The 72,089-nt window shown below is 40.7% G+C and overlaps 1 protein-coding gene across 1 annotated transcript; it reads right to left on the reverse strand.

Annotated features, from left to right (window-relative positions):
- Window positions 1-2,844: 2,844 nt before the first annotated feature.
- Window positions 2,845-57,541, reverse strand: zpld1a (zona pellucida-like domain containing 1a). Its single transcript, XM_010905118.3, has 11 exons — window positions 57,497-57,541; window positions 56,804-56,917; window positions 55,686-55,906; window positions 54,577-54,758; window positions 54,098-54,170; window positions 51,256-51,353; window positions 21,642-21,722; window positions 21,386-21,557; window positions 21,143-21,245; window positions 4,163-4,192; window positions 2,845-3,638 (listed from the first exon to the last, which is right to left on the reverse strand). Exons 2-11 carry the CDS (start codon window positions 56,907-56,909, stop codon window positions 3,463-3,465), a joined length of 1,242 nt encoding a protein of 413 aa, XP_010903420.2. The 5' UTR covers window positions 56,910-56,917; window positions 57,497-57,541; the 3' UTR covers window positions 2,845-3,462.
- Between the last annotated feature and the right edge of the window lie 14,548 nt (window positions 57,542-72,089).

Consider the following 72,089-nt stretch of genomic DNA (forward strand, 5'->3'; position numbering starts at 1 on the left):
AACTGTGTCTGATTTATATGCATACTTGTGTAAAACCACACCTGCTTGAAGATTGATTGGTCTATAGCGGCCATGTTTTTATTTGTACTGTTCTGGGTAATGCATTCATAAATGACCTTGGTCCATAGATAACAGATATCAAGTCACGTGAAAATCGGACATTTGCTTCAATAGGAGTAGTTTTGAAGCATTTTTCTTTTTTGTCGTATCAACTTTGTCAACATATTGACCCAGAACTATTTTAATGCCATTACCCTCATGGTAGTAGTGTGCATATATGTTCAAAACCACACACACGCACATGTTCATTGGTCAACAGCGGACATGTTTTTTGTCACACTTGCCTGGCTTATAGAGCTTTTGAAGACATCAGTCAAGATGCCAAATGTCAAAGCACATGAATATAAGAATATAGGAGTAGCTAAAGTGTGCCAAGAAAACATCCCCCACACCATTACACCACCAGCCTGCACAGTGGTAACAAGGCATGATGGATCCATGTTCTCATTCTATCACGCCAAATTCTGACTCTACCATCTGAATGTCTCAACAGAAATCGAGACTCATCAGACCAGGCAACATTCTTCCAGTCTTCAACAATTTTGATGAGCTTGTGCAAATTGTAGCCTCTTTTTCCTATTTGTAGTGGAGATGAGTGGTACCCGGTGGGGTCTTCTGCTGTTGTAGCCCATCCGCCTCAAGGTTGTGCGTGTTGTGTCTTCACAAATGCTTTGCTGCATACCTTGGTTGTAACGAGTGGTTATTTCAGTCAAAGTTGCTCTTCTATCAGCTTTAATCAGTCGGCTCATTCTCCTCTGACCTCTAGCATCAACAAGGCATGTTCGCCCACAGAACTGCCGCATACTGGATGTTTTTCCCTTTTCAAACCATTCTTTGTAAACCCTAGAAATGGTTGTGCGTGAAAATCCCAGTAACTGAGCAGATTGTGAAATACTCAGACTGGCCCGTCTGGCACCAACAACCATGCCACGCTCAAAATTGCTTAAATCACCTTTCTTTGCCATTCTGATATTCAGTTTGGAGTTCAGGAGATTGTCTTGACCAGGACCACACCCCATGTTCATTGGTCAACAGCGAACATGTTTTTTGTCACACTTGCCTGGCTTATAGAGCTTTTGAAGACATCAGTCAAGATGCCAAATGTCAAAGCACATGAATATAAGAATATAGGAGTAGCTTATGAAGCGTTTTTCAAATATTCAACATAGTAGTAGTGTGCATATATGTTCAAAACCACACATACGCACATGTTCATTGGTCAATAGCAGACATGTTTTTTTACTTTACTTTACTGTATATTTAGGCAGTTTTGTGGTTTTTTATCTCACGGGAATTTCCAAAAAAGGCCTTAAAACGGCAGGAGTATAATAATAATAATAATTAAAGCTGCAAGCAGCATTGAGTGTGTTTCAGCATTTAGCTACTATTGGCCTAACTTCGCCACTTGTGCATTGAGAGATCCACGTGTGCCATCTATTCATAGATTCTCAAAAAAACATAAATGATGTTTCTTGTCCAATGGTGCCCCATGTGGCCAAATATTAGCTAGATGGATTACCCTTATTATGTTTGCCAAAATTAAATCACACTCAGTGATACAGATAAAGAGAATGCCATCTAGCTCTTATGGCGCTACCTTGTGGTAAAATGTAATTTACTTGCATATGTTATATCTTAGTACTGTTGTGGACATGTACATCAAATGATTTTATCGCATTATCAACTGTCTGATTCATATGCATATATGTGTAAAACCACACCCACTTGAATGTTTATTGGTCAATAGCGACCACATTTTATGACATACGGGTTCGGCTTATACATCTTTTACAGAACTTGGTCTATACAAGCAAATTATCAAAGGATGTGAAGATCAGACATTTGTTGCTATTGAAGTTTTAAGTGTTTTGCACAAAATCCAAAATGGCAGAAACTTTAATATGGCGAACCTTGAGTCCCATTAGCAAAAATGTTCATAAATCTAAGACACAGGGCATGGGCGTGTGTCTTAGATTCACCCAACTTATTGTGAGAAACCCGTGGAAGGCTAGCCATAAACATTTGACCCAAGTCAAAAATGTAGACGCTACCAAATACTAATTGAATGTATGTCAACTTCAGACACATGGGGAATGTGATGAAAGAAACAAAAATAGAAATAATTCTCTCTAATTCGGATATTTCAAATAAATAAAAAAAGTGGTGATCCTAACTGACCTAAGACATGAGAGTTTTTACTAGGATTAAATGTTAGCTATTGGATTGAGGTCTCGTGATTGTGGAGGGTAGGTTATCTGACGCAGTAGCACCTCTCCTTCTTGGTCAAATAGCTTGATACACACAGTCTCCTCTAAACAGTTAATGTTGAGATGTGTGTTACTTGACCACTGTGAATCTTTTATTTAGGCTGCAATTTGAGGTGCACTTAATTGCCAATTTCTGAGACTGTTAACTCTAATGAATTTACCCTCTGCAGCAGAGTGAACTCTGGGTCTACCTTTCCTGTGGGGGTCCTCATGAGAGACAGTTTTATCCTCGCACTTGATCCTGCAATGGACGAAAGTTCTGGAAATCTTCAGATTACCTGAACTTCATGTCTAAAAGTAGTGATTTACTGTGGTATCACTTTGCTTATTTCAGCTGTTCCTAAATGTGAACTATTGCTCTTTCAGTGAATGTGAAACAAAGACAGTGTCAAGTAACACCAGTGAACTGCTGAAACCCTAAAAAGAACAAGCATAGACTGTCCAGTTAGTCAGTAAATGAGTGGATCGCGAACTGTACATAGGTAATATTGTGTATAACATGTAAACTGATAAAACATATCAAGTCAGTGTTGCATTCATTACAACACTTACAGTGCATGAAATGTATTAAATCCAAACCCAAGATGGTAGCAGAACATTTTAATTATTGCATAGAATGTTGTTTAGAGGTTCCTTGTTTTTAAGTTTCTGTTTCTTTTATAATTTCAGGGACACCGTTTACAATTCTTCCTGTACCATAGGCTACGAACTAAGCGCATTGGTGTTAGACCTGTTTATTCTACACTATATGTATTTCTTTGTCAGTTATCCTTTACCCTGCAATAGAATGCCATGTAGCTGAGGTATTGAATCAAACTCAAATCCACTTTGTAAATCAAACACCTAAAATAAACGGTCTGTCAATTGGATGAAAATATTACAATACATTAAAATAAATGTACATTCTTGAGATTACACATTGCTATGCTAACATTACTTATACAGTACAGCATACATTTATCCTACAAATAAATGTGACTTCATACTCTACTGTAACTGTGTACAGTTGTGTACTGTTGGCATCATACTCTACTGATATTGTGCACAATTGTGAATCACTCTCCCCTACTATTTACTGTAGTGTCCTCATGGGGAGCAGAAGGCAAGATATTTAGAGCAAGGACTATGGCTGGGGTTAGTTGAAAGCTGGGTTGCAAGCCCCTGGCAAGATGACCGATGGAGCCCTCTTGCCCTTGAGGAGGGTGAGGGAGAAGATGAAGAAGCACAGACTCATTACACCCAGGATGATGATGCCTGAGATAAGTGCGCTGGTCACCGTGTTCATCCGAAACACTGGGCTGTTTAGTTGCACTACAAACAAAAAAGACCAATAACAACAATGAAAGCAATTGGGCTGCTGATTATCATCAGGATATCAATTTGTGTTAAACATTTTTAAGAAAAGGAAAAGGGTAAATGCATTTGAGTATTATTTGTATTTCTTTGTTTTCCATTCATCTTAAATACAATTAAATAAAAAAGAAATTGCAATATTGCAAATATTTTCTTGGTCTCTTTGAATGTGATATGCTAAACAGAAATCATAACATTAATTTACATACAGTAATTTAACTAATTCATAAACAACACTTCAGTCTGTGCTGTTAACTTAAAACAGTAAATTACAAGGATTGTTTTTCTTACCCCGGTGTCCATGCTTTAGTTTTGTTAAACTGGCTACTTTCCACATTCTAACTTTTCAACATTAGAATTAGGCAAACATTTATTTACAAGTTATTTAAAGATGGGTCCTACACGGAGTGTGAACATACTTTGTTTGGGAATTTTAAGAAAATAAGTTTAGTATTATCTGGAACAAAATATGAAGGGCTTACCTAGTTGTGAGTTGTTCATTGGAGTTTCATCTGTGGAACATAAGGCAATTTAAGAGTACACCACTACTGTATAAATGCCAGACCTGATTCAAATACACATAGAATTCTTCAAATTTACTGTCTGTGCAGCTTTTTGTAACAATGTTGAAGGAAAACATATTGAAGATTCAACCATAAGGGTTGTCCCGAGCCTTTCTTTAAATTACAGCAAACATGTTTATTTGTAAAGAAGTATCTAGCTAACATTACCTAAATAAAACCCTAACCCCTAGCCCTCTTGATCCAGATGGTAATTTCTTTTGTGCAATTCATAACACTAACATATTTGAATGCTACTGTATTTGTATTCGTAAAGCCTTTATTTTGTATGTAGTCAACACTTCAACCAGGATGCGGAAAAATAATTCAATTATTTGTACTTTTTGTTGTATTCACGTTCTTGAATTCTGTTATATAGTTTGTTTTACAAGCAAATAAACACTATTATAGAACAACACCATTTCAAAAAAATGTGTGATGCTGTGTTAAATGCAAATAAAATAACTGCAATCATGTGCAAATCATTTAATCCCTATATGTAATAGTACAAAGACAACATATCAAATGTTTATCCAGAGAAATGTAATAGTTTTTGGAAAAATATATGCCCATTTTGAATTTGATACCAGCAACACATCTCAGAAAATGTGGGCAGGGGCATGTTTACTACTGTTGCATCATCTCTTCTTTTAACAATACTCTGTAAGCGTTTGGGAACTGAGGAGACCAATTGCTGTATTTTTTTTATTTTTTTGACATTGTCTTGCTGCAAGGCCGTAATTATAATATACATTGGGGGGACACATCCCCCCCAATATTCAAATATGTTCAAAATGTCCCCCCAATATATTAATATCAAAAATATTATTAAAATAAAAATGTGCTATGCTACGAAAGGCAACCACAAACCACCGTCCAAAATAATAATTAGCAAATGTAATCATAATCATAACTAAACTCAACAAATTGCCATTATACTACAGTTAGTATTATGGTGTACTTCAGTTCTGCATGTGGTTTGTCCAAGTGGTGTTGCCGTAGCCCAGCAGAAGTGGTTGCTCGAGTGCTGTGTGTAGGATCATTAATGTCAAACACTGTACTGTCTCTCTATTTCATTATTTTCAGTTGTATTAAAAAGTTGAAAACTAAAATGTAATGTGTTACGTAGGCTATATCACTGTTGATTGTGAAAGTTTTAACGACAATGTCAATACGTAATTTAGCACTGGAACTGTAGCCTAATTGTGAAAACGGGATGATTTGCGGGTGCTAATCAATCAACCATCACCAACGTTAGCTATCATAGCTAAGTTACTTGGAAGGTTAATTAGCCACACATTCACCCAGCAAACAACAATGGTGCTCACTGGTGTATTCAGCTAACGTTAATGACTTTATTACATTATTTTTTGTTAGAAGTAGCTTTCATTTATTGTATAGTACTGCAGGGACGTCACAAAAAAATTATGGATGGGGGGTCAAAGCCTCGTTTTGAGGGGTCTGGGCATATTCCCCAAAACTTATTTTCATCATGTATTATTAGAGTAACAATGGGTGTAAAATCTATCAAAATAAGGTTATTTTTGTCAAGGTTGGTTAAAAGTAAACCTGTCTCATTGTTTGTGTTAGACACTGATCTAATATGACTTAAATTTTATCTAAATAAAGATCCATCCATCCAACACCAACTAAAGTAACAGAAATGGCTGAACTACAGTATGTAGCCAAAATACTTTTGTCAACTGTAGTTTATAGTAAATTAACATCTACATACAGTATATTCATGTTTCTAAGCGAGATTTCAAAAACAGTTGGAATAAAGTCATAAAATGTTATTAATTAAAAAACATTTAACAACTGGGTCTCCCTTTGAACAGAATACTTGGCAATATGTTTACTTCAAACCCAAACAAACATGAATCTGTGAAACACACACAGTTTTGCAACTGTGTTCCTGATGATTATTAGTGACATACAAATGTTAGCTAGCTTGTCATTAATGGGAAATTCATATTTTCAGCAGTTGGGTTGTGTTTTGTCGCAAAAAAATACGACCCCTTATTATGGGCCACCTCCCCAATTATTGGCCACTTTACTATTTTGTTGAATTACATTATAATTTATTTTTATTTTTTATTACAAATGAAATATCTTAGTCTTCTCCTGAAGTGTCTACTAGAAAGTTGTAGCTAGCTTTATTGCCTTCTGGTAAAGAAGAAAAAGACTGATCACTTTGATATTACATGACTGGTCTGTCGTCAAATTTCACAAACTGAAACTTGTCTAAACAATTTCTATACAGAATGTCCAAAACATTTTTTTACCTCCATGCGTGTCTGTAAAAAATTGTGGTGGGCTAGCTGAAAGGTTATATTGATTAGCAACACATATTGTTGCTTTCCAGTGCTATTACATTTTGAACTTGAGAGGATTTACTTCTTCGACCACTAGAAACGTTAGCTACTATTTACAGAAAACTGCTCGCTTCAGATGAGAGAGTTACATTCAAAGCTCAACCGAACATGCTGCCAAATGAACATGATTCTAAAAAGTTTAGATGTGATGGAAAGGTTGACGAAAAAAAGAAATCACAGAGAAAATATATTGATTGATATATTTATTTATTTTGGGGGGGCTAATTAATAGGCCTAGCGATGTCCCTGGAGTACTGTATAGTTGTACTTGGCAGCATATGTTTCTCTAAAACCTGTATAAATTGTTCAGCATTAATAGTGCCTTCACAGATGTGCAAGTCACCTATGCCATGTGCACTAATGCACCCCGATACTATCACAGATGTTTACTTTAGACTTGTGCACTGATAAAATGGTGCACTGATGATCCTATCATCACAAGCCCATGCAGTGATTTTTGCTACAGAATCGTGTCTGTTTTTAATGCAGTGCCCAAAGATCATGGCCACGACAAATTTTCTGCCTTGTGCCTTGCATGCAGAAAATTCTCCAGATTCTCTGAATCTGTTAATGATATGATGTACTGTGGATTATGAGATCCCCTAACTCTTTGCAAAATTACATTGAGAAACGTTATTCATAAATTGTTTCACTATTTAGCCACGCAGTCTTTCACAGAGTGGGGAACCCCTCCCATCTTTACTTCTGAAAGACTGTTCTTCTCTCCAATGCTCTTTTTATACCCAATCGTGTTACTGACCTGTTGCCAATTAACTTAAGTAGTTGTTAGAGGTTCCATCAAGTTATTTTTTTGTATTACACAACCTTTCCAGTCTTTTGTTGCCCCTTGCTTTTTTGAAACATGTTGCTGACATCAAATTCAAAATGGTCATAATACACTGCTCAAAAACATTAAAGGAACACCTAAATTACACATCCGGTCTCGATGAATGAAATACAGCTCTGGAAAAAATTAAGAGACCACTGCACATTTTTCTTTCCTTTCCAAAAAGGTTTAAAAGGAAAGTTTTGAGTGAGGAACAGAAACGTTCAATTTGAAGTGGTCTCTTAATTTTAACCCTTCTGATCCTCACTCAAAACCTTCCTTTACAACTTTTTTGGAAAGGAAAGAAAAAGGTGCAGTGGTCTCTTAATTTTTTCCAGAGCTGTATGTTAAAGATCGAAATCTTTCCTGTACATCACGTAATTTGTGGAGAGCAAAATGATGTAACAACAGTCAATGGAAATCAAAATCACCAACCAATTGAAGGCTGGATTCAAACTCACACTGAAAATCGAAGTAAGCAATTGAAATTACAAGTATTCCAACTTGCGAATATCATCACCCCAACTTATGTGACTCAGTGGTGTGTATAGCCCCCACATGCCTGTATGCACTCCTGACAACATCTGGACATGCTCCTGATGAGAAGACGGATGATGTCCAGGCGGGATCTCCTCCCAGACCTTGATCAGGGCATCAGAAAGTCCCTAGACAGTCTGTGGCACGACTTGGCAGTGTCGGATGCACCAATACATAACGTCTCAGAGGTTCTCAGTTGGATTCAGGTCTGAGGAACGTGAGGGACAATCAATGGAATCAAAGCCTTTGTCATCCAGGAACTGCCTACACACTCTGGCCACATGAGGCCAGGGATTGTCCTGCACAAGGAGGAACCCATGTTCTGATGATGGGTCTGAGGATTTCATACTGGTACATAACAGCAGTCAGGTTACCTTTGGCTAGGACGTGGAGGACTGTGCGACCCTCCCCAGACCATTACTGACCCACCGCCAAATGCTGGTGATTTTGCAGGGCTGTGAGCATGGGTCCAACTAGAGGATGTCAGGCAGATTCCAGTTCTGCTGCTGTGTTGATGCCCTTCTACAGCCCTTTTAACCCTCCTCGTGTAACGGGCCTTCTCATAGCTTATGCTTTCTAACTGGATAGATTGATATCTCTGAAGTTTGATTGACTTGGTGTTATACTGTGATGATTACAGTATGTGTTCCCCTTAAGTTTTTTGAGCAGTGTATTTTTCAATGAACAATAAAGTATTTCCGTTTCAACATTTGATATGTTGTCTTTGTACTATTTTCTACTGAATATAAGATTTAAATGATTTGCACATCTTTGTATTCTGTTTTCATTTCCATTTTACATAGCATCCCAACTTTTTGGGAAATTTACACTTAGGGTTGTTTTTGTTCAACAACACTGTGTTGTTTTGGAATTACTGGCTAATTTAGTTTACATGGTGTGTGGACATTATTCTAATGGAATGGTAAAACCTTAGCATATCCTGCCCACTGGGTGCACCAGTCCAGTTTTTCAAGTATGACTATGTTAATTAGCCTAATTTGAATAATGAGCATTAATTAACCCTGAAACTGTATACTTTGAACCGTTCAAGCTAGAGAGACAAAACCTTGCATTATATTTTCATTGTTGATGTTTTGGCAAGTGGGCTAAGGAGTAGTGAAGAAGCTAATTATGGGGAAGAGTCTAATTTCTCTCAGTGTTGTAACCTGTGCCGGCTACAATTGAGGTTTACAACACAAGTTATTCTAATTATTATGATGAAATTGTGATAATAATGGACCAGCACAGGCTTATGTCATTGTGATGGACAGGAGACTAGACTGATGTAATGTTTTTGCATTAACATCGCTATCTAGGGCTTCAGTTAGGGATTTCTGACTTCATTAGCTGATCCATCCTAGCAACTCTGATGGAGTCATCATTTGAAGGAACCAACTAATTAATTTTGAAGAAGAAAATAGGCTAATACAAAGTGGATATGTCTTTAATTCAGGCCCGGCTTCAGGATCCCTAAGTACTCGGTGGGGATTTCGGCCGGATTTCACTACTTGGACATTTTGGGTCATTTCTGTAACAGATACAAGCTATTATGATGTATCCTGGTAATCACAACCCCTTTGGGTTCAATAAAAACACATAAAACAGACTTTTGGGTCACCATTTTAAAAACTCATCTATTGGAAAGGCAAAAAAAAATAATTTGGAAAACATTTCTGCCATTCAGCATAAAGATTTTTTTTTTTAAAGCATTATAAAGAATTGTGTCAATGGTATTTCCTCATACTTTCATGCCTTTACTATCAAATTACACTGTATTGGGTTAAAAATAATGAAATAATAGAAGGTAAAAAATATAGGCACCCCCAAAATATTTGGTTCTTCTACCTAGAAATAAAACACAATAAAATGAAATAATTATCTTATATCACTTCTTTTTGCATGTAATGATGACAAACGTCACTAGATCGCTAGTTACGTTTGGACTTATATAATTTATAAACTCAGAAAAATTACCAACTTCTTCCCAAAAACTCAAGAACACCCCCATAATATGTTGACTGAATATTAATTTTTATATCATATTTATAAGAAAAACGATGTATTATGGTTCAAAACATCATATATAGTGATGTACACCCTTGTAATCCCTATTCTTGTCTACACATTAGCCTTTCTAAGATGCATGGTCAATGTCGTTGCCTGGTAAAAAAGTTCCCATAGCAACCCAAACAATACACAGACAACCCAAATTATACATGGACAACCCAAATTATACACGGAACGCTTCACGAAAGTGGCTTCAAATAATATACCATTGAAATCGGACAATGAGCACTGTCCACGGATCTGCGAATGTCGACTATTTAAGGATAAAATGACTTAGGGAGCAGATTAAATCAGGAAGGGGGATAATTTGTCTTTTGCGTTGTTTCCATGAGGATACACCTCAAGTTTGAAGTTTAAGAGTGAGCCTGAATCAGTGTGGGAATCAGGTGTATGCTGGGCTCTGCAACAAGCTAGACTATCAAGACTAACAGATGAAAGCATTCATGAAAGCGAACAAGGTCCCCATCCGAGAACAGTCCAGAGCTAGGTGAATCTCATCAATGTTGAGAGAAGCGACAATGTAGAAGAGAATTCTTCCTGCCCAAGATTCAAAATCTGATCCCACTGGGAGGGAGTCCCGCAACTTCTCTTTGCATTCACCCTGAACCTCACACTTACAGAAGCATCTCAAAAAATGTGAATATTGTGGAATCGTTCATTTTTTTCTGTAATTCAAATAAAAAAACTGACACCTTCATATATTCTAGATTCATTACACAAAGTAAAACATTTCAAGCTTTTTTGTTTCAATGTTGATGATTACGGCTTACAGTCAATCAATCAATCATATTTATTTATAAAGCCCTTTTTACAACAGCAGTTGTCACAAAGTGCTTTACAGAGACACCCGGCCTTAAACCAAAAAGGAGCAAACAACAGTAGTGTTGAATTTCAGTGGCTAGGAAAAACTCCCTAAGAATGTCGAATTTTAGGAAGAAACCTAGAGAGGACCCAGGTTCAGAGGGGTGACCAGTCCTCTTCTGGCTGTGCCGGGTGAGATATTAAGAGTCCAACTGGAATAATAAATACATTTCTCTGGGTTAAATCCAGAATCTATTTGATTTTAGACTAGGTCAGAAGTATGAGCAGGTGGACAAGGACAGGGACAGCAACGGGCCCCCCAAACCAGGTAATCCGCAGGTGTGGACCAGGACCTCATCTCCTCCTAAAATTTAAAACTGGAGGAGACTGAGAACAGTTAGTAGTGCATTCCTCATATCCCCCAGCACAATAATATAGCAGCGTAACACCTTGTAACTGAGACGGGGGGTCCGGTGACACTGTGGCCCTACCCGGGGGAGGCCCCTGACAGGGCCCAACAGGCAGGAAATCAATCCACCCACATTGCCAGGCATCAACCAAAGGGACACCCACCAACCACAACCCCCCTGAATGACGGCCGAGTATTGCTAGCAGCGTACAGCCCAATTGCACAAGTGCGCAACAGAGAGTCAACAACAATTCAGTGACTCTTCCCCCGAAAGGCATTGGAGGGAGGACATCCCAGTGACGAGAGCCCACCTGGCAAGACAGCAAGGGTGGACAGTATCAAGCCTACTGGTCAACTTCACGCCCCCGGGCCAGGCTACACCTAATTATAAACCGTGCTGTAGAGATGAGTTTTTAGTAGACACTTGAAAGTTTGCACTGAGTTTGCATTTCTAACCTTAGTTGGCAGATCATTCCACAGGAGTGGAACTCTATGAGAAAAGGCTCTGCCGCCAGCTGTTTGTTTAGAAATTCTAGGTACAATTCAAAGGCCTGCATCTTGCAATCTAAGGTTACGTGTAGGTATGTATGGCTGGATCATTTCAGCAAGGTAAGTAGGAGCAAGTCCATGTATTGATTTATAGGTTAAGAGTAAAACCTTAAAATCAGCCCTAACCCTAACAGGCAGCCAGTGTAAGGACGCCAGGACAGGAGTAATGTGTTCAATTTTTTTTGTTCTAGTTAGGATTCTAGCAGCTGTGTGCAGCACTAATTGAAGTTTATTTTTTAATTTGTCTGGATATCCAGAGAGAAGAGCATTGCAGTAATCTAGTCTAGAAGTAACGAAAGCATGGATTAATTTTTCTGCATCAGTTTTTGATAGAAAGTTTCTAATTTTTGCAATGTTTCGAAGATTACCAGCTCATGGAAATCAAAAATCCAGTACCTCAAAACATTAGAATAAAACATTAATAATACAGAAATGTCGACCTGAGAAGAGCTCTAATCAGCTAATTAACTCCCTGAGCCTTCAGTGAATACAACCACAATCATGGGGAACTGCTTACTTGACAGTTGTCCAGAAGACACTCACTGACACCCTCCACGAGGAGGGTAAGCCACAGTAGGTCATTGCTGAAAGGGCTGGCTGTTTGCAGAGTGCTGTGTCAATGCATATTAATTGAAATCCAGCTATATTGGCAAAAAACTATAAACAAACATTTACCAGCAGAAAAACCAACAAATTCCTGCTTTCTCAACATTCCACAAAATCTGTTTCCATGTTTCATTTTGTTGAACTAAATGTTCAGACAGTTGCTTGAATAACAGCTAAGTAACTGCGTTTGTTAACACATACAGTAAATACTCCAATTCAAACTTATTATTCAATATCCCAATGAAAAATCACTTCTAAATTTTTTTTCTTCAAATCATGACAACAAAAAGTAAAGTTTTTAGTGCCTAGCAGGAAGTAATGAGTTGTCGAGTTGTAGTCTTCAGAAACAGGAAAGTTTTTGACACCTTGTACATTTATCAATATATCTGCTGATAGGAACATCGCTCAGTGACATTTGATGGCACACATCTATCACGGACAACCATGACTACATACAAAATTTACTTGAGTCGGTACAAGAGTCTTAGAGATAAAACATGACTACATAAATTTTTCTGATCTCGCTCGCCCTTCAATACACACGCCAAAAATACTAACCTGTTCAGAGCATCAGCCTTCAAATCTGCCCTGTGCAAAATGAAAATGTTACCAACTGTGCTGCTCTGAGACCCCCTTGTTTTTACTGTAAAAGGCTGCATTGCTTTTTCGGGAGACAAAATGATACCAGATAAAGTCCATATAAAGCTTTCGCAGTGTCTTGTAAGAAAAAGTACTGGAACTGGACTTTTGTGAGACAAAAGGCAACATCATTGTTTATCTCCCTGTAATGCTTTAACCTTGTCTTCTAAAGAGCAGCACTGGTTATGGAATGTTCTGTCATTGCGTGTTAAAATGTACATGCTAATAAACAAATGCAATAACACTGTTACAAAATTATAAACATTGACTATAGACCCAGGTTGAACACAATGAACAAAAACTTTCAATTTTCTGAGCAATGATTTAGTAAATTCGATCAATTGTTTTTCTGTTGAAATTAGACTCATGAAACTAGTTTGACAGATGACGAACTAAATCAGCTCTTGCCCTGTTTCCCCCAGCAAAAAACGAATATAATGGTTTTCTACATTAAGGTAATTGAGAAATGTATTTTGGGGAGAACATTGTTAAAATGAATGACTTATCTACTATTTGTGTTTTTCTTTACCTGCATCATAGCATGTACCTACCATTCAATCAGTGACATTAGTTGTGTGATAGCATTCCATAACAAATAAAAACACTCCGTTAACAAGTATGTCCTGTGAAATGTTTGAGTGACAAGCAAATATATTCTGTACTAAATAAGACAACTACAGTCAATTCTACACGCAGGTTGGCTGAACTTAAAACCAATGGGAGTTAAAATCGCTTTTGAGTAAAGCTTTGTAAAATTAGTGGAGATATGATTAATGTAAGTGGATGTCAAAGATCTAACGTTATACTGTAGGAATATACGCCAGTTGGTTGAGTGACAATCCATATAAAATGAAAGGCATTAGTCACAGTTAAAAGCGTCATCTTGAGAAGACAAATAGATAACCCGTCAATGTACAAATTACCAAAAATATTAATAGGTTTTCTTTCTAATAATTCTGTGTTGGGTTATTACCTTATTACCAAGGAGTGAATGGATTATTTTAACAAATTAGGTTTACAAGATGCTTTACATAGTTTAAATAAGCTTCAGCGGGATTCTCTAATCTGCATGCCACTGCTGCAAAGTCTTGTTGGACTGATTGAGATGTTGTTCTTATGGCACAAGAGTTGTGAGTGGGATTGTGATGGTGGGCTATTGTTCATCCTAGTTAGTGCTGAGTAGTGACAGTTCTTCTTGCCCTTCAAGATGAGACTTGATGGTGCAGGGTTAAATTGACATTAACGTGTTATTGTTAATGAAATCAAAGTCAAACATAATTTTACTAATATTTCATATATGGAATGAGCTCACGGTACGTTTCTTAACTCTGTTACACAAACAGTTTAGCTTCCTCTACTTACACCACACTGGGGGGAAACCAGAGTTGAATCTCCAATTGGATACTATTTATAGATAGTATCCATAGTAATCTGAAAATAGTGTTCAAAAAATCCTGGATGGTCTACTATTTCTGTTGGATTACTTTTTGGGGTAATATACACCCCTTGCGCTGTAAAAGAAGAGGGATTTCTACGAATCCATGAATCTTCTCACTTGACGAAAAAGTCAGTTATTGTCACCTATTGTCACGTCCTGGCTGTGCCCCTAGCCATCTCTGCGCTGGGCTCGGGGCATAGCCAGGACAGGACAGGAGGTGGCCTTTAGCCACCTCTACTCCTTTTTTTGGTTTCCCCAATTGGAGGCAGGTGTTAGTTATTGCCTCCAATTGGGGACCCTATTTAAGTTTAGTTTGTAGGCCCCAAGGCGTGGTTCATTTTGGTTTTGTGTATCCTGTGTAAGGAAGACCCACGGCACTGGTTGCTGCCTTTTTGTTTGTTGGAGTCCTTCTTTCTTTTTTTGATTAAACATGGATTACCTTCCCTACCTCTACTCTGCGCCTGTGTCCTTTCCATCCCACGACCGTGACACCTATATTGATAGTAATTTAATCAATGTCATTTATGTATGAAAACAAAACTAACGTTGATGTGCTGTGAAATGAAATAGCTTTGTAGCTTTGCAATGGGTCAGGATTGTGCTGCCCTCTCTAGAAAGATCTCAGGAATGTTGCTATGTATAATGTAAAAGGGCACATTCCTCTTGGCAACAGGATGGACATGTTTTTTAAATCTGAGAATTTATTAGCAGCTCTGAATGTTACTCTCTCCATTGCAGGGGCAACATGATCTCTTATTTGTCTGAGTGTGAATGACTGTGCTTGGTACCAGTTTGTTTGTCACTTTAAATATTTTTTTAAGGGCAATTGCTGTGGATGGGCACCAGACATCCTTTAAACCTTCTGAGAGCTAGGGTTGTCAAATCCGCCTGTCACTATCTTGACATTTTGGCTTCTAAAATGGTCATCCTTTATAGTAGATGAAGTGCTTTATATTCTGGGATTCTGCAGACTCTCAACTACACAAATATTTTGAGACACTGAAAAATGCAAGTGCACATATTTTGGTTTTATATTGAAAAGGACAAGTAAAATATAATAGGTAGCCTGTTTTACATTACATTTGGATACCTACAGGGGTTCAGAATAACTACAAGTTGAATGTTTTTGAATTTATAAAAGAATAAAATGAACATGGATTTTTTTTGTATTCTCATCCACATCTGTTTTTTTCTCAAAAACTCTGAAAATCCTTGAAAATGCCCATATGGGGTCACTGAACTTATTGTACATCCCTTATTTTTTGAATAAGAGACTGAGGATTTATTACATTTTTTTATGGGGTGTCTTGAATAGGGGGTGCCTTTTTTTCCTTTTGAATTCCCTACATGTGCCATATCTGGAAGAGGTGGATATTAGAACAGGGATGTGTCCAGTCTTCCCTTGGATGGTTATATCCACAGGTGACACTCTACACAACACAGCATAGGCGCACATTTGACCACTGGCTACCGTACCGTTATATCAAGTTATCATAAAGGCCTAGTAATTTCACAAAAATAATGCAAAATAATAATAAACATTATCATAGAATAGCATTTAGGCTACAATTACCCTATTTTACAAATAGGTAGATTCTGTCCTGATACTTTTCATCGTCTGAATGTTCAGACCCATTTTCACTATCCTTGCTCTCCATAATAATTATTTCCACTTCTTTCGCAGTGAATAACCGTTTGGCCGTTTATTTTTTCTCAATACAATTGCTTGTAGCAACTGAGTGCATCTTCAATGCAATCCAAATGCTTAATGACTTTATTGGCTCGCCCTCTCTCTCTCTTTTGGGGAGGGGGGTGACATGGATAGACTTCACATTGGTTGTTTCACCGCAGTCTGTGATTGGTTTATGCACTGTAGACTTGTAAACAACAGAATACGATCAAGTATAATAGGAGCACATTATGAATATAATTTATAAAATTAAATAAACATTTCAGAGCAATGATGGCTGAATTATTATCCTTACACTTTAGAAAACACTAGTCGAATAAGAAATGGCCAACAATTTGTTTATAGTAAAACACTTGAAACATAGCCAAACCGAAAACTGCACAGTGCCTTCTCACACGATCAACCTGCCTTTAAAAATCCAATGAAACGCAGCCTAACGTGGTCAGTGTTTGCTGCTTTGATGTACACAATTAAATTAATACGTTTTCTAACAAAGATCAGTGAAATATGTAGGCTAAACTGTCCTCTCAACAAGAAAGCAATGAGAATCGAGAGAGTGCGCCTACAGAAGTAATATAGCTTGCCAACACGATTATTTTGATATTAGAGATTTTCTTTTGCATGCTATCAGCCACAAAATGCTAAATCCACAAAAAGAACCCTTGGATAGGTTCCTAGATAATCAATGTGCTGTAGAATAAGGTGGAGGCCAATCTACACATGCTGATATCAAGTACAATTATTATCTACAGGAATCAAGTCTTGACAACTTCAAACTACAGAAATGGGCTTGGCCCATACAGCTGCCCTTCAAGCCCCCTCCCAGTCACTTTTACCCGCAGGCCGGCTCACCTAGACTTGCCTATTTTTTACTGGTTCTTTAATCCTCTAGCTCTCCAAATGTCCTAGTCTCTCAATCATGTTTATGTTCCTTCTTTCTAAATGATTAAAGTGACTTATTGAGTATACCTAACTCTCAGAGTCAGGTTGAGCCAAATGTCCTAAAATCTCTCTAAAAACATCTATTTCAAACAATTTCCTCAAAGTTTCCTGCCACACTGTCATCGAGTTTACCCACAAAAGGGGCTTCAATGAAATGGCGACCGGATCTTCGGAAACCGAGTAAACCAAAAAGAGTCCCTCATCTAGCCTACGCTGCATCCACATAGAAGAGTTGTTTGAGCCATTGAAGTGCCTCTTTTCCCCTGATTGTAACACAGTGAACAGAACTTATGTCTCATAAAGGGTAAGGGAGCTCATTTCAGATTTCAACCTTTGCAAAAACACAACCTGCCTGCCATATGTAGCTTAGTGTAGCCAGCAACAGAATCCACATTAAATGGGATGAACAAGGGTAGTCGAAACATGTCCCATGCCAGGACAAACCAAACACAACTCTTAAGGGGCAGCAGAAGCAATTAAAAATCTGCATAAAATACACGACCATGGTCGACTGATACTCATACTCACTAAGGGCACAAGCAGACAAGCAGAAATAATACAATCAATCAGCAAAAACTGTTGCACTGCCCAAAGAGAATGAACAGACAGAATGGAAAATGCTTTAATTCTTCATAAGAAATAAGCGTGAGATTACCAGTCAATCATGCAGTGCAATGAACAGTAGGTAATCTTTGTAAGCATGGTGAAAGCTAGGCTCTTTTAACCTGGGTGGGTTAAAAGACTGGCCATTGGTTCTAGATTACTTCCTAGTTGTGATGTGGTTTACAATGTATAATTGTTTCTGCCTTCATAGATCCCATAATTAATTCCTCTTAAATACCTTTGTCACAATAGTTTTATCATTTGCGAGAAAAAAACTACCTTATATTCAACAATTAATGGTTGAGAACATACATTTAAAATGCTACACAAACTAACAGCAGATCCTGTAACGGTTCTTACAAATTGTTTTACCTCAAAGTGACAACATATATTCCGGGATTCATTACACATAATGTTAAACATTTCAAGCCTTTTTTGTTTCCGTCTTGATGATTACAGCTTACATCTCATGGAAATGAAAAATCTAGAACCTCAAAATATTAGAATTTTTTTTTTACAATAAAGAAATATCGACCTGAGAAGATTAGCGCTAATCAGCTAATTAACTATCTGAGCCTTCAGTACACACAACCACAATCATGGGCAAGGCTGCTGACTTGACAGTTGTCCAGAAGACACTCATTGACACCCTACACAAGGAAGGGTAAACCACAGAAAGTCATTGCTGAAAGGGCTGGCTGTTCGCAGAGTGCTATATCAAAGCATATTCATGGAAAGTTGACTGGAAGGGAAAAGTGTGGTAGGAAAAGGGGCACAAGCAACAAGGATGACCACAGCCTTGAGAGGATTGTCAAGCAAAGCCGATTCAAGAACTTGGGGGAGCTTCACAAGGAGTGGACTGAGACTGGAGTCAGTGCATCACAGACGTGTCCAGGATATGGGCTACAAGTGTCACATTCCTAGTGTCAAGCCACTCCTGAACCAGAGACAACGTCATAAGCATCTTACCTGGGCAAAGGAGAAAAATAACTGGACCGTTGCTCAGTGGTCCAAAGTCCCGTCTTCAGATGAAAGTAAGTTTTACATTTAATTTTGAAATCAAGGGCCCAGAGTCTGGAGGAAGAGTGGAGAGGCACAGAACCCAAGTTGCTTGAAGTCCAGCGTGAAGTTTCCACAGTCAGTGAAGATTTTGAGTGCCATGTCATCTGCTGGTGTGGGTAAACTGTGTTTTATCAAGTCCAGAGTCAATGCAGCCGTCTACCAGGGGATGTCCAAGCACTTCATGCTTCCATCTGCTGACAAGCTTTATGGAGATTTTAATTTAGTTTTCCAGCAGGACTTGGCACCTGCTCACAGTGCCAAAACAACTGGTAACTGGTTTGCTGCCCATGGTTTGGCAAGCCAACTCACCTGACTTCAAGAGGTAAATGAGATACACCAGACCCAACAACACAAAAGGGCTGAAGGCTGCTATCAAAGCAACACCTCAGCAGTACTACAGGCTGATAGTATCCATGCCACACCTATAGTGGGTATACAAAAGAATCACCCCCCTTTAAAATAATCAAATTTTATTGCTTTGCAGCCTGAAATGAAGACAGACACAGTTTTTGTTTCATTCAGCTGTTACTCTGTGCAACTTATAACATCCAAGTGAAAGATATAACACCAACATGTCAGAAAAAAATAAAAAAACAATCACTGAGTTGGAAAAAGGATCACCCCCTTGTATCAGTATTTTATTGAACCACCTTTTGCTTTAATTACAGCCTTAAGTCTGTTGGGATATGTCTCTACTAACTTTGCACTTCTAGACGTTGCAATATTTGACCACTCTTCTTTGCAGAACTGCTCAAGTTCAGTTCAATTTTATGCTGACCGTTTGTGGACTGCTGTGATTCCACAGTCATTCCACAGAATTTCAATGGGGTTTAAGTCCGGGCTCTGACTTGGCCATGCAAGGACATTCACCTTTTTCTCCTTCAACCACTGTCTGGTCAGTTTTGCTGTGTGCTTTGGGTCATTCTCTTAATAAATCTTCTTCCCATTGACAACTTTCTGGCAGAGATCAGCTGATTTTACTCAATAATTTGACAGTATTTTGCCCCATCCATCTTTCCTTCTATCCTGACAAGTGCTCCAGTCCCTGCTGCAGAGAAACAACCCCATAACATGATATTAGCACCACCATGCTTTACTGTAGGAATGGTGTTATTTGGATGGTGAGCTGTATTGGATTTTCACCAGACGTATCATTTGGTGTTGAGGCCAAATAATACAATTTGAGTCTCATCTGAACATAACACCTTTTTCCATGTGGCCTTAGAATCTTCAAGCTGTGTTTTGGCAAAGCTCAGTCGTAACTGCATGTGGCCTTTCTTGAGGAGTGGCTTTTTTCTTGCTACCCTCTCATACAAGCCACATTTGTGGAGAATTTGTGATATTGTTGTCACATGCACACAATGACCACTCTTTGTCATTAATTCCTGCAACCGCTTCAAAGTTGCTGTAGGCCTCTTGGTAGCCTCTCTGACCAGTTTCCTCCTGGCTCTTTCATCCAGTTTGGAGCGACGTCCTGACCCAGGGAGGGTCTGTATTGTACCAAATACCTTCCACTTCTTAATAATAGACTTCACTGTGCTTCTAGGCACTGATAAAGCCTTTAAATTTTTTTCGTATCCATCTCCTGACTTGTGCCTGTCCACAACTTTATCCCGGAGAGCTTTTGACAATGCCTTGCCACCCATAGTTGATTGTTTTCTGCAGTTGCACTACCAAGGACTGAAATGCTTCAGGAAAAGCTTGTTTCATGCTGAGCTAATCTAAATGACCACAGCTGATCACAGTTGAAAGTCAATTGGCTTTGTGTGCTATTGAGAAGGTTATTAACTACACCTGGTTGGGTCCATTTTTAGGAGGTGGTGATTCTTTTTCCAACTCTGTGATTCTGTTTTTATCTGTAATTTCTTTAATATTATATCTTTCACTTGGATGTTATAAGTTGTAAATACAGCTGAATAAAGCGATTTCTTTTTTGTCTGTTTTCATTTCAGGCTGCAAAGCAACAAAATGTGATTATTTTAAAGGGGGGATGATTCTTTTCTATTCCCACTGTAGGCACATTAGCACAGATTTAAAATGCTTAGGGTTCTATCGTGCAAAGCCAATTCTATGTAGATTGAGTCACTGCAAATCGTGCAAAAACTTCTTTACCTCTTTACCTTTACCATTTGTTCTACTTTAACAAAACGGCAGTCGAGCAAGGCAATGACACCACATATTTCATGTACTGTATGGATCATAGTATTTAGTTTAATGGTTTATACAACAATGGATCTTTTATTGGATAGGTTTGCCCTTTCTCATTATCATTCAACTAGTATATGGGGGATTAGGAATATGCCATGTGCCTGCGATGTATGGTTGAAAGTGAGGGAGGTGGAGAGTGGCGAGGCGTACCGCTCCTTGTGATTATTGGCCCAGCAGTAATGACAGCGTTTCCTGATGCTGAGTTTGACTTTGTTCTCTCTGAGACATCCCGCTTCTTTCTACTACCACAAATCTGTGGAGAGAAGACACCAACATGTGGTATTAATGCATGTAAAACCATATTACTGAAGTTATCACATTTTGCTTTGTTTCTCATTTCAATGTAAATGCCTTTTGGAACACTGTTGCCAGAGGTCACCATCAGAACCTCACCGGCATGAGCATGGGACAATCATCGGCACGACATAACTTGGTAACGCAGTGCAGGAAGACAGTTGACATTTTCTGGTTCTTGTGCTTGACAAAGCGGAACACTTCAAAGGCAAAACGTCCCATTTGACTCTTCCCATTCTCAAACACGGTTGTCTGGGGGTCTTTGTCACAGCTGGTTCAGACCAAAAAATTGGAATGTAAAATTAATCTATGACACTCAAGAAAATGTTTTCAGCAAAACATGCATCAGAATTACCTAAAAAAGAGGTCATAGCGAAGTTCATCGTTCGGATTCCCAGATGGAGTGGTGTAACAGTAGTCCATCAGAACATTCCATCTATTTTAGTTGAAAGAAAGAAAAGAATGAAAACCATTAAAATTATTGAGTAACTATGGGTGAAAGTATCTACAAGAGGAGTAAAATCTTTCCACTTCAGAATAAGGGACAAGAGCCTCTCCAAAATAGTTTGCTTAGTGACACTGTGGGTTAGCTCTCGATCTTGTGTCAGGTCCTGGCTGGGGAAACTCTAGGCATCTCTATGCGCACGGGGACCACAGCCAGGACCTGACCGTGGGGATGCGTCTAGTCATCTCTGCACATCTGTTTTCTGTTCTCTCCAATCAGAGGCAGCTGCACCTTGTTGTCTCTGATTGGGGACCCTATTTAAGTTGCTCCTGTTTTTCTTTAGTTGGTTTGTCATTGTTTGGAGCTGTTTGTGTTTATGTTATGCCTTGCCTTTTGTTGCGTTCTGTTTTTTTAAAGATGTACATTAAAAGGATGTACTTCAGCTCTGTGCCTTGTGACCTGCCTAACCAACACCCCTACAGTAAGGTGACCAAATGTTTTGAAAACGAGATTGGAAGGGTTTTAATTGAAATCTGCACCAATATATTAAATTGCCCTTTGAATATTTCACTAGACACCATTGGGTTGTTCACCTCCACCATAAATATCATTTATGAACTGTATGGCTTTTGGGCATTGCCACCTCAGCTTGACACTATACATTTTCTTGCTGCTATCATACAGACAGTGTCTTGGAAGATCACTATATTTCTTAAGTATTCTATCTCTATGGCTGCTGCCCACATGATGTGATTTAGAGTTTTTGGACTGTTGACGCTAACATTTCCCAGGAAGTGCTTGTAAAGGTCATAGATAAAGTGATAAAGCAGGGATGTCAACAGCCTTTCAAAACACTCTTGGTTTGCCCCAATCGTTATGGATTTGGGGGGGATTATATATGGTTTGTACTACCCTGCGTAATTCAAACGAAGCACTCAACATTGAAACCATGCCACCTGGCTGAGAAATGTGAATTTGCCCTGCAATTTTGAGAATTTGTACCGCTTCTCTCCAGCACCTACTTGACCAAAGATGCAATGGCTGTAATGCAACAGTAGCAGATACCAGCTCGTAGACATTAAAATCACTGATGGTGGACACAATATTCCTTAAATCTAAAAATAAAATCTGTGTCAAATCAAATGATTTCTATTGATGTATATAACTTTGATTGGATAAGTAAAGAAGGATGGGTTATAATTTGTGAAATCCAATTTTACCATCTCTGATTAATTCAATTACCAAAGTCAAACATTTGAATTGCTCAAAGTAAAAGTGAACTTTAAAGGACTCATACATTCTGCTTCAGACTAGCTGTGACTTTGGGAGACACATTTAACTCTTTCTGATGTCCTGCTGTTATGGAAATTTTGAACTAAGGTTCATTTGAGAAATGTTTGTCTTTCTATTGGCTGGTATGTACATTTTTACTTTGATTGTGACACACCAAATGTATTTATAAAGCCCTTTTTACAACAGCAGTTGTCACAAAGCGCTTTACAGAGACACCCGGCCTTAAACCCCAAGGAGCAAACAACAGTAGTGTTGAATTTCAGTGGCTAGGAAAAACTCCCTAAGAAGGTCGAATTTTAGGAAGAAACCTAGCGAGGACCCAGGCTCAGAGGGGTGACCAGTCCTCTTCTGGCTGTGCCGGGTGAGATATTAAGAGTCCAATTGGAATAATAAATACATTTCTGTCAGTGTAATAAATAAAACATGTCTGTATAATTTCAGAGGATTATCCTGCCTAGACAAAGAAGGGTGTCAGTCCTTTCTGTTCCTTAGGAATGTAGGAGAGGGGGATCGGGTATTTGTCGTCGATCGATGGAATTACCATCACACTGCTCAAAATCAACCTCACTAAATCTGAGCAGAAAGCATTTATAAAGCCCTTCTGGGTATACTCCCTTCTTACCTCAGTTACCATAACCAATCTGCTAGGTGGTTGCTACTTAAAGGCCTTAGGACATTTACAGCATGAGGCAAGACTGCCTAGTCCAATGGTGCACAAGAGGAATGGAATAGTCTAAATCCCATGCTTTATTTGGATATGTTAGTGCTGCACTGATGTTAGTGCTGCATGTGGTTGAATTGTATTGTTAAATGTTTGTTTATTCTGTAATTGATCGTTTCTCCCTTTTAAAATAGACTCTGGGTCTCAATGGGCTTTTCGTGGTTAATAAATACAAAATAAACTTTTGTTTCCCAAATTCAGTCAGTGAAGTTTGGATTATTGAACGGTTGTCGTAGACTAACTTCAGGGAGTGAAGAGAGGTTTTTTATGAACCTACTGCATAGGTTGAAGATTCCCCCAAAAAACGTCTGGACAGTAAAATAATATGTAAGCATGAACTTTATATCCCACTGACAAGACTTGTGTGGCTGTCGAACCAAGTATTTTTCAATTTTGATTTGGTTACGAATAAGAGATATAAATATCCAATTTCAGGAGTTTAAAAGTGTAGAGCAATATATTCCAATATTAAATGTTGGTAGCTGGGATGTCACTAAACACAGGCTTTCAGAGTTCTCAGTGTTTTCAGTTATAGTATTTGCTGAGGTTGAAATATTTTGCATGGCAGTGTTGGTGTCAATTATCCATGTATTACTAGAAAAGACAGACATTTCCTTCCAATGATTCTGGGCTGGAATTGAGCTCCTGGTCACAACTTTACATTTCTGATAAGACTAAAACATTGAATAGTTGAAGTCAGCGGGCGACCAAAAGAAAGGTTGGATCCTGGAAAATTGCCATTTTCAGGTCACCTTACCTTTCAGTCATTATCCCTGTCCTACCTACACAGAATGATAGAGGAGAAATCGGTTGTATACCAGTTGGGCTGCAACAGGTTAATCAGTTCATCTGCAACCCAGGGTCTCATGCAAATTACCACACAATTTCTTCCTGTCATTTACTTTTTAACTCAGCTGTTCAGCTCGGGTACATTTTGCCTTTAAACTGCCAGTCAGCCTTATGTAACTGCAAGTTATTACTGTCATACTCGGATTAACACTAGCAATGCCGGGTGAGTCATTTTAATTCAAACCTAATTTCATTGAAATATCTCTGCCAATTTGGAATAATCATACCCAAGTACTTCATTGACTTTTCCTAAACATTTTAGACCTTTTTGTGTTCTGGTGATACCCAAGACTGTCATGAACAAAAACAAACAACAGTCAAAGGAAGGCGGGACACGAGTCGCAGAGCGACCACAAAAACAACAAAAGGAGTGGCGCAACCACAAACTGAGGCACAAACACAACGGCGGTCAGGCCTTGACTGTGGCCCTCAGAGATGCCTAGAGGCCCCCAGCCAGGACCTCACGCAACCAGGAACACCCTAGGGAGGGAGGGTGATGCGCCGGCGCCCAGTCTGATGGAGGCTTTGGCCCCAGGACAGTGGGAGGCATTGGCCCTGGGACAGGTGGAGGCTTCGCCTGCGATGCAAGACAAGGCGCCTAAGTAGAGGGAGTCTCTGCCCCTGGAAGCAGAGGGAGGCTCCTGGAGGCACCGGACTGGGGATCGACGCAGGACCCTGGTGCGTGGTGCCGGCACTGGAGGTTTGGGCTGGGGATCAATGCAGGACCCTGGTGCGAGGTGCCGGCACTGGAGGTTTGGGCTGGGGATCAACGCAGGACCCTGGTGCGAGGTGTCGGCACTTGAGGTACTGGACTGGAAACTGGCGAGCAGGGATAGGAGGCCTGGCTTGACATTGCCTCCCCCACCATCCCCTGTCCTCTGAGCTGCAGGGGTTCTCCAACGAGCCTACACAAGTGTAGCAGCAGGAGCTCTATCTCCCTCCCCTGCAAGGACCCCATAGCCCACCCCACAAAAAACATGGGGGTTCTTCTGGGTTTGTCCATGGGGTTGCCAACATGAGTGGGTAGATAATTCTGTCATGGTTGAAGGAAGAGTAGGGTAAAATCCTTTTAATTGTAACAACAAAAGGAGAGGCACAAACACAACAAGGGCAACTTAACTAGCGTCCCCAATTAGAGGCAAGGAGGGGCAACTGCCTCTAATTGGGAACACTCAAAAGAGGAGCACAGAGATGCCTAGAGGCCTCCAGCCAGGACCTGACATTTTTATTACATTTATAATGTTTGAGTCAAAATAAAATCATCCTTTACAGGAAGGTTTGATCAAAAAGGCCTGATCTTGCTAGCGATCAAATGTCTGTTGTTCCATTGTACTATTCTATTAGTGAAATAGCCTAGGATAGCATTTCTGGTATATTTTCATCAAGTCGCTTGACCGTGTCCAGGGCAGTTTGCCCATGCACACCTTAACACATCTATGGAGCAAATGAATCCCATGATGCTCAAGTCCAACAAGTGATCATTGAGTTCACCAATATGAGCAAACACTGGACACATGGATAGTGGGAAAAAAGGGAACTGTTTGGATAAATTTCAACTCTGTGTTGATTCCTTTAAAATCTTTATTTGAATAGGAACACATTCCCAACCAGGAGCCTGTTGAGGATTATGCACCAAACAACAAGGAACACAGCAGCTACAAAACCCACCAGGAATTCAGTTGGGCAGTTCTCAGGGGGGTGGCCATTGGGCTGTCTGTTTGTTTTTAACTGCTTGCCAAAAGTCCCAGGGCCACTGTAATCATTCAGACAAACTCAATTTCTGGACTGGGGCACACAAATGGTTGGTTAAGACCCAACAAGACTGGGCCAAGTCCAATACTTCCCCTGCTGGGGAACGTCAAGGGCTTTGTCCACTACAACAGTAATCCCAGTTTGCTTCATTACAAATTCATAATGAATTGTTTGTGTTCCAACCATGTGCAGCAGTTTTGAAATGTTATGTCTATTTTGTGATTTTCTTGCGACCTGCTATGCCTGTCGTTTTCAGTTTAGAAAAGGTTACAATTCCTACTGAATCTAGGCATGTGCCAGACTGTAAGCCACAATGTTGTTTTAAAAGGAAAATGTACATTGATCAGCAGGTGCAGACTGGCAATTGGGAGGTTTGTGACTTTGGGCCGAACCAACTTACGTGGGTCGCCTGGCAGCCGCTCATTGACATTTTTCCTGGGATGATCTGAATTTTTTGGGCCACACAGCCTGACTTCAAATCTCTCTCCCTGTTTCTATCTCTCAGGAGTACAAAGGTCTAAAAAACGGCTACTCACATGGACCGATCAAATATTTCAGGGTGAGGAGTGACCCCTGCATAATTTAATTTGTTTCAGCCGCTGTCTCAGCCCAAAGGTGATTTTCCTGTCATATTAAAGTCGGGTATTACAATAACAGTGATGGAAAAAGGCACACATGATATTGCGCTTAACTTGCTAGCTTCCCATAATTTTTGTGGTGTTCGTTATAATGTTATTTTAACATCTAGTGATATTTTCTCATCCTGTTGGTAATGTGTGCTGCTAGCTAGCTAACCAAAGTATTGGTCCATGACAGGAAGCAAACTAGTCACCTTTCGGCGGAATTTGCTGATTTTTACGTGGTGCACTCATTGTCTGCCAGCCTGTTGGTGCAGTTTGCAAGCTTACATTAGGTGCCAAAAGGCAACAGGCCTTTTTGCATACTGGCTATGACGAAAGAAAACAACTATTTTCAACTTTTAATATTTTGTCAAATACAATAAAGTATGTGATTTCTAATGTATTTTCTTCTAAAGTAAGTGAAGCTGAGTCAGCGTCCGTAACAGGTGCGAAAAAGCAGCTACGGAGTGCTGTAGCATTTCGAACAGGGGAATTGTGTAAATTAGCTACTGTTAATTGTAGTTTTGTAAATGTAATTAATTACTAATGTTCTTAAATTCATTATTTTTTTCTGTTAAAATAAGTTAAAACTACGTTATAGTACAGTCAACTTAATATTGTATACTCAACCTAAAAAACGCCAATACAGAGCCTGAGAAAAGTGATAGGATGGAGGCAGGGTACAATATAAAGAGAAAAACACCTGAGGAAATGGTAGAGTTGTAGACAGTTGAAATTAATGCAGACGGGTCCACCAGTAGTTGAATAGCCTACCTCCCAACTCCATTATCACAAATGGTGGCAATTACAGTGATAAGTAGCAAAAAGGAAGTGTTGCATTAACTTGCAACGTTCAAGCATTTCACTTGTGCGGTGGCAAACTGCAGATTATTATTATAAAACCATATTTGTGAAGTCAACCGATGTAGTTGTTTGCTATCCCCCCGGGGCTATTCCACTTCAGATTCCCAGGCCGATATTTTACCCCAGTCCACCCCATTCTCCGCTGTTTTCGTTCCTTTGTGAGTCACGCTGCTGAAACGGGTGCCTTTTGGGGAACCAAACTCAGATTGTTATTGAGATATAGTTCTGCAATCAGCATCACAAGGTTAAGTGGAGAAATATTTTTAAAATGTTGTACTTTTGAATGAATTTTTCTCATTTTTAAGGACATGGTCAATATGTAGGAATACATTATGAAGGAATGTGAATACATTCCTTCATAATGTAGGAATTCATGTCGGACATGGATATAGGAAAATGCCAGCAGTATATGTCTCTGTAGGCACACGCTTCTCTTTGTCATTTAATAGGTTTTCAAAAATATATTTATGGACTAAGGCTATATTATGCAATGCATTCAGTCAATACTGCAAAGCGTTTAACACTAAATATACACAACTGAGCACAGTTGGACGCATTGTTTTAGGCAATTGAAAAAATATAAATAAATACAACTTTCTTGTATGTTATGTAATTTGTTTAACACAATGAGCAAATGTTGCCAATAATACTTGTGCTTTTGATGGCGCCGGCTGGCTGCTGCACCATTTTGAGGCTTCTTTCTATTTCTACAGTTGGTACTTCACGGATCTTTCAGATCAGGGCGGCATGGGTCTATTTTTCTTCGGGTCTATTCCGAATGGGTCTTAAAAAAATGCAAAAATGCATCGGGTGGGAAAGACGTTGGTTAATTTCGGAACGGATAAAATGTTTGGGACCGTGAAGACTGCCCACACTCTCCCACAGCTCACTATCTGATGTGGGCTGTGTGGCGCTAACATCCCATTGCAAAACAATTTCTCTGAGCATCTAGTGCCACACTAATATGACATCTCCTAATTATAACCTGCCCATTCAATAAAATGGAAGTAATTGTTTAAGCAAATACAAGTTCAAGTCATCAGTGGTTGAAAGAGAGAGTCCAAGTCATTAATGGTCGAGTCCAAGTTCTTTTCAGGTTCTGAGAATTGGCACTCAAGGTTGACTCAAGTAATACAATACTGTTGTTTTTTTCCTATATCAATATGTCAATATTAAGTGTTTTGAAGTGAATGTCACTGATACCTGCTACACACATTCATATCAGTAGTGTTTTTCTGAGCACTAGAATTTTGAAATGTTGCATGTTAGAATGGCCTTTTATTGTGGCCAGCCTAAAGCACACCTGTGCAATAATCATGCTGTCTAATCAGCATCTTCATATGCCACACCTGTGAGGTGGATAGATTATCTCGGCAAAGGAGAAGTGCTCACTAACACCGATTTAGACAGATTTGTGAACAATATTTGAGGAAAATAGGCCTTTTGTGTACATAGAGAAAGCTCATGATAAATGGGGGCAAAAACTAAAGTGTTGCTCCTGTCAGTGGTCATAATGTTACTGTATGGCTGATCAGTGTTTACACCTTACATAAATGGATATAGGTTTAAAACATTGAAGATATAATATCAGAATAATTCAACGTTATTACTTTAAGTTTGACTCCCAATATACAATATTTCACAAAAGTGAGTACACCCCTCACATTTTTGCAAATATTTGATTATATGTTTTCATGTGACAACACAAAATAAATAACACTTTGCTACTATGTAAAATAGTGAGTGTACAGCTTGTGTAACAGTGTAAATTTGCTGTCCCCTCAAAATAACTCAACACACAGCCATTAATGTCTAAATCGCTGGCAACAAAAGTGAGTACACCCCTAGGTGAAAATGTCCAAATTGGGCCCAAAGTGTCAATATTTTGTGTAGCCACCATTATTTTCCAGCACTGCCTTAACCCAAACAGTTTCCAGCAAACTGTTTGCGGGCTTTCTTGTGCATCATCTTTAGAAGAGGCTTCCTACTGAGACGACAGCCATGCAGACCAATCTGATGTTGTAATGAACACCAGGACCAGAGTTGTGTGGGTCCAATTGCAGGAGTGCAATGGTAGATTTATTTTTCGTCGCACAAGGGAGTAGGCTAGCACACAAACGATAAAGCCAGGCAGAGAGTCGGAAACCAGAAGATCAGTCCTAGAGGGCGAAGGCACAGGCAGGGATGAGCAGAGACGTGAAACCGAGAGGCAGGCCAGCAGGTCAGGAAGCCGGGTGATCATTCAGCGGAGGCTACAGTACAGGCTGGGAGAGACGGTAAGGATATCCAGGGGCAGGCAGGGAGGTCGGTGTTCCGGGAAGGCAGTCCGTACATGTAACTACACAGGTAGGGTAGGCAGGGAGAGACACGACGGGGCAGACGAACAGGTCAGGACGCAGGATACTGTAAACGAGGAGAGAGGACGGGACAAGAGGGTAAAGAACACAACAGGCTGGGAATCAACAACGTAATGAGAGCGCGCGATCGATTGCTTGGCAGGTCCACTGGGAACAATACCTCACACTGGAGGGGAGGTAGGGCACGGGCTAAATAGAGGGGTTAACAGGGCACAGGTGTTCAATATTCAGGTGATTGGGATCTGGAGTGTTGGGTGCGTTCATGCGTGCTGGGAAGTGAACCGGTGGCAGGTGCGGAGCGTGGCGGGGAGGAGTCGGACCGGGAGTGACGGGAAGACCTCACAGAACCCCCCTCCCTACGGCCGGCCCCCGACGGCCGAGACCGCCGCGGCGGACGACCCCGCGGACGGGGAGCAGGACGATCCGGGCGTGCAGCGTTTTACCGTGCAGTGAGGTCTGCGTCCAGGATGTCGCGAGCGGGCACCCAGGCCCTCTCCTCCGGCCCATATCCTTCCCAATCAACCAAGTATTGCAGGAGCCCGCCTCGGCGGCGGGAATCCAGGATCTCCCGCACCGCATACGCCGGTCCCCCATCAACGTCCAAAGGAGGCGGGGCAGGATGCAAGGCGACCGGTGGATGTAGGGGGCTGCAATGAACCGGCTTGAGGAGAGACACGTGAAATGTAGGGGAGATCCTGTACTGGCGGGGCAACTGAAGACGGTAGGTAACGGGGTTTATGCGTTGTGTGATCTTGAAAGGTCCGATGTATTTGGGGGCTAGCTTACGGCATGGGAGGCGCAGGCGGATGTCCCGAGTTGACAGCCAAACCCGCTGGCCGGGGTGGTAGAGGGGAGACGGGCGCCGGCGGCGATCAGCGTAGGTCTTCTGCGCACTTGACGCCTGTTGGAGATGCTGGTGCGCCGTCTCCCAGACTCTCGCGCTGCGTCTGAACCACTCGTCTACTGCAGGGACCGGACCGGGTTCTGTATCCCATGGGAAAAGAGGGGGTTGATAACCGAAGACACATTGAAAAGGAGTGAGCCTGAGGGAGGAGTGAATGAGTGAGTTTTGTGCGTATTCTACCCACGGGAGAAACCGGCTCCAGTCGTGTGGCTGCTTATGACACTGTTGTCGCAGATACTTTCCTATATCCTGGTTTAGTCTTTCCGTCTGACCGTTGGTCTCAGGATGGTACCCGGAGGATAGGCTTACTGATACCCCGAGTCGGTCGCAGAAAGCCCTCCATACACGGGAGATGAATTGGGGTCCCCGGTCCGACACGATGTCCTCGGGAATCCCGAACTGCCGGAACACCTGTTGGAAAACAAGGTCCGCCAATTCTGTGGCATTGGGCAGGTTAGCTAGGGGTATCAGACGGCACATCTTAGAAAAACGGTCAACTACGGTTAGAATCGTGGTATACCCGTTGGAGTCCGGTAGGTCCGTTATGAAATCCATGGCGATATGTGACCAGGGGCGGTGAGGAGTAGGTAGAGGCTGTAGCAGCCCCTCGGGTAAGTGACGGGGACTTTTCGATTGGGCGCAGACAGGGCAGGACAGGACATAGTCGCGCACGTCGTCGGACTGAGACGCCCACCAATACCGCTTACCCAGGATTTTAGTTGTGCGGGTGATGCCCGGATGCCCAGTCCCCAACGAAGTGTGGCACCATTGCAATAATTGTGGACGAACGGCCGCAGGAACATAAATCTTCCCTGGTGGGCAGGTAGGAGGGGCCGGATCCGTCAACAGGGCCTCCTCGATGGTGTCCTGGATGTCCCAGCGTATCGGTCCGACACGGCAGGTGGAGGGCAGAATTGTTTCGGGCGACGGAGGGCAGGTCGGTTGCTCGAACAAGCGGGAGAGGGAGTCAGCCTTGGCATTCTTTTTCCCTGGTACGTAGGAGACTGAAAAACGAAAGCGGTTGAAGAAAAGAGACCATCGAGCTTGACGGGGATTTAAACGTTTAGCCGACTGCAAATATTCCAGGTTGCGATGGTCCGTGAGTACCAGGAAGGGGTGAAGGGCTCCCTCCAACCAGTGTCTCCATTCTTCCAGGGCCAGTTTAATCGCGAGGAGCTCTCGATTCCCGACATCGTAATTCCGTTGGGTGGGGGTGAGTTTCTTGGAGTAGAAGGCGCAGGTGGCGCAATTTGGGGGGGGTGCCAACGCGCTGTGACAGAATCGCCCCTACTCCCGTTTCCGAGGCGTCCACTTCCACTACGAACGGGAGTCTGGAATCAGGCTGGTGGAGTATGGGAGCGCTGGTGAACAGGTCTTTCAGTCTCTCAAACGCTGATTTGGCAGCGTCTGTCCAACACAACGTCCGGGTTTTCTGGCTGGTCAGAGCGGTCAATGGGGCAGCGATGGTGCTGAAGTTCCTGATGAACCGTCGGTAATAGTTAGCAAAACCCAGGAATCGATGCAACTCCTTGACTGTTTTTGGGGGTGGTCACTGACGTACTGCAGATACCTTGCTCTCGTCCATCTGGACACAGCCTGGCGACAGCACCGATCCTAGGAAGGCCACCTTGGAAACGTGGAACACACTCTTTTCTAGTTTTACATACAGTTTGTGTTGCTGCAACCGTTGTAGAACTTGTCGGACGTGACCAACGTGCTCTGTTAGGTTTCCGGAATAGATCAGGATGTCATCGAGGTATATTATTACAAACCGGTCTATCATGTCCCGGAATATGTCGTTCATGAATGCCTGGAAGACGGCGGGTGCATTGGTAAGGCCGAAGGGCATGACTCGATATTCGTAGTGGCCGCGTTGGGTGGTGAAGGCGGTTTTCCATTCATCACCTTTTCGTATGCGCACGAAATGATACGCACTCCGCAAATCCAACTTGGTGAAGATAGAGGCCTGTCCGATTTGTTCCAACGCTGCCGAGATGAGAGGTAAGGGATAACGGTTCTTGATGGTTACTGCGTTCAGTCCTCTGTAATCTATGCAGGGGCGTAAGCCGCCGTCCTTCTTTCCAATGAAGAAAAAGCTAGAAGCAGCCGGGGACGTCGACGGGCGGATAGCTCCTTGACGCAGAGACTCGTCGATGTAGGTATTCATGGCCTCTGTTTCCGGGACGGACAGAGGATACATGCGTCCCCGCGGAAGCGGAGCTCCCTCGATCAGCTCTATGGCGCAGTCCCACGGGCGGTGTGGTGGTAACTCTGATGCTTTCTCCTCGCTGAAGACCTGTCTGAACTGGGAGTAAGCGGACGGGGGTTCCGGAGTGGTTGATGGCGTGGCGCTTTCCACTGAGGTGGCTCTGCAGGGAACACTCAAACAACGAGATAGGCAGGTCGCATTCCAGGCCGTCAACTCAACTTTACTCCAGGAAATGTCTGGGTCGTGTAGGCAGAGCCAGGGGTGCCCCAGCACCACCGGCTCATGGGGGGAGGAAACCACTAGCAACTGAATGCGTTCTGTGTGCAATGCCCCCACCTGCAGGTCTAGTGGTTCCGTCTGATGGCGAACGTAGCCGGATCCAAGCGGTCCCCCATCCAGGGATTTCACGCGCAACGGCAGTTCTATGGGGTACAATTTTATCCCCAGCTGTTCTGCCGTGTCCAAGTCCATGAAACTCCCTGCGGCTCCCGAGTCGACCAAGCCCTCCAGGCAGAACGGATTCCCCCTGACAGTGAGACACACAGGTAGATGCAACTGCTTATGGGTGACGTTGAGGAGGTGGGAGCTTCCTACCTGGTGGTGCGCTGAGGTCTCTCTCTCTCCGGGGCGAGGCGGCCTGATAGGGCACCGGGAGGCGATGTGTCCTCTTTTGCCACAGTACAGACAAAGGCCCTCGGAACGGCGACGATGGTGCTCCGCGGCAGACAAACGGGAACGACCTAGTTGCATAGGTTCGGGCTCTGGTGGTGTCGCTGGGGGCGTCGACACCGAGGAAGTCGAAGGGGCCAGTCTGGGTCGTAAGGTGGCAGTCCTCCTTCGGTCCAACAGCAAGTTGTCTATGGCGATGGACACGTTGATGTATTCACTGAGGGAGGCTAGGTCACCCCTGCAAGCCAGCTCTGCCTGCAGCTCCCGATTCAGTCCCCTCCGGTAAACCGTGAGCAGGGCGGCCTCGCTCCACCCACTCCCGGCAGCCAAGGTGCGGAATTCCAGGGCGTATGCTGCCGCGGTGCGTGTCCCAAGCCTGATCTCGACCAGCTGATCCCCTACGTTACGACCCGAGACGGGGTGGTCGAACACTTCCCTGAATAGGGCAAGGAACTGAGCCTCCGAGCCTAGTTCGGGGCTGTTTGCGGACCACAAGGCTGTGGCCCAGTCCAGGGCTTTGTCAGTTAGCAAGGAGATGACGAAGTCCACCTTGTTCTGGTCACGGCTGAACTGGCCCGGGTGATAGGCGATGTACTTCGAGCACTGCATCAGGAACCCCTTGCACTTTCCCGGAGACCCGTCGTATTTGCTAGGCAGGGATATGTTAGGAGCGGAGGCGGAGACGGCAACCATACCGGACGGAGGAGGCGTGGGCACTGGATGTCGAAGCAGCCGCATCATCTCCTCAATCCTCTCCTCTTGCTGCGACAGGCGCGCATGCAGCTCTGCTGGATCCATCGATACGGTGAGGTATTCTGTAATGAACACCAGGACCAGAGTTGTGTGGGTCCAATTGCAGGAGTGCAATGGTAGATTTATTTTTCGTCGCACAAGGGAGCAGGCTAGCACACAAACGATAAAGCCAGGCAGAGAGTCGGAAACCAGAAGATCAGTCCTAGAGGGCGAAGGCACAGGCAGGGATGAGCAGAGACGTGAAACCGAGAAGCAGGCCAGCAGGTCAGGAAGCCGGGTGATCATTCAGCGGAGGCTACAGTACAGGCTGGGAGAGACGGTAAGGATATCCAGGGGCAGGCAGGGAGGTCGGTGTTCCGGGAAGGCAGTCCGTACATGTAACTACACAGGTAGGGTAGGCAGGGAGAGACACGACGGGGCAGACGAACAGGTCAGGACGCAGGATACTGTAAACGAGGAGAGAGGACGGGACAAGAGGGTAAAGAACACAACAGGCTGGGAATCAACAACGTAATGAGAGAGCGCGCGATCGATTGCTTGGCAGGTCCACTGGGAACAATACCTCACACTGGAGTGGAGGTAGGGCACGGGCTAAATAGAGGGGTTAACAGGGCACAGGTGTTCAATATTCAGGTGATTGGGATCTGGAGTGTTGGGTGCGTTCATGCGTGCTGGGAAGTGAACCGGTGGCAGGTGCGGAGCGTGGCGGGGAGGAGTCGGACCGGGAGTGACGGGAAGACCTCACAGATGTAGTGTGCGGCATATGGTCTGAGCACTGATAGGCTGAACCCCCCACCCCTTCAACATTTGCAGCAATGCTGGCAGCACTCATACGTCTATTTCCCAAAGACAACCTCAGGATATAATGCACGTGCACCCAACTTCTTTGGTCGACCATGGCGAGGACTGTTCTGAGTGGAACCTGTCCTGTTAAACCGCTGTATGCTGCAGCTCAGTTTCAGGGTCTTGGCAATCTTCTTATAGCTTAGGCCTTTATTTAGAGCAACAATTCTTTTTTTCAGATCCTCAGAGAGTTCTTTGCCATGAGGTGCCATGTTGAACGTCCAGTGACCAGTATGAGGGAGTGTGAGAGCGATGACACAAAATGTAACACACCTGCTCCCCATTCACACTGGGGAGGGAAAATGGCTAATTGGGCCCAATTTGGACACATGGCCATAATAAAACATTCAAATCAGCAGAATATGGTCTTCTATAATCTTAACTCAAACTACGTAGTTTGTCGGGTTCTATGTCATAATAATTTTCTTGTACAGGATGATGCTGGGTTGTTCAGTGAATTTGAAAAATAAACCTTTAAACTTGAAACTGAAACTATAATCCTATTCATGGTTTGCTATGTTGCTGTGTTTGATTCTATGAACTCCCAACTGTCACACAACCTCTGACATTACTGAAGCATAATTTAGATGTAGGCTAATACAATGTTTTTCCACCAAATTTTTTTGATAAAGTACATTATGCCACAGTATACCCAATTGAAAATACTGTTCAAGTATATAACATAGCGCATTTACATGAAGGACATTTCAGTTGTTAATAAGGCAATAGGCTACACGTTCAACCAATCATTGTTTCATTAATATTGTCATAGGTTAATAACCATTGTTTTTCCCCAAACGTTTCTAATAAAATGGTGTTTGAACAGAACATGGGACAGAACATGGGATTAATTTATTAACAATGGACTAAAGACCACAAATTACTGTTAATTACTCCACATCACCCGAAGAAGAGTGCCGGGTGAGAAAAAGCACCCGTTACGAGACGTGTACAGTCACATGCTATTGTGGAAATTCTTGAATTGATGTACACTCACCTAAAGGATTATTAGGAACACCATACTAATACTGTGTTTGACCCCCTTTCGCCTTCAGAACTGCCTTAATTCTACGTGGCATTGATTCAACAAGGTGCTAAAAGCATTCTTTAGAAATGTTGGCCCATATTGATAGGATAGCATCTTGCAGTTAATGGAGATTTGTGGGATGCACATCCAGGGCACGAAGCTCCCGTTCAACCACATCCCAAAGATGCTCTATTGGGTTGAGATCTGGTAAATGTGGGGGCCATTTCAGTACAGTGAACTCATTGTCATGTTCAAGAAACCAATTTGAAATGATTTGAGCTTTGTGACATGGTGCATTATCCTGCTGGAAGTAGCCATCAGAGGATGGGTACATGGTGGTCATAAAGGGATGGACATGGTCAGAAACAATGCTCAGGTAGACCGTGGCATTTAAACGATGCCCAATTGGCACTAAGGGGCCTAAAGTGTGCCAAGAAAACATCCCCCACACCATTACACCACCACCACCAGCCTGCACAGTGGTAACAAGATCCATGTTCTCATTCTGTTTACGCCAAATTCTGACTCTACCATCTAAATGTCTCAACAGAAATCGAGAGCTCGTGCAAATTGTAGCTTCTTTTTCCTATTTGTAGTGGAGATGAGTGGTACCCGGTGGGGTCTTCTGCTGTTGTAGCCCATCCGCCTCAAGGTTGTGCGTGTTGTGGCTTCACAAATGCTTTGCTGCATACCTCAGTTGTAACGAGTGGTTATTTCAGTCAAAGTTGCTCTTCTATCAGCTTGAATCAGTCGGCCCATTCTCCTCTGACCTCTAGCACCAACAAGGCATTTTCGCCCACAGGACTTCCGCATACTGGATGTTTTTCCCTTTTCACACCATTCTTTGTAAACCCTAGAAATGGTTGTGCGTAAAAATCCCAGTAACTGAGCAGATTGTGAAATACTCAGACCGGCCCGCCTGGCACCAACAACCATGCCACGCTCAAAATTGCTTAAATCACCTTTCTTTCCCATTCTGACATTCAGTTTGGAGTTCAGGAGATTATCTTGACCAGGACCACACCCCTAAATGCATTGAAGCAACTGCCATGTGATTGGTTGATTAGATAATTGCATTAATGAGAAATTGAACAGGTGTTCCTAATAATCCTTTAGGTGAGTGTATACTTGGTCCTATACATCTATAAATGTGTTACTAGTTAAAGGTACTGAGTCCCTATGTTAGGATGAGAAAAGGAATGTAGGAGAGGGGGATCATTGACTTGTATCGGCAGATTATAAGGTAACTCATTAATCTGCGCATCTGTATAACTCATCAGGGCATCTATTGTCTGTCCGGATGCTGTAAGAGCTCTTTAGACTTCAAGAGGTTACCCATGTGGGGGAGGACAGCTTGCCCCTTGTGTGAAGCATAGGTACTGACAGAACGAAGGGAATGTGTTTTATTGACAAGACAGATGGGCAGCATCTTGCCACACCCCTTTTTCCACTATAAGTACTGATGCCTGTTCATGTGTTAAGTGAGCGACTCCTCGGATGATTATGTTTGTAAGCGTTTGACGCGTCTCTCTATTTGCACAAAAAAAATACTATTTCAAAAAACACAGGCTAGAGTATTTTAATGTATTTAATAAGGCTCAAAACCTTGATGAAATGAAAATCCACCATATTTAAATTCTGGATGGATAAATCCATTAGAATTTTTGGATTACTAAGCCAATACATGGAAACCGATTTGCATAAAGCAAACCTAATATCAAAGAGTTATGAAACAGTCAAGGACATTGGTGTCTTTAGGCCTGGGCATCCGTGGCTATAGCCTCTGAACTTTTATGAATAGTCCCAGATCTCAAATTATGTATTCATTTTTTCTTGCAAAAAAGTAATAATAAAAAATAGCCCCTGATCTATTCATCTGTAATTTTGATCATGTATTTAAGCACAAATGTTTTCGGGCCTCTGTGTATGGTTGGTCATTCAAGCAGCAGATCTACTTCGCACTATTTGTAATTTGTGTAAGCCCGCCGAGAGAGAGTGAGTGCATCATTGTTGCCATCTGATTCTGGCGCCTATGGATACATGATTTTTTTGAATCATTATTCTAAGAGCAATATAACAAGTGCAGCTCAAGAGTAGGGCTGCAGGATTAATCAAATTCATATTGAAATTTGAACATGTGTGATTTCTAAACCGCAGAAAGCTTTGATTTTGGCTTTTTATTTTTACTCTCAATCAAAATCATAATTTTTACTGGTTTGCCATCTTGACTATAATCATATTCATATTTGTATAAAATGTGTTAGGAGTTGATTTTAGAATCCGTTCACCTAATTAAAAATAATAATTCAGATTATTAGTATAAAAGGCTGGAGTATGGCAAGCAAACGGCACCATCATGTCAGTCAACATATAGCTTTCACACATCTTACCCTACCTTTTGCAATTTTAGGACATTACATGTTTACAATTCAAATGTCCAGCTGTATGTTTCAGATCAGTCAATCAAACTATACAACACATTCTGATCATGCATCTCACTCGTCCCAATTTATTAAAAGTGAGTTAAAGTGAGTAGGCCTATTCTTAAAATTTCCCAATTCCATGATAGCTTTTTAAATAACGAAAGTATTAGCCACAACGAAATAAATGAGCAAAACACGCGGGTCAGGGAAATTATATTAGCTGTGCATGCACTCCGAACAGAAAAATGTAACCAGTCAGAAACATCAAAGATGTGGTGTAGAATGTACTGCAAATTACTAGTGTGGAGTAGGGCTTGCTGTTAGGGAGAAGACGACTGATTAAGAAAATGCACCCAGAGGACAATGAGGTAGAGAATAGGGATGACTTGGTGCTGAAAAATAAATAATCTTCTGTTGTGTGGGAATATTTATGCCTGACATTAAATACCATAAGACAGTGGTTAGAACAACAAAGTGCATCACAACAAATGCCTGGCAAAGAAGTCTCATCTAGCGGGGAGGGATGCTAAGCCCCGAATGTATTGTGATCCTGGCAAAGCCTCTGGTCAAGGATATACAGGTGCTGGTCATAAAATTAGAATATCATCAAAAAGTTGATTGCAGTAATTCCATTCAATAAGTGAAACTTGTATATTGTATTCATTCATTACACACAGACTGATATATTTCAAATGTTTATTTCTTTTAATTGTGATGATTATAACTGACAACTAATGAAAATCCCAAATTCACTATTTCAGAAAATTAGAATATTACTTAAGACCAATACAAAAATATGTTTTTAGAAATGTTGGCCAACTGAAAAGTATTAACAAGAAAAGTATGAGCATGTACAGCACTCAATACTCAGTTGGGGCTTCTTTTGCCTGAATTACTGCAGCAATGCGGTGTGGCATGGAGTCGATCAGGTGTTATGAGAGCCCAGGTTGCTCTGAAAGTGGCCTTCAGCTCTTCTGCATTGTTGGGTCTGGCGTATCGCATATTCCTCTTCACAATACCCTATAGATTTTCTATAGGGTTAAGGTCAGGCGAGTTTGCTGGCCAATTAAGAACAGGGATGCTTTGGTCCTTAAACCAGGTACTGGTAGCTTTGGCACTGTGTGCAGGTGCCAAGTCCTGTTGGAAATGAAATCTGCATCTCCATAAAGTTGGTCAGCAGCAGGAAGCATGAAGTGCTCTAAAACTTCCTGGTAGACGGCTGCGTTGACCTTGGACCTCAGAAAACACAGTGGACCAACACCAGCAGATGACATGGCAACCCAAACCATCACTGACTGTGGAAACCTTACACTGGACTTCAAGCAACGTGGATTATGTGCCTCTCCTCTCTTCCTCCAGACTCTGGGACCTTGATTTCCAAAGGAAATGCTAAATTTACTTTAATCAGAGAACATAACTCAGCAGCAGTCCAGTCCTTTTTGTCTTTAGCCCAGGCGAGACGCTTCTGATGCTGTGTCTTGTTCAAGAGTGGCTTGACACAAGGAATGCGACAGCTGAAACCCATGTCTTGCATACGTCTGTGCGTGGTGGTTCTTGAAGCACTGACTCCCGCTGCAGTCCGCTCTTTGTGAATGTCCCCCAAATTTTTGAATGGGTTTTGTTTCACAATCCTCTCCAGGGTGTGGTTATCCCTATTGCTTGTACACTTTTTTCTATCCCATCTTTTCCTTCCCTTCGCCTCTCTATTAATGTGCTTGGACACAGGGCTCTGTGAACAGCCAGCCTCTTTAGCTATGACCTTTTGTGTCTTGCCTTGTGCAAGGTGTCAGTGGTCGTCCTTTGGACAGCTGTCAAGTCAGCAGTCTTCCCCGTGATTGTGTTGCCTACAGAACTAGACTGAGAGACCATTTAAAGGCCTTTGCAGGTGTTTTGGGTTAATTAGCTGATTAGAGTGTGGCACCGGGTGTCTTCAAAATTGAACCTTTTCACAATATTCAAATTTTCTGAGATACTGAATTTGGGTTTTTCATTAGATGTGAGGTATAATCATCAAAATTAAAAGAAATAAACACTTGAAATATATCAGTCTGTGTGGAATGAATGTATACATTATACAAGTTTCACTTTTGTAATGGAATTACGGAAATAAATAAACTTTTTGATTATATTCTAATTTTATGACCAGCAATTGTAGTTTTTATTTTTAGGGGTGTGCAAAAAAATCGATTCACATTCGAATCGCGATTCAAGCTTTGCCGATTCTAAATCGATTCATAGAAGTCCAAAAATCGATTCATAAATATATATCTAATTTTTTTTTTTTTTTTTTTCGTGTTACTATTGTCCTGAAATGAGTTTAGCTCAGCATTCCCATAGATGGCGCTGCGACGAATTTATACTGACGCCTGCACACACTCATAACCAAAAGAAGAATTGCAGCAAAAGTCAGTCGGCGCAAACAATGGCAAACCTCACAGAAAGAGTTATTCAATCTGCTCCATCCTCACTGAAGGCGATAGTTTGGGCACATTTCGGCTTTTATAACCTCGAGGGAAAGACGGAACTTGATAAGACTCATGCTATATGCAGGCTTTGCAAAGCAAAAGTTAAGTATTTTGGAAACACCACAAATGTGAGAAATCACATGATACGCCATCACCCAGAGATTAACATGAAAGACGCGGACGAACAACAACCTAAAATAACTAATTTGCCCGTCAACCAACGCACTCTTTTTCAATGCTCTTAACTTCCACCGAACTCTGAGCGGGCAAAGAAAATAACGCAATCCATAGCCTATTGCATTGCAAAAGACTTGCGCCCCTACAGCATGGTAGACAATGATGGCTTTCGATATATGATGCACATAATTGAGCCTAGGTATACTATACCATCCCGCCGCCTTTTTACCGAAAAAACGATACCTCAACTATATTCAGAGACAAAGGAACAAATCGCGGGCAGCTTGCAGAAAGCAATACGAGTTGCAATAACCTGCGATACCTGGACATCAAGAGCAGTTCAATCTTATGTCACATTTACCGCTCACTTTATCACCGATTGTTGGCAACTTGAGACTCGTGTTTTGCAAACTCGTGCAATGAATGAGAGCCACACAGGAGCACATATGAATGAGCTGTTTCAGACTGTGGCTCAGGAATGGCATCTCACAACCTCCGACCTAGTCATTGTCACAGATAATGCTGCCAACATGCTAGCTGCTGCGCAGATGGGCAACTTCGAGCACGTTAAGTGTTTCGCACACACCATAAACCTCGCCGCTCAGAGAGCTTTGAAACTGCCGACTGTGTCACGTTTGCTGGGGAGGATTAGGAGAATCACCGGATTTTTTCACCGCAGCACCAGCGCGAGTCATATCCTTGAGCAGAAGCTACTCGAACTGCCACCTTACAAGTTAAAGACGGACGTGGCTACTAGATGGAATAGTGCCTTCGATATGATTGAAAGATTCATCGAGCAACAAGCAGCCATTTGCGCTGCGCTTCTCTCTCCCGAGGTGAGAAAAAGTGGAACAGATATCTGTACCCTGAGCGAAACGGATGTCACCAATGCTGAAGAAATCGCTGTGACCCTGAAACCAATAAAGGATGCAACCAACATCATGTGTGAGGATAGCACACCGACTTTGTCCGTGATTGCTCCGATGCATGCACAGTTACTCCACGACACAGAAACAGGCTTCAGCGGTGACACTCAAATGGTCCGAGAAATCAAGCAGGCCATTCACGAAGATCTGTTGAAGAGACTCGACTGTGGCTGATAAAAATATGCTCTACACAGCTTCAATTTTGGACCCAAGATTTAAAGCCCTTCCATTTCTCTCCCAAGATGAGCAGTATGACGTACAATCCAAAGTTATAGCTGAAGCTGTAGCACTTGAGGTAGGCTAACTATTTCTATCTTTAACAATAAAATATGTAAAACAATGTTGTAAAACTGTATTATATCACAATTATGTGTTTAACATAATTAGCTAAGCTTATAATACAGATTTTATTAGCACAACCATACACATTGTGTGTGTGTGTGTGTGTGTGTGTGTGTGTGTGATGAATGTTACTTTAAAAATCTGGAATCTGAGGGTGCAAAAAAAAAAAGAAATATTAAGAATATTTCCTTTTAAGTTTTCCATTTTTGTTGGGAATTGTGCTGCATTCACTCGCAAAAATGTTTTTTTGGAATATTTAAGTTAGGAAATTTACTAAATATCTTAATGGATCATTATCTTTACTTTATATCCAAATGATTTTAATTTCACTTATACCGATAATTTTGACCCATACAATGTTTTGTTGGCTATTGCCACAAAAATACCCATGTGACTTGTTTTGTGGTCCAGGGTCACATATTTCAGATGTATTCCATTTTATCTTGTAGTGGGACCTTGTTGTTATTATATACAAGGGATAATATTAACACTGAACTTGGAATTTAAATATGAGACTTATTTAATGATTGTGATTTATTTTATTATCTTTGGCCTAAGGATTATGCTGAGGTGCCCAGTGGCCCAGATGAAGGCTCTCCTGGACCCAAAAGAAGATGTACTCCAACTCCACTAGAGAGCTTGTTAGGCAAGACATTCAGTGATGCCGGGGTGGTTCCTAAATCTTCCAACACCAGAGCTGAGGAGGAGATGAAAAAGTATTTGGAAACAACCTCCCCACTATCACTCTCAGAAGACCCCCTCATCTGGTGGAGGTGCCATGAGACTGTCTTTCCCCTCCTGGCTAAGTTAGCTAAGCGCTATTTATGCATCCCTGGTACTAGCGTTGCATCAGAGAGAGTGTTCTCAACTGCCGGGTACATAATAACTGCACAGCGGAGCATGCTCACTCCAGAACATGTAGACCAGCTTCTGTTTCTGCAAAATAATTTACATATTCCAGCAAGCGGTGGACTATGATTTGGTTACACACACATACACCTAAATGTTGATCCATTATGTGATTCTGATACATCACAAAAGTTCTGTTGAATAGACTGTATTGCCAGAGTTCTAAAAAGAAAGGGCCTAGTTTTATGAAGTTCAATGTGCCCAGTCAAGTTCACATTTCAACAGTTAACCTGGTAGCCTACAGCACTTTAAAACTAAATGTATTTCACCTCACCGACTGATGGCTTTAAACTTGAAATGTATTTTGAAAGCTGGCCAAAGCTTGGCACTTTGTACTTTTTAGTTGCAAAAGTTTTTATTTTTGCATGAAGACATAAAGTAATATCAAACTACATTTAATTTGTTGTTTCTTTTCTTTAAAATGTTATGTCTACTACAATCAATCACTTAGGAAAAAGTAAACTGCATTTACATACTGTGAATCGTTTTTTTGAATCGAGAATCGTTTTTGAATCGAAAATCGATTTTGAATCCAATCGTGAGCCTAAAAATCGATATCGAATCGTGAAATTTTCTGAATCGTGCACCCCTATTTATTTTGTTTCACTAATAATGATTTACTGTGACATCTTTGAGTTACATAGGAAGCTGGATCATCTACATGGTTCTATAAAATAATTAGCAAAATTTCATTTAGGCTTATTCAGACAGATTATATGTTTCATAATTTGTTTATCTCCTATATCTCCTAATAAAAAAGGAACTTCATGATTGCAATACTATGGTTAGAGGTAAAACGGATTTTGTCCCACTGCGTGTAATCAACATTGATTAACGGTGTCATTAACATTATACTTCATTCTCATTGTTAATTTGCATTCAACCACAGGGATCATGGTCGTTTAGAGTGATTTGCATCTGCCTGGGTACTATCTGGCCAGCATTTTGGTCTACTTTGAGATGTGTTAAGGTGCGTGTGCTTCTACCATAATTACAAAACAATGGTAAATCCAGTAGTCAGATTGGTATATTTTTGCCAGACCGCATAAGCGGAGCTGGCCAAGAAGAACGAATGTCTTTTACTGGCTGACTGACTGAGTATACCTTGTTAAATAACGTAGTGGTTAGAGAAGCGGACCTGCAAACTATAGGTCCCGATTTCGTCTGTCCTCACAGGCGAAGCCAAGTACGCATTATGAATTGTTCCATATAGACGAAAACTTTGCTGGCTAAAACCTCCAGAATCTACATTATTGTAAACCTGAAATAAAACAGTTCACGGTTATATTGCGACTGTTTCTGGTGGATTTTGATGAACGCATCCATGCATGCGTTTTGGGTCAGGATATAAAAACCCATTTGCTAGCTACAACATACAGTAGTAACGTTATGGTAAGCCTTAACTGAAACTGTATACGGTTATATTGCCACTGTTTCTGCCATGAAAAAGTTAATCTTCAGTCTCGCTAGCAATTTCTCAATTCTTATGAATATTCCTAGGAAGTTAGTAGATACTAGTAACCCTATTACTGGCTAATAAATTGTTAAAACAGCCAGTGGCAAAAGCCACAGTTCATAGACGCTATGGTGGAGGTAAACTTGATAAGAAACGTTATTCAGTTCATCACAATCCTCAATGTAGTCTAGCGAATGCTGAAACGTATATTGCCGTGGTGTAGTGGTTAAAGACATGTGCCTCTCATGTGGAAGACCTACGTTTGAATCTATTGAGAGCAACAACATTTATGAATTATTTCTGGTAGATTCCACGATTCCCTCGTCTTTTCACTTGATGAAAAGGTTAATTATCGTTGCCTTTATTGATAGTTACTGTATAAATGTCATTCACAAATGAAAGAAAATGTTGCCATGAAAGAAAAAGATACATTCTTATGTGAAATGAAATAGCTTTGGTAGACTTGCTAGCAATTGCTCAATTCTAATGACTATTCCATTAAGTTAGTAGATATCAGTAAAGCTTATTACTGGCTAATACGCGGTTAAAATAGCCAGTGGAAAACGGCATAGATAGATGTTATTTGTGGTGGAAGTAAACTTAGTAAGAAACTATCAATGTCATTCACAAATGGCCAATTAACTATTAAAAAGGCCAGTGGCAAAATAGGATTTGGTCAGGATATACAGATGCCGGGTCTATAGACAAGAGGCTATACTGACAGCTGGCAAATGTACAGCTCTGTGGTGTTTAACGACACCGCCTTTCACGTGGCCGACCCAGGTTTAAATCTCAATTTTTCTTTTTATTGCGGGCCGGCTGAACTAGGCTTGCCTGGTTTCTTGTTTTCCTGGATGTGTAAATGCTGTTTTTACTATGTAAAATGTCCTTGAGTGTTCAAAAAGGTGTCCGCCAAATAGAATGTATTATTATTACAGATAGTAAGTAGTGAGTCCTTTACCCTGGGCAAATGTTCAGGAATATACACAATGGCCCTCATTTATCATTCTTGCGTAGAAACGGGTTTATATGTTGGCGTAAGATTTTGCTTACACTCCTCTCATCGCCTGATTTATGAAACTGTGCGTACCTTTAAAATCCAGGTGTACGCAATACCTTCCCTTGATAAATGCCGCGGATGGAAACGATCGTCATTAGAATAACACGCCCCTATATATTCAAGTCTCCGCTTCCCCCACGCCCTCATTTTACGCCATGGACACACGGAAGACGGCAAAAAAGAGAAACTTCTCTGACGTGGAGATTGAGACGATCACCAGGGAGGTAGAAAGAAATAAAATTGTTTCATTTGGCAGTTTAAAAAGCGGAATAAAAGATGATGTGATGTGGAGTACCATTCATTCACATTAATAACTGCATGACAATTTGTAATATTCGTCTTATTATTTCATGATATTTATCAATGACGTTTATTGTTATTTAGAAGAAGAATGTCGTTATTATTATTATTTCTATTATTGTCTAAAAGAAGAAGAATGTGATTTTTATTATTTTGTCAGTCTGAATTATATTTTGGTAATTCAAAGCCTTTTATTACTGAACCCAGTCCATGCGCAACTGCCGGGCCTAACCCTGAAACGTCATGTAAAGCGCACAGACTCGCATCTGAAGGAATACATATAAGTCAAATGCTTTGGTAAAGTCACACAAATGAAACCTTGAAGTCCATGTTGCACAAAAATAAACACTGAAGTTTGTAATTATGTTGTTGTTTTTTTTACAGTAGGTCATAACATCAGTGCACGAGGGAACTGCAGCAGGGGCTGAGTATACGGCTACACATTTTTTACTTGAGACAGGTCAAAATAAAAGTCCCGTCTCTTCACACATGCGCACAATTAACTCTTGCACAATTTTGGGTATACAACAGTCAGTATCATAATTAAACAACATAATATGACATAAATGATGAGAACATATAACTCAACATGCGCATTTCCGCACTAACTCAAAACGTGCGTACACCACCTCCTGAGCTGGCGTAGGATTTGAGAGTGCCGTACGCCAACGTCCATATTGATAAATCTCAAAGTCACCGTGGTTTTGGGTGTACGCCAGGTGTACGCTGGAAATTTGGTGTACGCACTTTTGATAAATGAGGGCCAATATGGCCAAGTATGTGGACACGTGACTATCACATTCTAAAACCATTGGCATTAATATGGAGTTGGGTTAGGGTTATAACAGCTGCCACTCTTCTGGGAAGCCTTTTCACAAGATTTTGGAGTGTCTCTGGGAATTTGTGCCCATTCAACCTAAACAGCATTTGTGAGGTCAGGCACTGATGTTGGACGAGAAGGTCTGGCTTGCAATCACAGTTCCAATTAATCCCAAAGGTGTTCAGTGGGGTTGAGATCAGGGCTCTTTGCAGGCCAATCAAGTTCCTCCAAACCAACTTCATCAAACCATTTCTTTATGGACTTCATTTTGTGCACAGGAACACAGTCATGCTGGAACAGGAAAAGGTGTTGCCACAAAGTTGGATGCACCCAATTGTTTAAAATATCTTTGTATCTTGTAACATTAAGATGACCCTTCACTGGAACTAAGGGACCTAGCCCAAAACCTGAAACACAGCCCCAGACCATTATCCCTCAGTAGACACAATGCATTCCAGCAGGTAGTGTTCTCCTGGCAACTGCCAGACCCAGATTCGTCCATCAGATTGCCAGATAGTGAAGTGTGATTCATCACCCCAGAGTGCAGTGGTGGTGTGCTTTACATCACTCCAACCGATGCTTGCATTTTGATTTGAAGCTTGCGTACAGCTGCTTGGCCATGGAAACCCATATTGTGAAGCTCCCAATGCACAGTTCTTGTGCTGATGTTGCTTTCAGAGGCAGTTTGGAACTCTGTGGTGAGTGATGCAACAGACGATAGGAGACGTATGCGCTACATGCTTTAGCACAATGCAGCCATGCTCTGTAAGTTTGTCTGGTCTACCACTTTGTGGCTGGGCTGTTGTTGTTCCTAGATGCTTCCACATCACAATTATTGCACTTACAGTTGACTGGAGCAAACATAGTAGGGCAGAAAATTCACAAACTGACTTGTGGCAACGGTGGCATCCTATGACAGTGCCACTTTTAAAGTCACTGAGTTTTTCAGGAAAATCCATTGTACTGCCAATGTTTGACTATGGAATTCATGGGTATGTGCTGGTTTGATTGCACCTGTGAGCAATGGGTTTGGCTGAAAACACCTGAACTCAATAATTGAAAGGGGTGTCCACACATTTTTGGCCATATAGTGTACAGTGAGTAACAAGTATTTGATACACTGCCGATTTTGCAGTTTTTCCCACTTACAAAGCATGTAGGAGTCTGTAATTTTTATCATAGGTACTCTTCAACTGTGAGTGACGGGATCTAAAACAAAAATCCAGAAAATCACATGGTATGATTTTTAAGTATATAATTAGCATTTTATTGAAAACCTGCAAAATCGGCAGTGCAAAATGAAGCACCTTGGGGGAAAGCCATAGTAAAATCAAAAATGCAACATGCAAAGTTTTTGGGAGGTGTGCCCTTAATTTACAATTTGGGCTGTGCTAGGTCTTGTTCCAAATTTGAACGAGAATAAAGACATTACAAACTTAATTTGTGTAGTCAAATAAAAGCACTGTGGTGTTTAATTAGAGACTTGAAGCAAAATTGAAGGTTTATTCCCTTATGAATATGTGAAGGACAGCAGCTGCAGAGAGTCAGGTCAGGAACAGATTTCTGGTTTTCTTGTCAATACTCCTCTTAAGTTATTTATTTGGTTCTTATTGTTTCATCGGGCTGCCCTTTGTCACCGGTTCTGTTCGTAATTTTTATGGACAGAATTTCTAGGCGCAGCCAGGGGCCGGAGAGTGTCAGGTTTGGGGACCACACAATTTCGTCTCTGCTCTTTGCAGATGATGTTGTTGTGTTGACCCCTTCTAACCAGGACCTTCAGCATGCACTGGGACGGTTTGCAGCCGAGTGTGAAGCGGTGGGGATGAAAATCAGTACCTCCAAATCCGAGGCCATGGTCCTCAGTCGGAAAAGGGTGGCTTGCCCACTTCAGGTTGGTGGAGAGTGCCTGCCTCAAGTGGAGGAGTTTAAGTATCTAGGGGTCTTGTTCACGAGTGAGGGAAGGATGGAACGGGAGATTGACAGACGGATCGGTGCAGCTTCTTGCAAGGCAAGGCTCTCGATTTACCAGTCAATCTACGTTCCTACTCTCACCTATGGTCATGAGCTTTGGGTCATGACCGAAAGGACAAGATCCCGGATACAGGCGGCCGAAATGAGCTTTCTCCGCAGGGTGGCCGGGCGATCCCTTAGAGATAGGGTGAGAAGCTCGGTCACCCGGGAGGAGCTCAGAGTAGAGCCGCTTCTCCTCCACATCGAGAGGGGTCAGCTGAGGTGGCTTGGGCATCTTTTTCGGATGCCTCCGGAACGCCTTCCTGGGAAGGTGTTCCGGTCCCGTCCCACCAGGAGGAGACCCCGGGGAAGACCTAGGACACGCTGGAGGGACTATGTCTCCCGGCTGGCCTAGGAACGCCTCTGTGTCCCCCCGGAAGAGCTAGAGGAAGTGTCTGGGGAGAGGGAAGTCTGGGCATCCCTGCTTAGACTGCTGCCCCCGCGACCTGGCCCCGGATAAGCGGAAGAAGATGGATGGATGCATGGATGTTTCATCGAACACTGGCTTAAAAATTCAAACAACTTGGTTGTAGTAAAACACTTTATTCTAACTATCTTGAGAAGCCTCAACTTGAGTAGGATTTATTCAGCAGTGCTTATGTCATCTCTATATAATGCATAGGTTTATGTTATATTTGACATTGGTATTTATGTCACACTGTTATGCCATGTCTATGAACCCTTCATAAAGCAACAAATATGGCTATAAATGCTTTTTAACACATGTAAAGCATTATGAAGCATTAAGCGTTAAGCTCAACATAATTTAAACCAGGACCTGAAATAATAACTCATAAAATAAAATAAAACATCCCTCAGCAGTTGAAGTCTTTATCAGTTCCTTTCCCCTCTGTAACAGAGTTATAAAGCTGTCAGGAAGCCATACATCAAATCCATAATCCACTAGAGGATGGCTAGGTCTTGTTATGAATGAATGTCTATATAAAAAGATTTGTATGAAATATCTGCTTGCTTTTTTGGAGAGTGGTTAAAAGATGCTTGGCAATCCCTTGTGAGCAAAATTTACCTACATATCATCTCTGAATAATCACTTAAGTGAATAGCTCAGTGAAATAGATTTGTTTAAAAGTACTGAAAAAACTGTCTATTTGATTCTGATATAGACCACTGCAGTAACAGGTTATAAATGTAGGTCTTCGTAAGCTAAGTCAATGTATTAACTCTTTCATGTCAATTTTGCAGGCAAATGTGATATGTTGAGGGGTCGAGTTTTGGTCAGTAAATTGTAATGGCTTTAACGGCTGCAGTGATAAAACTCTGCAAAAGGTAGTTCAGCCCCCTTTATTCTTAGCCTTCTGGAATTGTCCTCAGGAGAGCCACTGGCGAAGTTCTGGGACATCTACATGCTACACCTTTTTAAAGAAACATAAATGTCTTCCCAATCATTTTTAAACTTCGGCATGATCAAAATGTATGATAAACTGTTTCTCACTTGCTCCCCACTAGAAAAGGAGGGACTATTTCTTGTTACAAGTGGTGGTCATATAATCTAGCAACAATATTCCATTGAAATAACCTACATGAGTTTAAGCTGAAAATAAATGTGGCCCTAGGGCAGATCTTTGCCCTTTTTATGTCCTTTGGCCCCTACATACAGTACCAGTCAAACTTGGCAAACTTCTTGCAGTGCTATCCCTAGCCTCTTAATAAATTTGAGAGTCACCCAATCAATGTTTTCTAATTGGCAGAAATTCAACAAGGGACTGAAGATGTGGTATGTATTAATATCCTGAAGAAATTAAATACTTGGTTACCTTCTGTCCAAATTGGTAGCTTTGACAGCTGCAAACACGCGGGTCTTCAGGGTAAGCCCTGCCATAGGGATTGACAACTGCTGAACATATGACGAGTCCTTTACAGAGACACACAAAGTAACAAAGTAAAAATTACATAGCATGTATATGACAATAGTACTAATTAATTGCATTGAATTTGTAATCTTAGATAATACAGGTGCATCTCAAAAAATGAGAATGTTGTGGAAAAGTCAATATTTCTTTATTGTACATTTGTTATTCTAATATTTTGAGATACAGGATATTTGATTTCCATGAGCTGTAAGCAGTAATCATCAGGATTGAAACAAAAAAGGCTTGAAATGTTTCACTTTGTATAATGAATCTAGAATATACAGTTTCTCACAAAAGTGAGTACACCCCTCACAGTTTTGCAAATATTTGATTATATCTTTTCAAGTGACAACACTGAAGAAATGACACTTTGCTACGGTGTAAAGTAGTGAGTGTACAGCTTGTATAACAGTGTAAATTTACTGTCCCCTCAAAATAATACAACACACTGCCATCAATGTCCAAACCGCTGGCAACAAAAGTGAGTACCCCCATAAGTTTGAATGTGAGGGCTGTACTCACTTTTGTGAGATACTGTATAAAAGGTGTCACTTTTTTTATTTGAATTACAGGAAACTGTAACTTTTCCACAATATTCAAATTTTTTGAGATGCACCCATACGGTACATATACTGTGTATATGTTTACTAATGCAAAAACAATGCCCTTAATTGTACAGTGGAAATCAAAGTCTATACATCTTTATTGAAAATTCAGTTTTTGTTTCTATTAAGGCTGAAATCAAGACAGATCCTGTCAGACCGTTTTTCACCATTGATATGATCTTGTAACCAATGTATGCTGTATGTGCAAAATGGCATGTGAAATATGTGCCTTTATTGTTTGTCCTCTTGATATTTCATTAAATATATTAACAAAAATCATAACTTTAATCAAAGTAAGACAATTGAAAGAAAAAAATATGATAAAACAGAATTTTTTTCAAATGTGTGCCACAATTCTTGACACCCATTCATTTAGTACTTTTTGCAACCTCCGTTTTCTAAGATAACAGCAGTGTGTAAACTATTTTTTTTACACAGCTTGTTTTGCTCATATTTACCAAGGGTGCCAAAATTAGTGGAGGGCACTGTAAATGAAAAACTAATGGATCATTACTTCGAAAAATAATAAGTGTGTATACAGTCTATATAAAAAGTCTACACACCCCTGTCAAAATGCCAGGTTCTTAAATCATGTCAGAACCTTTTCTACTTTTTAATGTGACCTATAATGTGAACAATTCAATTGAAAAACAAACTGAAATCTTTGAGGGGGAAAATAAAAAAAAGAAAGAACTCACAATAACTTGGTTGCATAACTTCCATTACCTTGTTACGCAGGTTTTTTGACAATTATTTTCCCATTCCCCATAGCTCAGTATCTAGCCTGCTCGGTGCATCCACGTGAGAGCCAACAAACTCATTGACTACGTATGCACAGTCACTAATAGCAATTTAAAAAGCCACAGGTGTGGGAAATTCACCTTGAATTGGCCATTTTCAACTGTGTGTGTCACCTTGTGTTTCTGTAACAAGGCCATTCAAGGGTATGTAAAACTTTTGATCAGGGCCATTTGGGTGATTTCTGTTATCATTAGGATTTAAAAAGGACTATGTGATAATAAATGGCTTCATATGATTATTATCCTTACACAAAATACTGTTTGCATGATCAGTCATATTTTCTAAATAAATGCTAACATTTCACAATTTCTGCCCGGGTACGCAATCTTATGAGCACAACCCTATCTCTGCTGTATATAACCAAGAAACTGTCATGTTGAACCTGAAGACAGTAACAACTATAATTATAAAGATTTGCACATATTTAACCAATAAATGTCCTTTTGTTTTTACAATAAATATTTAATTAGTTTTTCAATTTATTTTTGTTACAAGATTAAGGTTATTAAATGCGAAAGTGGTCTGAAATGGCTTCAGCCTTTACACAAAAAAGCTGCATTTCCTGGGCTGTTTATTCTAAGAAAAATACATTTAAGTGCAGAAATATTGCACATGTAAGCCTTGATTTAAATTATTATTACTTTCTCAAAAAGCTGTTAGGGGTCTCAGGGTCTGCAAATGTCATGTTAGTTTTTTATGGAAAAATGTCAACATAATTAATTGGACTTGAAAATCCCACTTTTAGATGCACCAGTGCTAACCCAAACTGAACTGCTACCCAAAGAATCATATTAATTACTGAATGCATTTGATATGCAGTATTAACTAACTTTTCATTAAACAGAACATTCATATCATATGAGCCTTAATATCTATACAGGTTGTCTCACTGAGATTTTTCTCCAAAAGAAACCTGTTTCAAACCAGATTGCAACTTCTACTCATAAGAAATCCCACCAAAAGTTGTACCACCAAAACATGTGCATATTGCCATTAAGTATGTACAGTATTTGTGGAACATTTATCTCTTTTATTCAACCATTTTGCTCTATATGCGTGATATACAGCTCCGGAAAAAATTGAGAGACCACTGCACCTTTTTCTTTACCATCCATAAAAGTCGAACAGGAAGGATTTGAGTGAGGAATAGAAGGGTTAAAATTAAGAAACCACTGTACTGAATGCTTCTGTTCCTCACTCAAAACATTCCTTTTCTACTTAATTATTTCCGGAGCTGTATTTCTGGGGTATGACTTTGCATGCATAATATGTATAGTTAATCCCGCAGTGAAAATGAATCATGAAGAAATGTAATTGATGAAATTCTAAAATGTACTTACATTGTAAAGAAGTAGATTCAAAGTGCTGACAAAAGTACCATTGCTGTCCTTCACTGATATTGCAGCAGCTGACCTTGAATGAACATGGCAATTTAAGTTTCACTAAATATGTTTTATTGTCTGATTTACTGGCAGCAATGAATCACATTTGAATTTTGTTAATTTTATTTGACATATTACATATTTCAAGCGTGGTTCATTATGTCACTGTTATACATTGTCTTTTAGCATACTAATGCTATCTGGAGCTGTATGTACATTTCATTGTGCGCACCAATTTATCATATCTTGATTTTCAGTGTATGGTAGCACTGTATTTATAAAATGCTGTTCAATGAAGTCCATTGACAACACAATTTTGAGAAACTGGTATGATATGACACTTCACTGACACAGTATCATCTTTATTATTGACTACATCATACACTTTTAGGCATTGTAGACACGTGAATGGCTAACAATCATTATACTGAACTTACGAAGCAAGCTGTGTGTTGTTCACTAGGTATTCCAGAGGGTAGCTACAGCTGAACTTGTAGAGCAGTCCTGGCAGGTAGCTGATAATAGTTGGGGGATCTGGCGTATCGATGTACCCGGATATGTTCCCAATCTGCACCAGTGACAGGTTCCCATAGGCATTAGGCCCCTGAGTCGTGGAAACCTGCAACACAAAATCAGTAGTGAATGCTTGTCCCATTCCCTCTCCACCATTATGGCAGTTGAGGTTCCATCAGAAGAGAGGGCCAATGTGATAACATCAACCATACTATTAAGCTAATGCCCCTGTATCGTGCTAATCCCTAACTTGATCCCCTTTATCACATCATCGGCAGCCCAGGAACCACCCTAAAGTCGGACTCATCACTCAACAAAATGGAAAAGAAAGCAACCTTAGCAAAGCCTCCACTGTAACAATGCTCTCCTGCTGTTTCTAGGAATAAGCAATCACTTCTCTGCGGCTTCCATTCTCCAACTTCAATTTAACCCCCACCAACACTGCAAACTCTGAACCAATGTCTCCTGGAAACTAAAATCCAAGTTGTCATTGTCAACATAGACACTGTAGATACATCTGTGTGAACATTTAATCTGATTCCTAACAAGAGATACTTTATGTTGTTGAGTATGTCATTTTAGGTTTGAAGTCTTGTACGTTATGTAAGTGCTTTGTGCTTGGAGCCATGGTAAGAGCAGCAATCATGGATGCTTTTCTACAGCACAAAATCCAAATTAAGGTTATAGTTGTGCATTTGGGTAAAATATCAAAATCAATATTCTTCTGCTTCCACACAGTGAGGTAAGTATTAGGGTTAGGTTAGAAATCAAATGTCAAGAAAAAACATTGTATAAATTGTAAGGTTTATTAGTGATTGGGAATTGTGTCCAACATTTTGGCTGGTACTGTATATGCTAGTGACAAACATGCTTTTAGGGTTGGTTTCCCAGATAAGGATTAACTATACCATTGGACAAAAAGAAAACCTACATTTAAATACAATTTTAGTCCAGAACGTATCTGTGTCCATGAAACTGGCCTAGATGTGATAAAGGGCATTATCAACATATGGTTGTGGCATGGGTTTCTTACCACCAGGGCATTGCCACATGCCTCCAGTGTGGCTAGGCTAATGGTGAAGAGGACCACAGTGGGGAATGTGTTGTTATTGATGAAACCACGGCAGTGGGCATCTCCGTGTCGGCCGTTAAGGGCCAGATCGGTGTCGGTGTAGCCGGAGAACAGCACAGGGCAAAAGTTGATCTTGAGGGTGATTGTCTGCACTCCGCAGTACGCACTAATGTCCCTCTCCGCTGGGGAAAGCAGAATGATGATAACAATGATTATCACAGCACAAAATAATGGCCTTGTGCATTTCTTGGTAGCAAAGTAAGTAACTAAAGACTAATCAACAAGACTAAAGTTTGTCCTACAGTTATAAAGAAAAACAATGTTAATTGGATTAAAATTAGCTCCATTTAGAGCTGCCTTCATCAACATAATTTGAGCGGCTGCATTACCACCAGGTATGCAACTGTGCTGCCCTCATCCACTTAGTTTTTACAGCAGATGGTGTGGACACCCCAATGCAATGCTGGGGGGCAAGCTCCCTGCCCTCCAACCACATCGACAGCAGGCAGGATTTGATGGACTCAGAGCTATGGACTGTTTTCTCTGTTACCAAAGCTGTATCAGAGCATCAGGTCTTCGACCAACTGAGTCCAAGACAGCTCCTACCACCAGTCAATTTGCACCCAAGTGACTATTCTGCCCCTAAGTGAAATTTTTCACTGACACTCCACATGTCCAATTGTTGCATAAGCACATACACTTACAGTATATGCTTAAGTTCTATGCTGAAGTTCACAACCAAGATGCAATAATTGATAAAAGTAAAAAAAACAATAGTACAAGTTCAAACAATAATAATATGTCGACATTAATAAAGAATTATGTCGATAATTCATTTGGCGATATGTTATTTCAAGTATAACTATTTTGACTAATTTTATATTGTAGTGTTGAGAGTCCTTGCAGACTCCCATTTTGATGCACTTTTTATAACTGCTGTTTCACTGTTAATCCCAAGACAAAATAAATGTCAACTTTCCAAAAGAAATTGCAACTACTCACTATTATAATGCATGGATTGGTCCAACATAAAGGTAAATGAACCGCCGGGATTGAAGTGAATAATACATTTTTCTCACCAGGGAAGCGGCTGTGGAAGTTGGCATCACAGTTGTATCCATTGAATTGTGCTCCAACTGTCAATGCCTTACTTATTAGCAAAAGGATCAAACATATTTGTTCCATTTCAGCACCTGTAATAAAACAATATTTTTCATCAATCTTTACCATCTTTTATATAATACATATTTTGAACTCCCAACTGCAGTCTAGTGGACATCATAATAAGAAAAACCTACATTAAATCTAATTCAAACAGGGTTCCTTTCTAAATCCTAGTTATTGACTACAGCAATAGTGTTCAGAAAAAAACATAATTATTCTGCACGCCTTTGGTATCTGACCATTTTCTATTTCAAAGGCAAACTTGATATAGCTTATTATTTGGTTAAACCATGGACAAAACAGCTAAATGTTGATACCCAAAATCTTGGTCTTAAACCATGTAGAATAAAGAGTTTATATTACGGTAAATGCAACAAATTAGCACAATGGGCTAGGTCTTGTCTTTGTTTTCTGATTGTTTAAAAGCCTTTTATCAGATGATTATAAGATACTTATGGTATCTTATGATGATCTGATAAGGGTTGCTGTTGTGAAGAAACAGTGACTTTTCAAGGAGCTTAGTCAGTGCTGCCTGTTGAGCTTCTTTGGCTAGCAGTGCAGTTGATTTGTGCAGGCTTTTCAAGATAAACAGCCCCATTGGTACTCACCCTAGTCCCTGGAAGTTGGCGAATAAGCGGTTCTCCATATGCTCGGAACTGCCGCATGTGATGGAATGATCCACACAGCATCCCTACACCACAACTAGAAACACAGTGTTGGCTGGGGGGGAAAAGGGCCCGGCAACATAAGAGATTCATTATTTGAACGCGTCAACAAAAAAGGGCTGTCCAGGAGAACATGGGAAAGTCCATCAAATCTGAATGTCTTATACAAATCCTTTCACAGGGCCAGAAACATGAGCAGGTTTTGAAGTTTCCCACTCATATCCTTTCTGCTTGATCTGTCTCTGTCAGCGCACACAAACGGTTTGACGCCGCAAGAGGTCCGTGCTGGGGGAATTATCTTTTCATCAGCCTAAGGAGTGGGTGCAGCGCGCTGACTGAGCAGCTCTTTCTACCTTGCCAGCGGTGGGCCCAGTCCTTACCCAGAATTGCCCGGCTGCTTTTCACTCTTTGTGTCCAGCCTTCCTCCATCAACACATCTCTGCTGGTGTCCCCCACCACCTGTCCCAATGATGGCTCAACTTTGACTCCTGCTCTCAGGCTCCCACACAGGGAGAGGAAAAGCCATTTCGGCCTCACAGTGACTTTTATGGGACTAGACATTGTAATACATATGACAGTGCTCAAATAGGATCTCTTGTTGGTATCAGAGAACATACATTCATTTTGACAGTTTTAAATGTATTAAAACTGTCTATTACAACAAATATATATGAGGTGATTCAGACTAGAAACAAGCTATAAAATGAGGATGTGACTGATGCACTTGTTAATATCTTTTTGGTTTGTCTTTATGATACTCACAAGCTGAGCAGTCGAGGACACAAACACTGGACTTGCTTGGAATGTAACTGGAATGATATTTCATGTGTGACTGTTGCTACCAATTGATGTAATCACTTTCTGCCAAAGAGATTATTTAAGTTTCATATAAAGGATCATATACGTTTTGGTTAATATGAATATGTCAAATTAAATGGAGGTTTCATATAGAGCATGATACCAAAACTGTTCATGGCTCCAGAAGATCATTTAGAGGTTGATCTATTTTTGTTTGTAGTAATCGTGGTGGTAGTACTGTAGTAGTAATCAGTGTAACCTTTTAGAAAAAGCAAAACCCTGGGAATTTTTAGGGGAACACCGAGAGACTATTTGGTTTTTTGCTTAACTTTATATTAAGACCATGCTAAAACAACAGTTACACTTTTTGCCATATCTTGATTGGTCACCAGATTTTCTTCCCATCCATCACATATTTCAATTGTATGGTAATTCTTGTATTGATGGAGCCAGTCTACTGTATGTATCTATATGTAGACTGGCTTGTAATATCCAATTTACTGGTTGTTTCTGGACAGACTAATCCTGGCCTAAAAAGCATGATCAATAAATACATATATATATATATATATATAGTCCAAAAACCTCAGAGAAATGGCCTCCAACAGGTTTTTATGTAGAGTTTGTAACTATGCTGCATGACAAACAAGTCAAGACAGCCATTCAAAATAAATGAAGGGGAAAATTCTGTTTTTTTAATTTTAGCTAAGGCTGCAGAAATATTCAAAGGTCAGTCCCAATAACCAATCATCCCTTTTCAACCTTTTGGTTCTGGGAGCTCTTATGGGGTTTGAATATGAAAACTACAGTGGAGTTCTGAGGACTGAGCACAATGAAAAGGAACGGAAACAATAAAGTGTTGTTAAAAACCTCATGATGGTACAGATGTTGGCATGTTCAGATAGCCATCTCTATCAACAATGCTCCAGCACTTGTCATTCATTCAGTTTCACTGTTGCATCTCTATACATTGCAGGAGATTATACGCCATGAAATAGGACCAGCACCTTGGATTTAAAAGTCCCTGTTAAATACTCAGAGATGCTAACAGGCTATAACACTCGGCTCAGCCTTGTAAAAGACAGGGTGTATATTTTCACAGTAGGTAAGGGATTGAATGACAAATGTAATTTAGTGTAAAACTGGCCCTCTTACACGGATGCATATACAACTGACCTCTTCTGTTAATCAAACTAGATAAGCACAAGACACTCTTTGGCGTCCAAGACAGATTTCAGAGTTTATTCGCTGGAAAAGAAAATGATTGATGATAATTGGGAGCAAGCATTAGTGATCTATTGCTTCCAAATATGGATTGGAAGAACATTTGTATTGAAAAATGTTGACTGTAAATGATTCCTAAAGGATGATAAAGAACATAAACACATCAATAGAATATGTGTGGCAATCCCATGCTCAATTCTAAACCAGCTTGATGGTGTCAGGGAATCATCAAGCCAACACGTGATATTCTGTAATAGGTATTGAAATTGGGAAACAATTTACAATAAGGGTACATTAATTGACATTAGTAAATTATTTAGTAAATATTAACAAACATGAGTTACAGGGTCTTAATAAACATGTATTCATCTTTGTTAATATTAACTAAGGCAGTGATACATATATTCATGTTAGTAAATGTGTTAGTTAAAATGTACTAGCATTTACTACATTCATTTTATAAGCGATTGTTCATGTTTATTTATGTTATTTATGACCTAACCTACAGTTCCTGGAAACTGACACAAGTTTTGTTATTTTGTCTCTTTACCAAAATATATTCAAGTTACAGTTAAATAATGAATATGGGCTTAAAATGCAGTTTCTTAGCCTGATTTTGAGGTTATTCACATCCAAATTGGAGGAAGTGAAAACAGCTCTTTAATATGTAGCCCTCTCTATTTCAAGGGACCAAAATGAATTGAACAATTGACTCAAAAGCTGTCACAGAGATAGCAGGAACATTAGGAGTGGCCAAATCAACAATTTGTTACGTTCTGAGAAAGAAAGAACACACTGGTGAGCTCTGCAACACAAAAAGGCCTGGACATCCACGGAAGACAACAGTGGTGGATGATCGTAGGATACTTTCCATAGTAAAGAAAAACCCCTTCACAACATCCAGCCAAGTGAAGTTCAGTCTCCAGGAGGTAGGCATATCATTATTCAAGTCTACTATAAAGAGAAAAACTTCACGAAAGAAAATACAGGTTCACCTCGAAGTACAAACCATTAACAAGCCTCAAGAATAGAAAGGCCAGATAAAACCGCCAAAAAACATCTAAAAAAGCCAGCCCAGTTCTGAAAAAGCATTCTTTGGACAGATGAAACTAAGCTCAACCTGTACCAGAATGTTGGGAAGAAAAAACTATGGAGAAGGCTTAGAACGGCTCATGATCTGAAGCATACCACATAATCTGTAAAACACAGTGGAGGCAATGTGATGGCATGGGCATGCATGGTTTCCAATGGCACTGGTTCACTAGTGCTTACTGATGATGTGACAGAAGACAGAAGCAGCCAAATGTATTCTGATGTGGGTATGAATATACACTCACCTAAAGGATTATTAGGAACACCATACTAATACTGTGTTTGACCCCCTTTCGCCTTCAGAACTGCCTTAATTCTATGTGGCATTGATTCAACAAGGTGCTGAAAGCATTCTTTAGAAATGTTGGCCCATATTGATAGGATAGCATCTTGCAGTTGATGGAGATTTGTGGGATGCACATCCAGGGCACGAAGCTCCCGTTCCACTACATCCCAAAGATGCTCTATTGGGTTGAGATCTGGTGAGTGTGGGGGCCATTTCAGTACAGTGAACTCATTGTCATGTTCAAGAAACCAATTTGAAATGATTCAAGCTTTGTGACATGGTGCATTATAAAGTGTGCCAAGAAAACATCCCCCAAACCATTACACCACCACCACCAGCCTGCACAGTGGTAACAAGGCATGATGGATCCATGTTCTCATTCTGTTTACGACAAATTCTGACTCTACCATCTGAATGTCTCAACAGAAAGACTCATCAGACCAGGCAACATTCTTCCAGTCTTCAACTGTCCAATTTTGGTGAGCTCGTGCAAATTGTAGCCTCTTTTTCCTATTTGTAGTGGAGATGAGTGGTACCCGCTGGGGTCTTCTGCTGTTGTAGCCCATCCGCCTCAAGGTTGTGCGTGTTGTGGCTTCACAAATGCTTTGCTGCATACCTCGGTTGTAACGAGTGGCTATTTCAGTCAAAGTTGCTCTTCTATCAGCTTGAATCAATCGGCCCATTCTCCTCTGACCTCTAGCATCAACAAGGCATTTTCGCCCACAGGACTTCCGCATACTGGATGTTTTTCCCTTTTCACACCATTCTTTGTAAACCCTAGAAATGGTTGTGTGTGAAAATCCCAGTAACTGAGCAGATTGTGAAATACTCAGACCGGCCCGTCTGGCACCAACAACCATGCCACGCTCAAAATTGCTTAAATCACCTTTCTTTCCCATTCTGACATTCAGTTAGGAGTTCAGGAGATTGTCTTGACCAGGACCACACCCCTAAATGCATTGAAGCAGCTCCCATGTGATTGGTTGATTAGATAATTGCATTAATGAGAAATTTAACAGGTGTTCCTAATAATCCTTTAGGTGCGTGTATTGTCTGCTCAGATTCAGCCAAAGCACTGTCCAATCGCCATCCAATCAATCAGCAAAGTTGATTGGATGGCATTTCACTGTACAGATGGACAATGACCCACTTCATACTGCAAAAGCAACCCAGGATTTTTTTAAGGTAAAGAAGTGTAATATTCTGCAATGGCCGAGTCAATCACCAGATCTCAACCCGATCAAGCATGCATTTCACTTCCTGGAGAGGATATTTAAGGCAGAAAGACCGATGAACAAAAAACAACTAAAGTCAGCTGCAGTAAAAGCCTGGCAAAGTTTCACAAAGGAGGAAACCCAGTGTTTGGTGATGACCATGCATTCCAGACTTCAAGCAGTCATTGCCTGCAAAGGAAAGTCGAGTAGCTTTTCTCAGTTTCCTCCAGTTTTAAATTTTAAACCTGCGGATTACCTGGTTTGGGGGGCCCGTTGCTGTCCCTGTCCTTGTCCACCTGGTCATACTTCTGACCTAGTCTAAAATCTAATAGACTCTGAATTTAGCCCAGAGAAATTTATTTATTATTCCTATTGGACTCTTAATATCTCACCCGGCACAGCCAGAAGAGGACTGGTCACCCCTCTGAGCCTGGGTCCTCTCTAGGTTTCTTCCTAAAATTCAACCTTAAGGAGTTTTTCCTAGCCACTGAAATTCAACACTACTGTTGTTTGCTCCTTGGGGTTTAAGGCCGGGTGTCTCTGTAAAGCACTTTGTGACAACTGCTGTTGTAAAAAGGGCTTTATAAATAAATTTGATTGATTGATTGATTGAGTATTAAAAATGAACATCTTATTTATGACTATGTAAATTTGTCCAATTACATTTGAGCCCCTGAAATTAGGGGACAGTGTATTAAAATGGTTGCAATTCCTAAACATTTCAAACAAAATTTGAACATAGAATGATTGTTCAACCTCTTGAATTAAGGGGTTGCCATATCTGAGGTTTTCATGCCAATTGGGCTACTTTTCAAACAATGTCGCTGGTGAAAAAATGTATTTGTCTTGGGTGGCAGGTTTTTGGGCTAAGTCTGAACTTCACTGTGGCCGCCTAATTTCTGTCTTTATAGGCTATATTGTGTCTTTCTGTTCTGTTATAACAGTCAGACATCAGCTACGGCTTCACATGTGTCTATACCATATTTTAAGTTTTGCTCCCGGGTTGGGGGGGGGGGGGGGTCACTGTTGTGCACCACCAAAGTTGGTCTAGTTTTCAAGCATTTTGGGCTGGTTTTGAGCAGCTGTCGGAAAATGTTTGCTTAACTTGGAAACACTGGCTGTAAATGCAGTTGGTAGGTACAATCAATGTCGAACACTGTACTGACTCTCTATCTCATTACTGGAAAGCTAATTAGCCACACATTCACCCAGCGACCAAAAATGGTGTTCATGTACATACTGTATTCAACTATCATTAATGTCTTACGTGAAGGATTTTGTTAGGTTTGTCAGAATGCCCTTACTGTATAAATAGCATTGTTAGTGTTTGTTTGATTAAAGTGCAAGCCGGTTTATTAGTCAGCTTTCATTTACAGTGTGAGTGTCAAGGACGGGTGGCAGTGACATTCATCAGTTTTTTGGGCAGCCTCAGAGCAGTGAGAAAATGAGTACCAGTCAGATGATGAACAGTAGCACAAGATGTGAGTCAATGTTTATTGATATAATAATAATTGTCATTCAGATTGGAAATGGTTAGTAATCCATTCCTGAACATCATGGCAAGAAACACAACTTGTGTACTGATAATATTTATGTTCTCTCTGGTGGATTCAGAGAAAAGAAAGAGAGGGAGAGAGAGCATGAGGATGCCAACAGATTAGGGAGAACAGGTGACATGGAGGTGAGTGAGAATAGGCGCAGATATTTATATCATAATTTTGGTGTTGTTCCGACGGCATCATCCTTAATGTTGGCACAAAAGAGGTTAGGTTTAGGCACGGGTGTTTATGATGTTAGGGTTAGGTCAAAACGGTGGGGAGCAGGGGAATATTCTGTCTTCGGCTGGGGTAACCAACTAACTACAGGTCAGTTGCAATGATGGTCCTGGAGCAACATTAATTACGATGTTGTAGGAACACCAACACAGTGATATCAGATTGTGTAAATATTTAGGTTAAGAGTTATAAATATTATCCACATCCACAAGATATCCACATGAATAGCCGTATATAGGCCTAAAGCACGGTTGCTTGATTTCAACGATAATGCGTAGCTCTAGTCTCCTAGTTAACTGTCATATAAGACTTTTCTATAGGTGACATGAATAAGGTATCAAAAAACTGAGAGGAGGTATTAGAAAAAAGACGACTTGTTTTTTGCAGGTCTCTCCCAGGGGATGTACTGGGGCTATCGGGTTGATTTTAACGCCAATGAATTGCATTATTGGTAAAGAATATCATTGATATTTCTTTTTTGTGAATAATTATTTAGCCTAATACATTTGTGGAATATTAATCTTCAGTCAAATAAGTTGAGAAAATTCAAAGAGACGATAGGATGTGTGTGCGATTTAGTTTCTCTTTCCTAAAAAAAAAAGCAGTAATATGTTTGTTAAATTTGTCATTGGTGATTGGTAAACAATATCCTTGGTATTTCATTTTGTGAATATCTATTTAGCATAATACATTTCAGATTTACATTTGATGGATTAGCCTACACAATAAGCTGAATCTCCTATTGAAAAACATGTGATAAATAGCCTATATGGTTTTTATTATGTTTCAATAATAGCCTAATTACGTATTTGAATGGTCATGGATATCTTGTATTTCATTTGTAAGTTCATTCAAATTCAACCAAGGCTCTGATCATTCATCTTTTTTTTATTGAATGAAATGATGACAATACAAATGTCAAGTAATGAGAAACATCAGATGAACAACAGCATAGAAATCTTGACAGGTAAAAAATACACAAAAACAAAAAGCAACAAAAAGGCAGATCAGACAATAAATAGCACATTGTAGTACTTTACAGTATTGACACTCTTTGCATTGTTTACTAATTCAAGACAATTAAAGAGCAGAATAAATGAAGAAACTGCATAAATCTGGGTGAACACTTGCCGAATTTACATTTATGTATAAAAAAATCTACCCATCAGAATCAGAAGATTTACTTTCGCATTACAGTAGCAAATTATATCTTTAATATTCAAAGAACAGTTGAGGTTAAAATGTTGAAGAAAGCATTCACCAAGGCATATTCGTAAAAAAGATGGGAAAGTGTTTCAGGGAAAGAATTACAAAAGGAATTTTTTTTGTCAATATCCACAAATTTGTAAATACAGCTCTGGAAAAAATTCATAGACCACACCTTTTTCAGTTGAAATGGAAAGTTTTGAGTGAGGAACAGAAGCATTACATTTGCAGTGGTCTCTTAACTTTAACCCTTCTATTCCACACTCAAAACCTTCCTTTTAGACTTTTTTGGAAAGGGATGAAAAAGTGGTCTCTTAATTTTTGCTGTATATGCATTGGCTGGGTATATGTTAATGCAGGATTTTGAGGTGTACCTCTCTCACCTTGTTAGAGATGCAAAATTTGTAGGGCAAGAGCCAAGCTTTTATCCAGTTTATACCATTTAATAAAGATGATGTCTAAACCTTGGATAAAAAAATGAAGTTTCTAGTCTTTGACAAACCGCAGCCACTAGGCGACATTTCATTAAATGGACCAGGACAGAGGGAATGGCTTTCACTACTGCACCAAATTCCTTGAATTTGACAGGGAGACCATACCTGGTCAAGAAGAGTTCATAAGTAAGTAATTGCCTGAGCAGTCAAAGAGATAAGACTAAGAAACTCAACTCCATTTTCATACCATGGTTTTCTAAAATATACTTGTTTCTTATTAATACTACATTGTTCCAAATTTACATTTTGTGTGGAGAGAAATTGTGCACGAAACACAACAGAGCTTGCTCATGAAACTTGGAGAGCTTAACAGGCAAGTCTACAGATGTCGCTCATTTAATTCCAGACCCAAGGGGGCGGTCCGCGACGGGGCGATCCGCGACGAGGCATGCCGCAGTATAAAACATAGAAAAACTGAGGAATATTGTCTACTATAGTCCTATTCATGGATTGCTATGTTACTGTGTTTGATTCCATGTTGCTGGGTTGCTTTTCTTGATTAACTGTTATTTCTGAGAATGTATATTTAATTATTGGTTTACACACATGAATCTCTTTCTTTTTGTTAATTGTAATTATTTTAACTGAAATACAAATATAGCAGATGATTACAATGATTAAGTTAACATTTATGTAGGCTAATTGCAGACTTTTACTAATTGAGTAATTGATGCTACTTTTCTGCAAAAATATTTCCTGAAGACTGCATCTGTTTCTATCAATAAAAATGTATAATAATTTTTTTAAATTACATTTCCCACCAGATTTCTTTGATAAATTACAATATGCCACACTAGACCCAAACAAACATATAATTCTAGTGTTTAACATAGCGCGTTTACATGAAGGACGTTTAGTTTGTTTAATTGGCAATAGGCTACACTTTCAACCCATCATTGTTTCATACATTTTTTCAGAGGTAAATAACGATTGATTTTTCTAAACTTTCTAATAAAATGCCGTTTTGAACAGACCTTATAATTCATTTATTTCCTGTATGGCCTTAAATCGACAAATTACTGTAAATTCCTCCACATTAACCCAAGGAGAAAGATGGGTGAGACAAAGCACTTGTATTGTCACATGCCCAATCGGTTATTAGGAATAGAAAGTGATAATTAGTCTCCAAATAGTTTTCAGTTTGTGATTTTGAATTCTGATAACAGAACAATGTAATATGCTACACTTATTTAGGAAACATCATGAAAGGAGGGTGTAGCTTTCAAAATGGTATTTTCCAAATTAATTAAACTGACAAATAAATAAAAGTTAGACTACAACAGTCAGGTACAGTAGGCCTGACAATTGTGTTTTAAAAAAATAATGACAAAAAAAGCAAAATAAAAATCCAGATGTTCAATTAAAATAATGCCCCATAATGTAGCCTAATTTTATAACATTATTATTTAAAAGACAAGCGTGTTTCAGTCGCTTATTTGTCTTATCAGGTCAGCCAATATGGATGTTAAAATTCCAGAGTTCTGGACATATGTTTTAAATAGCCATACTGTATAATCCCCTACACTTAAATTAACTCTTAACAACCTGTGAACTGATTGTAAAGATCAGTTCACAGATCCTAGCTGGCGCCAGAGACTTTGCTAGGATAACAATACATTCCGGCTTAGAACCCCAACCCCCCCATATGGACTTTTTCATGGAAGTCCCTATTGCGCTGGCTGAAGTGTTGAAATAGGCCTAAGATAGATTTTTCATGTCAACAGATCATACAGGTCACACAATATCATGCTATTTAATATTTTATGTACTTTTTCATTTATTTATAAACTACCAATGTTAACCAAAATTCTGTATACTAAGATTTAACAATATTAAAATGAAGTTAATACAAATAATCAGGACAAGAATAAAAGGGGTATAGCATCTCTGCTGGTAGAAAATGGCAACACAAGCAGATACAGCAGATCACAGTGCACGCCCTCTCTTCGGCAGCTAGCCGCTAGCGTAAAGTAGTGGGTCCGCTGGTGGAAAGCTGCCGGAGATGCAAATTAGCTGATGCAAATTGAGATCAGGAGAAAAGCGGAAAAAGCTGGTAGTCCGCTGGCTGTAGGACATTATAGCCATCTGTGGGCCGCCAGCAGCAAAACGCCAGCGGGCCGACATCAATTGCTCACTGGGAAGTGCCAAAATGGCCATAAAATATAGATAGAGCTGGCTGGATCAGCAGTAGGGTGAGGTCTGGGATGGAAAAGAGGAACAGCCCACTCATAATGTAATGCATCTGATTAGTTTGTGAGGAGCGAAAAAGTTACAGCCAGATGGTTCTCAACTGGTTTTGTGCATGGACCGAAAAAAAATCAGGTGGTTTCAGTTTGGACATTTAATTTCCCTCGCAACCGAATTGCAATCTGGCAAACAGTTTTTTATACAGTACATGTGGCTTTTATAATTTGTAATTGCCACCATTTCCATTGACAATAATTCCATAGAGGTCATATTCTTGAAAAAATATGTTGGCAGCTAAGCTTACATATTTGGGACTGCCAAGCTTGCTACATAGCGCTGCTAAAACATGTAGCACCACATTGAAAAGGTTGATTTAGAATAAATTGTTTTTTTATCCATCATTTCTACACACTTTCAAAATGGAATTAGTTTCAATTCACACAGGATATTTGATATAAATGTAATTTATTAATATGGATATTTTTTTATCAGACAAAAGAAAATGTGCAATGACCATCCTGCAGATAAAAAACATTTCTCTACATTGCAACAGGTGAGGTGATATGCAGAGTGAGGCATAACATGATAAGGACGACAGAGGGACAGCATCACCTAGTGGAATTTCCAACAATGTATATCACAGTATACACCTTGTGGCCAAAGGTATAGGAATTATACCTCCTTCAAATAACTTAAAATGAGTTAAGAATTACCAAAGTATTTGGTCTCCACAATTCTTTGTTTCACTATAAATATTACATAACAACATGATTTACAAAATTATAAATCATTTTAAATCATAAAATAAAAAAAAATGGCATTCATAAAATGATTGACACTATGGACTAAATATTTGGTAGCACAAACTTTGTCCAAAATAAATGAAATCAAATGCCATGGATGAGCTTCCAGCAACTCTGCACTGGCAGTGTGGCATATTCTTCTCCCAACTGCTGTTTTCAGATCCCTCCTCTGTTTTTCAATATGATTTAGATCTGGATTCATTGCTAGCTGCTTCAGGACCACCCTATGTTTCGTCTTGAAATAAGTGTTTTGGGTCATTGTCCTGAAATATCCATGACCTCTAACAAATACCTAGCTCCCTGGCACTGCAATGAACATGCCTTGGTATTTTCTGGATTTCATGATGTACTGCACACTTTCAATGCACCCAGTGCCAGAATCAGCAAACACTACTGAATGCACCCGAAAACATTACTGAACCTTCTCCATGTTTGAATTTTCTTTTAAGGCTTCATTTTGTTTACTATAAACATATAAATGTTTTGGTAAATCAATCCATCTCTAATTTTGATTAATCTGTCCACAGGAGATTGTCCCAGAAGCATTGTGGTGTGTTGTAATGTGTTTTGACAAATTTCAATCAGGCTTTCTTATGTCTCTCTCTCACCAGTCGGGTACTCCTGGGTCTCCTCCAGTACAATAGCCATTCATTAAGCTGGCGACAGACAGTTGGAATTGAGACTGTTGTACCTTGTGTCTGAAAGTCAACTTGAATTGGTGTGGCAGTTGGTCAACAGTGGCATTGGCCATAGATTTCTTCTTAACATTGCATACATTGGAAACAGGAATATCAAGGCCACTGGAGATTGAGATATAGCCTTGATATTGGCTGGCTGCAATCTTTTGTCTGATCTCAGTTTTCTTTTATTTCTCCATGCTCACTGCAGTATACACAATGATACAAAACAGGAGAATGAGTCCTTTTCTCTATTCAAACTGGTTGAATAAGTAATTTTGATTTTGCAGTCACCTGCAACTCACAGGGAACTTATATTTCAAAGTAAAGAGGAAATGTGTTACTAGTTCAAAGAAGATGCCAATAATATTGTCCAGACCATTTCAGGATTTCTTTGTGGAATTATTCAGACTTTTTGGAAAACCAAAGAAAATATCCCTATTTAAAGCAAAGACCTGGGAGAAACTAGGGTTATCTGTCTTGCTCAGCACTGAACAATAGGATTTTCCTCCTAGTTAGCTCAGGGATTAGAACCAGCTAGCTTTTCTATATTGGCTGACACCCTTGACCACTACAGTAAGCTACCCTGCCACCACATGGTACATACAGTGGGGCAAAAAAGTATTTAGTCAGCCACCAATTGTGCAAGTTCTTTCACTTAAAAAGATGAGAAAGGCATGTGTCACAATGTAGAGTAGGAGATGGAGGCAGGCGCAGAAGGTGGAGGTGTTTCCTCTTTTTATTTAACAAAAAACAAAGAAACCCAAACGGAGTGCCGGGCACTGCAAAAATACTCAATGGGTCAGTGGTACAGGAGCACAGGAGCACAATGACCAACACTGACAGGGAGAAAATGGCCGAACTAAATACACAAAAAAACGAGGAGAACAGAAACAGGTGGGGGCTAAACACAGGTGAAATGAATATACCAATCAACTGAACCAAGAACAGGAAAGACCATACAAGGACGAGATATGGACAAACAGAAAACACGAAGCGGAACAGTCCCCTCAGACAGGGACTGTTACAGTACACCCCCAAAGGCGCGGACACCCGGACGCGACAAAACAACCCAAGGGGAGGACGGGCAGGGCACCAAGGCAGAGGCTCAGCCCCGGGATGGGGACCAGGGACCGGAACAGGGGGAAGCACCCTAGCGGAGCACCGACCAGGTACCCGCAAAGAACCAGGAGCCGGAGCAGGGACAGCCAGCGGCAGGGCGGGAGCCGGGAGAGCCGGGTCGGGAGCCAGGTCGGGATCCGAAGGCGGGTCGGGAGCTGGGAGGGCCGGCAGAGGGCCAGGAGCCAGTGGAGGGTCAGGAGTCAGGAGCCGGGAATCAGGAGCCGGGAGGGCCAGCGGAGGTTCAGGAAGCGGAGAGGCCGGCAGAAGTTCAGGAGGCGGAGAGGCCGGCGGAGGTTCAGGAGGCAGAGAGGCCGGCAGAGGTTCAGGAGGCGGGAGAGCCAGCGGAGGTTCAGGAGGCGGGAGAGCCGGCGGAACCGGGTGAACCGGCTGAGGGGCAGGAGCCGGCGGAGGGGCAGGAGCCGGGAGAGCCCGGCTGAAACAAGAACAGGAAAGACAATACAAGGACAAGACAAGGACAAACAGACGAAGCAGAACGGTCCCCTCAGGCAGGGACCATTACAGCATGTAATTTTCATCATAGGTACACTTCAACTATGAGAGACAAAATGAGAAAAAGAAATCCAGAAAATCACATTGTAGGATTTTTTATGAATTTATTGGTAAATTATGGTGGAAAATAAGTATTTGGTCAATAACAAAAGTTAATCTCAATACTTTGTTATATACCCTTTGTTGGCAATGACAGAGGCCAAGCATTTATGACAGAGGTCAAGCGTTTTCTGTAAGTCTTCACAAGGTTTTCACACACTGTTGCTGGTATTTTGGCCCATTCCTCCATGCAGATCTCCTCTAGAGCAGTGATGTTTTGGGTCTGTCGCTCGGCAACACAGACTTTCAACACCCTCCAAAGATTTTCTATGGGGTTGACATCTGGTGACTGGCTAGGCCACTCCAGGACCTTGAAATGCTTCTTACGAAGCAGTGTGTTTGGGATCATTGTAATGCTGAAAGACCCAGCCACATTTCATCTTCAATGCCCTTGCTGATGGAAGGAGGTTTTCACTCAGAATCTCACGATACATGGCCCCATTCATTCTTTCCTTTACACGGATCAGTCGTCCTGGTCCCCTTGCAGAAAAACAGCCCCAAAGCATGATGTTTCCACCCCCGTGCTTCACAGTAGGTATGGTGTTCTTTGGATGCAACTCAGCATTCTTTCTCCTCCAAACACGACGAGTTGAGTTTTTACCAAAAAGTTATATTTTGGTTTCATCTGACCATATGACATTCTCCCAATCCTTTTCTGGATCATCCAAATGTTCTCTAGCTTACCTCAGACGGGCCTAGACATGTACTGGCTTAAGCAGGGGGACACGTCTGGCACTGCAGGATTTGAGTCCCTGGCGGCGTAGTGTGTTACTGATGGTAGCCTTTGTTACTTTGGTCCCAGCTCTCTGCAGGTCATTCACTAGGTCACCCTGTGTGGTTCTGGGATTTTTGCTCACCGTTCTTGTGATCATTTTGACCCCACGGGTGAGATCTTGCGTGGAGCCCCGGATCGAGGGAGATTATCAGTGGTCTTATGTCTTCCATTTTCTTATAATTGCTCCCACAGTTGATTTCTTCACACCAAGCTGCTTATCTACTGCAGATTCAGTTTTCCCAGCCTGGTGCAGGTCTACAATTTTGTTTCTGGT

This window comes from Esox lucius, chromosome 7, assembly GCF_011004845.1.
Source record: "Esox lucius isolate fEsoLuc1 chromosome 7, fEsoLuc1.pri, whole genome shotgun sequence".
Classification (NCBI taxonomy): domain Eukaryota; kingdom Metazoa; phylum Chordata; class Actinopteri; order Esociformes; family Esocidae; genus Esox; species Esox lucius.

What these genes read in the sequence shown, in the direction of transcription:
- zpld1a (XM_010905118.3), bottom strand. Translation starts at nt 56,909, where the DNA reads ATGGAACAAATATGTTTGATCCTTTTGCTAATAAGTAAGGCATTGACA. An exon ending in TGAATCTACTTCTTTACAAT is followed by an intron (nt 51,354 to 54,097) that starts GTAAGTACATTT and finishes GTCTCTGTAAAG; the next exon opens with GACTCGTCATATGTTCAGCA. An exon ending in AATGAACAACTCACAACTAG is followed by an intron (nt 3,639 to 4,162) that starts GTAAGCCCTTCA and finishes TTTTGTTTGTAG; the next exon opens with TGCAACTAAACAGCCCAGTG.